Source organism: Bos indicus x Bos taurus, chromosome 10, assembly GCF_003369695.1.
Source record: "Bos indicus x Bos taurus breed Angus x Brahman F1 hybrid chromosome 10, Bos_hybrid_MaternalHap_v2.0, whole genome shotgun sequence".
In the NCBI taxonomy this organism is placed as follows: Eukaryota; Metazoa; Chordata; class Mammalia; order Artiodactyla; family Bovidae; genus Bos; species Bos indicus x Bos taurus.
Window position 1 is genome coordinate 60,727,007 of NC_040085.1, and position 72,089 is coordinate 60,799,095.

The 72,089-nt window shown below is 39.4% G+C and overlaps 3 protein-coding genes across 14 annotated transcripts in view; 1 reads left to right on the plus strand and 2 right to left on the minus strand.

Moving 5' to 3' along the window:
• Nucleotides 1–3,887: 3,887 nt before the first annotated feature.
• CDKN3 (cyclin dependent kinase inhibitor 3) lies at nucleotides 3,888–21,642 on the plus strand. 10 transcript variants are annotated; one of them, XM_027554146.1, is made up of 8 exons: nucleotides 3,888–4,007; nucleotides 6,863–6,945; nucleotides 8,185–8,240; nucleotides 8,695–8,739; nucleotides 11,084–11,306; nucleotides 15,155–15,186; nucleotides 16,826–16,929; nucleotides 20,513–21,642. In XM_027554146.1, the coding sequence occupies exons 1-8, from the start codon at nucleotides 3,999–4,001 to the stop codon at nucleotides 20,597–20,599; spliced, it is 639 nt and encodes a 212-aa protein (XP_027409947.1). In that variant the 5' UTR covers nucleotides 3,888–3,998; the 3' UTR covers nucleotides 20,600–21,642. The 10 variants fall into 10 exon arrangements, with proteins under 10 accessions (XP_027409947.1, XP_027409949.1, XP_027409950.1 ...); XM_027554149.1 differs by lacking the exon at nucleotides 20,513–21,642 and adding an exon at nucleotides 17,424–17,550 and having other exon boundaries at nucleotides 3,891–4,007; XM_027554150.1 differs by lacking the exon at nucleotides 20,513–21,642 and adding an exon at nucleotides 17,471–17,501 and having other exon boundaries at nucleotides 3,891–4,007.
• A 752-nt stretch (nucleotides 21,643–22,394) lies between these two features.
• CNIH1 (cornichon family AMPA receptor auxiliary protein 1) lies at nucleotides 22,395–40,637 on the minus strand. Of its 2 annotated transcripts, XM_027554153.1 has the most exons (6): nucleotides 40,418–40,577; nucleotides 34,522–34,590; nucleotides 34,226–34,273; nucleotides 30,468–30,580; nucleotides 29,060–29,203; nucleotides 22,395–26,816 (listed from the first exon to the last, which is right to left on the minus strand). In XM_027554153.1, the coding sequence occupies exons 1-6, from the start codon at nucleotides 40,496–40,498 to the stop codon at nucleotides 26,789–26,791; spliced, it is 483 nt and encodes a 160-aa protein (XP_027409954.1). In that variant the 5' UTR covers nucleotides 40,499–40,577; the 3' UTR covers nucleotides 22,395–26,788. The 2 variants fall into 2 exon arrangements, with proteins under 2 accessions (XP_027409954.1, XP_027409955.1); XM_027554154.1 differs by lacking the exon at nucleotides 34,226–34,273 and having other exon boundaries at nucleotides 40,418–40,637.
• A 20,106-nt stretch (nucleotides 40,638–60,743) lies between these two features.
• The window catches only part of GMFB (glia maturation factor beta), a 14,902-nt gene continuing 3,556 nt past the window's right edge, over nucleotides 60,744–72,089 (minus strand). Inside the window, exons 2-7 of one of the 2 annotated variants that reach the window (XM_027554155.1) lie at nucleotides 70,430–70,526; nucleotides 68,955–69,004; nucleotides 68,240–68,289; nucleotides 67,456–67,541; nucleotides 66,384–66,457; nucleotides 60,744–64,472 (exon numbers count right to left, since the gene is read on the minus strand). In XM_027554155.1, coding sequence (XP_027409956.1) covers nucleotides 64,401–64,472; nucleotides 66,384–66,457; nucleotides 67,456–67,541; nucleotides 68,240–68,289; nucleotides 68,955–69,004; nucleotides 70,430–70,526 — 429 coding nt within the window. In that variant the 3' untranslated portion in view covers nucleotides 60,744–64,400. The remainder of the gene's footprint in view (nucleotides 64,473–66,383; nucleotides 66,458–67,455; nucleotides 67,542–68,239; nucleotides 68,290–68,954; nucleotides 69,005–70,429; nucleotides 70,527–72,089) is intronic. The other variant, XM_027554156.1, reaches the window with a different exon arrangement.

Consider the following 72,089-nt stretch of genomic DNA (forward strand, 5'->3'; position numbering starts at 1 on the left):
TCACCCTCATCAAGAGGTTCTTTAGTTCCTCTTCACTTTCTGCCTTTAGAGTGGTATCATCCATATATCTGAGGTTGATGATATCCCCCCAGCAATCTTGATTACAGCTTTTAACTCATCCAGCCCGGCATTTCTCATGATGTGCTCTATGTATAAGTTAAATAAATATGGTGACAATAAACAGCCTTGTTGAACTCCTTTCTCAATTCTGAAGCAGTCAGTTGCTCCATACAGGGTTCTAACTGTTGCTTCTTGACTGGCATACAGGTTTCTCAGGAGACAGGTAAGATGGTCTGTTATTCCTGTCTCTTAAAAGTTTTCTACAGTTTGTTATGATCCACACAGTCAAAGGCTTTAGCATAGTAATGAAACAGAGGGAGCTGATCATGACATCTGGTCCCATCACTTCATGGCAAATAGAAGGGGAAAAGGTGGAAGCGGTGACAGATTTCCCCTTCATGGACTCTAAAATCACTGCCGATGGTGACTGCAGCCAAGAAATTAGAAGACAAATGCTTCTTGGCAGGAAAACTATGACAAACCTAGACAGTGTGTTAAAAAACAAAGACATCACTTTGCCAACAAAAGTCTGTATAGTCAATGCTGTGGTCTTTCCAGTGATCGTGTATGGTTGTGAGAGCTGGACCGTAAAGAAGGCAGAGCACCAAAGAACTGACGCTTTTGAACTGTGGTGTTGGAGAAGACTCTCGAGAGTCTCTTGGACAGCAAGGAGATCAAACCAGTCAATCTTAAAGGAAAGCAACACTGAATACTCACTGAGTGGACAGATGCTGAAGCTGAAGCTCCAATACTTTGGCCACCTGATACAAAAAGCTGACTCATTGGAAAAACCCTGATGTTGGGAAAGATTGAGGACAGAAGGAGAAGAAGATGACAGAGGATGAGATGGTTGGATGGCATCACCGATGTAATGGACATGAACTTGAGCAAACTCCACGAGATGCTGAGGGACAGGGAAGACTGGTGTGCTGCTGTCCATAGGGTTATGAAGAGTAGGACACGACTTGGCAACTGAACAACACAACATGTCGTAGACTATATCTCGGGTGGGCAAATATTTTCTATAAAGGACCAGAGGGTAAATATTTTAGGCTTTTCAGGCCATTCAGTTCCTGTAGCAACTACTCAACTTTACCACTGTAGTGCAAAAGTAGCCATGGACAATACTTAAACGATGAGTGTGTCTGTGTTTTAATAAAACTTTATTTATAAAAACAGGCCTGTGAGATTTGGTTCATGGGCTATAGTCTACAGACCCTGGACTAGAAAAAAGGGAAAAAAAGAAAACCCTACATCACAGAGGTGAGATGTGTTTGGGTAAAGAGAAACCCTAGACTGGCCCTGCTGGTGAAAAGAACAAACAGAAATTGAAACACTCCCAGTTTACTTCAGCCCTCCACATCCCACCCTCTTCCTACCATGGGACTGGAGCTCATCCTCTCCTCTTGCAGAATCAGCAAGAGCTAGAACAGACTGAGACTATGTTCATATCCAGCGGAGGCCACACGTGGCAGAATATGCATGTCCCTTCACGATCAAAAGGACTGGGGTTTCACTAATTCCAAGGGTTGGGGGAGGGGTAAAGGTCTGAGAAGTGTCTGATGTTGAAGAATAAAGAGATCTGTGGAGACAACACTGGGAGAAGTGGAAAGAAGGTGAGCATTAGGGAATGAAGGAGTATCAAATATCCTGAAGCCCACCCCGAAAGTACCTGAAACCCAGGTCCCAATCTTTCCTTAAACCCTCTCAGAATGCTTCAGAAAAGAGGCTCGTAGGCCGCCCACAAGGCCCTGCTTAATTGCCTGCCTCACTCAATCAGCTTCTCCCATACTCGTCTCCTTGCTGTTTTTTGAGCACACCTAACACATTCCCCGGAGAAAGCAATGGCACCCTACTCCAGCACTCTTGCCTGGAAAATCCCATGGATGGAGGAGCCTGGTGGGCCACAGTCCATGGGATCGCTAAGAGTCAGACAAGACTCAGCGACTTCACTTTCACTTTACACTTTCATGCATTGGAGAAGGAAATGGCAACCCACTCCAGTGTTCTTGCCTGGAGAATCCCAGGGACGGGGGAGCCTCGTGGGCTGCCGTCTATGGGGTCACAAAGAGTTGGACACGACTGAGGCAACTTAGCAGCAGCAGTAGCAACAACACATTCCCACCTCCTTTGAACCCTCCAAAGGAGGGCCTTTGCACCTCCTCCTCTTCAGACAGACTGAAAACTCTCCCTCTAAATATTCATATGGTTCACTCTCTCTCTTCATTTGGGTTTCTCAAGTAACATCTCAAAAATGCCTTCCCTGACTTTTCTATCTAGCATCCTCATCAGACTCCACTTGTTTTAATTTTTCTTCATAGCACATATCACAACCTGACATCTCCCCCAATAGCAGGTGAGCCCCCATAACATCAAGGACTTTGTTTAGTTCACTCAAGTATTCTTTGTACCTTGAATAGGACCTGGGTGCCCAATAAATATTTACTGAATAAATGAACGAATCAAGTCCAACCTATCTGTGATGGCTAATTTTATGTGTCACTTGGATAGGTTATTGTGCCTAAATAGCTGCTCAAAATGTATTCAAGATGTTTCTGTGAGGGTGTTTTTGGATGAGGTTAACATTTAAATTGGTGGCCTTTGAGGAAAACAGATTCTGCTCTATAGTGTGGACGGTCCTCATCCAATCAACTGAAAGCCTGAACAAGAAGGTAAGTAAACATTTTGCAGCAAATGGGCTTTGGCCTTCATCTGCAGCATCAGCTAGTCCTGGTTCTACAGCAGACTGCCTCTGAACTACAACCATAACGTTTTCCTGAGTCTCCATCCCCCCTAGCATCTCCCATCAGTTTTTGACTTGCCAAGCCTCCACAGTTGTGAGAGCCAATTCTTTAATATCAATCTCTTTATGTACATATCCTATCCCCCCTCCCCGGAGAACCCTAATACAGTCTCTAAGTCAAACTGTGCTACCTTCTTTACTAAAGAATTCTTCTCAATAGCTCTCCTCCCACTGGTTTCCATAACATGAGTCAGGCCTCTGAAAGTTCTGAGTATTTTTGTCAGATCTGCCGGTAATACTGCTCCAGGTGACCTTTTTCCCCACACCAAACTAAATGGGGACTGGAGAATGTAAGAGAGAATAATTGAACACGTTTTTTAAAGATTAGAGCCAATTATTTAGAAAAATTGACAAACCATCTGGAGACTTTTAATCTCCCCTTCATAACATACTATTTCATTCATATTTCATGAACAGGAAGGTTGATCTACATCTTAACCTGTCTATATCCTGGAATGCTAAGGAACATAAAATATCAAACATACAAAGTATATTTATATTCTGGGTTTGGGCAATTTCCACAGTATTTGTAGGACTGCTGCTGCTGCTAAGTCGCTTCAGTCGTGTCCGACCTTGTGCGACCCCATAGACGAGACATACCATAATTATAAAGTCTGTAGGACGTGTTTTCACAAGATGCCTCAGGCCAATGCTCCCCACCATGTCCTTAAAAAATAAGTTTTAAAAAAATTAAGAAAACAAACAAAATTCCGTACTCGGTACCACCTTAGAACTCTGCCAAGAGGAAGCCCCACTTTCCAACATCCCCACTCCACCCTGGGCTGCCTTTAAACGATATCGCTCCGCCCCTTTCCCAGCCCCCTCTACGCTTCCAACCGGCGGGAGGAGAGAGCCCTCCCAGCCAATCAACGTTCAGCACGGCTCTCCTCCCGCGCGTCTTTCAAAGGCCTCCTACGAACCAATGAGCGGTTAGAGGCCGAGCCAGGGCGCCCGGGGGCGGAGTAAGAAACAGGAAGTGGGGGTCCGATTGGTTTTAAGAAGACGCTTCGCCCCACCTCACAGAAGGATGTACCAATGAGCTGAGTAGAGGGGCTGGCTCGGCTCGGGGCGGAGGCTGAGATACCGGTGCTGCCTAAGGGAGGTGGTGGCCGATCTGGACGTGGGGTGGCCCGCAATGAAGCCGGTGAGTGGGGCCGGGGATTGGAGGAACGGAGCCGCAGGAATGGGAGCGGTCCTGAGGCCAGTTCTTGAGCCCGGGGACAGCCCGGGCCTGGCCGCCGCACAACTCTCGCAGTAACTGTCCAGGCTAGGGGAGGCGGTGCTATCCCCGGACCTGCGAGTCTGGCAGAAAGGAACAGGGTAGGTGGCTGGCCAGGGGAAGATGGACATTCGCTACGCGCCAGTTGAGGGCTGTGAGCTGTCGCATACAGGATCTCCTAAGCCTCGCGACAGCCCTGCCAGAAAGGGCTGAGTCCCATTTTAAGAAGGAAACTGAGGCGTAGAGAGCTTGTGTCTCCGTGCATCATTCAGCCTGATACCCCAGTTCCAAAGCATATCCCGGGCTGCCTGGGCCCCCTGAGAACAGTCCTCAACGCTGACGGGGAAAACTTTATGAAAGATGATTAACAAACCCCGCTTGTGGGTGTGTCACGACTGTCACCATGCCACTGGGCCACCAGGCACTGCTTCCCTTTCCCTGGCGTTCAGAATCTCTGGGCCCAAGGAAGCAGAAACGTCCAGCTCTGTTAGGATTTGTAAACCTGGGTGGGAAAGCCTGAGTGAAGGGGTCACACAAATTGAAACTCAAATCACCAAAACTGCCTTAAAGAGAAAGAAAGAAAAAGCAGGCTTAAGGACCAGAAACCCCACCTGACTCACATCACCTACCACAGGGTTGACAACCCCCTGAAGGGTCTCCCTTTGCGTTGACTTGACAATAACAATACAGACAGATCCAGAGCAACTCAAATCCACAGCCTAAATTGACTCTGTAATGTGATCTTGGAGTAACAAACAAGACCATTCTAGAATGTAGCTTCAGAGCTAGAAAAGACATTAAGTGGTTATACTTGCTAATCCCTGTGTTTCCACGTGGAGGGACATCAGCTGTCACTTGTCCCCAGAAGGGAGAGAGTGAATGATCTGATTCCTGTTTGGGAGGAGCTGAACTCAAGGAACTCATTCTTTCCTTCCCTTCTCTTCGCAGAGAGTACTTTCTAGGGTGCTGTCTGCCACAGGGTGGGGGAGGGGAGCTGAATTGTCCATCACTGCCGGTGCCTGAGTGGATAAGTCCAATTCTGAAGTGAAGAATCTACAAGCCCACCTGACCTCAGTGGGCTTAAAGCCCATCCTCCATCTCACCCTCTGTAATAAAACTGGCATATTGATCTCCATGCCTCTCCAGTGTCTCATCCCTCAGTTGGCTCCAACTAGGAAGTAGAAGAAAGGTGTGTTTTTTATTGGTCTTATAACACATCTTCCATGTAGAAATTCTTCTCACACAATTGAGTTTTGACTTCTTAGATTAGCACACAAAGTCTATCTCAATCTCTAGTTCAGTCATTCACGAAGTTAGGGGCAGGCTATTGCATCTATACTTCCCACCCTGCTCCCCAGTCAAACTACTAGGCTGTATGGGGGTTATCTTTAGAGAAATGAGAAAGCTACTTCTTTAGCTTCCTCTCCTCTGCTCTGATGTCACAATTCCTGAATACAGCTAGCCCTCAGTATCCACAGATGCAGAGGACCAACTGTACCATTTTGTTTTTTTGTAAGGGACTTGACCATCAAGGAGAGTTATGACCAACCTAGATAGTATGTTAAAAAGCAGAGACATTACTTTGCCAACAAAGGTCCATCTAGTCAAGGCTATGGTTTTTCCAGTGGTCATGTGTGGATGTGAGAGCTGGACTGTGAAGAAAGCTGAGTACCCAAGAATTGATGCTTTTGAACTGTGGTGTTTGAGAAGACTCTTGAGAGTCCCTTGGACTGCAAGGAGATCCAACCAGTCCATTCTGAAGGAGATCAGCCCTGGGTGTTCATTGAAAGGAATGATGCTAAAGCTGAAACTCCAATACTTTGGCCACCTCATGCAAAGAGTTGACACATTGGAAAAGACTGATGCTGGGAGGGATTGGGGGCAACAGAGGATGAGATGGCTGGATGGCATCACCGACTCGATGGACATGAGTTTGAGTAGACTCTGGGAGTTGGTAATGGACAGGAAGGCCTGGCATGCTGTGATTCATAGGGTTGCAAAGAGTCAGACACAACTGAGCGACTGAACTGAACTGACCATCAGGGGATTTTGGAACCCATGATGTGTGTATGGGTGGGGCGGTGGGGTTGCTCCTGGAACCAACCAGTCCCCACTCGGATGCTGAGAGACTATACTGTACACAAGCACATGTGGTTTTAGTTTTTTGTCTTAATTGCCTTAACTTCTCTATCTGCCTGAAAACCTGCTCTTCCATCAAAATCCAACTAATGGATCTCTCTTATGTGAAGCTTTCTCCAGCTCCCTAAGCAGTCACTACCTTCTCTGCTCTGAAGGTCATAGTTTATGCTTCCATTTTAGCACTTCTAACTTTCTTGAATCTATGTACACATTGTCTCTCCAACTATACTGAAGGCAGGCTATTTAGTTTATGGATCTTTGCATCTCCAGAGCTTGGCAAATCAAAGTGTCCAAGAAGTGTTTGTGAGTGAATGAATAAATATCCTCACTTTATAGTTTTGGAAAACTGAGATCCAGTAGAAACTGACATCACTTGTCTGAGCTTATGCAGTAAGTGGCAGAGTCAAGACCAGACAACAGGCTTCTTGGTTCCCACTGCAACACTCTTTCCACTGCGTAATCCTGTAATTATTAATAGGATGGTAAACAGCAATAGTTTATTATTGATATTACTGATCTCTGATATTCCAGGTTGAATAAATTACAAATATGCCTCAGTGTGTGTTTAAGCAAGGCTGTTTTGCTAAAACTATATGCAAATATTCTTTACAGTTATTTAAAATAATTGATTTCTTTTGAAGCCTAGTTCAATGCAAACAAGTGAGTTTGACTCATCAGATGAAGAGCCTATTGAAGATGAACAGACTCCAATTCAGATATCATGGTATGTTAACATTTCTGAGAGTTAATGAGCTAAAATATTTGATGTATACAACATAATCTTTGTATAATTTAGTCTATATATTGTAAATGATTTTCTTCTGATGATTATATAATTCTTTTTATATCTATGACAGAATAAGATTTTTTGGAAGGGGGGAGGTGGGAGTGGTGGGAGTTCCTTCCTTATTCATTGAGAAAACCATAATAGAAATGAGTTAAGATTGCAATGACCTCCCATTTAGTACCAAAACCTTCTTATTCTTTCATGACAAAGGAATAGTGTGTGAAATATAGAATGAGATATTCTATGTTATCCTTTATTCAAATCCAGAACTACTTGCCACAGTAGTGCATCTACCAGCAGACCCTGTTTAAGATAAAAGCCATATTACCATAGATACAATAACAAGCAAATGTTTTTATAGAAAATCAGCTTCTAAATCTTAGCAGTGACTTACATCAGATTCTCTACAACCAGCAATCAAATGCTTCCTCTTATCCTTGTAAATGTAATAATCTATCAAGAGGGAAAAAGTGTTGGCCCTATAGTTATTTTATTCTGCCATCAAAAGCAATTATTTTTCATTTCCCTTTCTAAACCCCCTTCAGACTCAAAAATTTATCTAATTTTCAAAGTCAGTATTTATATGATGCCCCCTCTTTTCCTCTAAACTCATCTCTTTTGCAGACAAGGTAAGCCTCTGCCTCCTTTGTCCCTGAGTACTGCAAACTGGGAATAGGATTTCTTGGAATTATTTCATTTTAACCAAAATCCATTACGACAAAGAATAGGTGGCCTGTGGTTTTCATTCTATGAAATTGTATCTATTTAAGGAAGTCCTGTACAGAAATCTGGAGATGATATTGTCAAAATGCTCATTTTCAGCTTATTACCTAAGATTAACTAATACAAAATATCTCAGTAACATACTGCAGGGTAACTTAAGTACAGTTTATACTAGCTGTAGGTAATCTTGGCATTACTATCTTTAAGTTAGTTTAAATAAGTTTGCCACTTTTAAGACTTAAATTCAACAAAGCAAATGATAAATCCCTATTTTAAAACTCCTAGTCTTTCCAAGCCTTTTTATGGTGAACACATTGATACTTAACTGTGAATTTTTGTTTTGTGACTGCTATAAAACTTTAAAACACCTCTGTTCAGGGCCCAGCACACATGTTTATGTAAATGTCCATCTATGACTTTAAATTGAACTTGATAAAGTTTTCTTCCTTTCAGGCTACCCCTGTCACGAGTGAATTGTTCTCAGTTTCTTGGTTTATGTGCTCTTCCAGGTAGGTGACACTACTCATCTACTAGAAATAATTTTTGTGTCAACTAGCACATCATTCTCGGTACTGAGGAGTAAGAGAATTTCACAGACTATCAGCATAGGAACTCAGTTCTGGAAACCCTGTTGGTGGGCTACTGGTAAAGGAACATACGTCTATTCTTCAGCCCTCCAACTCCACATTCACAGGTCTACATTTCTGATTTACCTATCTTAAATGTAACATGGGAGTACAACATGAGGCTAAAGACTATAGCCAGGTTCTTGTTACAGAAATCTGAATCCCTGGAATTATATTCCTAAGAAGATAAGAAATTGAAATTCACATTCAAAATGGAGTTGGTGCATATAAATGATCATGTGTAATGATTTTCTACAGTAGCTATATATGTGTTTAAATATACTTGTTATTTATGACCAAAAACTGACTCTTTGACTTGCCTTGTCATTACTTACAGGTTGCAAATTTAAAGATGTTAGAAGAAATATCCAAAAAGATACAGGTAGGTGTAATATGAGAAAACCATCTTAACAGGTTTTTAAAAAATAATACTGAAAATCTCTTTGTCATAAAGAACAAACTGTAGTCTCTTCTGAATTTTCACAAAAATGTTCAGTATTTCATTAAGTTTCAAACTATAGACTTATTCTAATATATGAAGATGTATTTGTGAAGAGCAAAGAGAACTATCATGTACTGAACATAGTGCTGTTTTTCACTAATTGTTGTCATTTGGTACACATAAACTGTTTTTGAGGTTAGAATGTATAAGTTGGAGGGAGAAAAGTAATGTAATAGAAAACTGGAATTGCAATGCCTAGAACTTTAACATACTGTTCTTTGCAGACTTGACTGTATTGGAAATTAAGCCTGAGTTGGGAACCCAGAGGTAGTATTGAAATTGTCTATCCCAGACAGAAAATTTATAGAACCAGGGTATAGGTAGAAAAGATGGAATCGGATCTGATCTCCACATGCCCAAAGATATTCATAGCCTGAAGTTTAATAATCCTACAAATACACAGATAATCTACCCTGATTCGGCATTTATAAATTGCATGATACTAAAAATTTAGATTTTCAAAATATTTTTTTCTGGTTGACCTGGAATATCTCAAGCTTACTTGTCCTACCAATGTCCTTATAATAAATCAAAGCAAAAATGTATATATTGTTTGATTCTGATTACTATAGATTTTATAAATCTCAAAGTTCTTTCCTTGTTATCCTAGAATATCAATTTGCTAATATACTTTCTTTAATTTACCTCCCAAAAAAGACTTAAAAGACTAATAGATTAGTTGACCCTTGCAGTATTTGTAAAGATTTTCTGCTCTAGAGATATCCACCATGGTAGGCAATTTCTATTTGCAGAACAATCATTTATGTCATGAGCAAAATAACATTTAAATCATTGGTTCAAGAAACAATCTTGAACACTTTGGAAAGCCCTATTCATTTGGAAAGGAGTTTCCAGTTTTTTACCAAAACTTTTTTTCTTCCAATGAAATCTTAAATGGAATCCAACATACAAAACAGCTAACAGTGTTTGAAGGGGGGGACCTAGACTCTCCTAGCAGCACTTCCTGTGTCCTTCCTCAGAGTCCTTTCTGGGAAAGTTGAAATCTACTCATCCAACCTAAATAATAGAAATTATTCAATGTGTACAAGAGGCAAATAGGAAATTACCTACTCTCCTAAAAATGGTTAAGTATGTCAACTACATGTTAAACCCTTTTACAAGTACACAAGCATAATAGTATTATCTAGAACAGCTGTCCTTAGAAACATCCTGGGAGCCACAAATAGAAGCCGTATATGTACTTTGACATTTTCTAGGGGCCATGTTAAAAAAGTAAAAACAGGTCAAGTTAACTCATTTCAGTGGGTTTTAAGTATAAAACAAATTATTAATGACATAGGGGGTTTTTTGTACTGTACTTGGTCTTTGAAATCATATATGTAGTTTACATTTACAATACATCTCAAATGGACTAGCCATAATTCAAGTACAGCTTTAGCATTTCATGATAAAAGTACTTTGTACTTAAATAGCTACATGTCCTTGGATTTTGTCAGCGGGGAGAGAAAAAGAGGAATCAGATGAGCCAGAATTATTCATTATGAACCAAACGCTCTGTAGTGAACATTGCCATGAGGAAGCTCCAGTAAATAGAATGACGTGTAGTACTGCTGCTTGGTTCATATCATTACCCTGAAATTCACTAGGTCATATAATTTTCATACAGCTAATGCTTTTATTTCCTTGAAACCCTAGTTCATAAAATTAAATGCATAATTGTGTGGTACAGTGCAAACATAAGAGAGAATACAAGAGCTCAGGCACCATGGCTATGCTGGAGATTTTATATACAATGCTTAGGGTGAAACAAAATAGTTTTAAACACAGCAAACAAGGTTGATTTGGTGAGAAGAAAACAGGGAAAATGTGCTATCATTCCTTCTTATTTTGAAATATTAGACGTTTTAAAATTTAGAGAATTTATTATAAAAATTATTTTTCAAAGCAGCAACATAATTGACATTTCAAAATCCAATAAAAGGTATTTTGACTTATAAAGTCAGATCTCATTTTAATCATGTTTTGGTTCAGATGTTTCTAATTCCTATTTGCACGTAGTTACTTTTTACCCTAGTTTGAAGACAGATCAGCATTGTTTTAGGTTATCAATAAGGACTTCAAAGTTAACAGGTCATCATTTGTTATTTACTTAATTTGTTCAGCTTAAGGGACTTAACTCCATATTTTCCCTCCTGACTTGACTGTATTTAAATGTGTAATGTTTTGTCCATGTGTGTCCTTGTGTATCTCGGTCTATTGGCAGAAGAACTAAAGAGCTATGGTATACAAGACATATTTGTTTTCTGCACCAGAGGGGAACTATCAAAATATAGAGTTCCAAACCTTTTGGATCTCTACCATCAGTATGGAATTATCACTCATCACCATCCAATTCCAGATGGAGGGACTCCTGACATCACCAGCTGCTGTGAAATTATGGAGGAGCTTGAAATTTGCCTTAAAAATAACCGGAAAACCTTAATACAGTACGTTCTCCTTTTCTCCATATAATACGTGAGAAATGTCCCAGTCAAAAATGATTTCTCAAATTACTGCATCCGTATGCACTTATTACCTACCTTATATTTCCTTGCAAAGATTTAAAGGAGGTAACACATGAAAAGTCCTGCACAATGCCTGGCACAGAGCAAGCACTCAGATATTTGCCATGATGATTTTTGAAGAGTAAGGACAATGAATGAGTAGATTGGGAAATTTTTAGACTAGGGTAACAGGCTTTTTTTTTTTCTTTTTCCTTTTGCCTTAGACCTTTACTCATAATTTGGGGACACTATCCTTTTCAAAAAGGTCAGGGTGTCATTCTTGTTACATAACACCACCTTAACTATCAGTCGACCTTTCAGTTACTTTCTTCCAACAGCAAGAAAGTCAATTTTTAAAAACATTAGCAGCAAAGGAATCATCCCTAACCCATGAGCAATCCTAAAAACAGGTCTTGAAAATTTTATTTGATGATATGAATTTGCTACCTGAAAGAAAGAGAAAAGAGACTCGCAATTTTTGTCAGTGGTTGTACATAAGCTACTGGTATCAAAGTTTAAAACAAAATGAATTAAGGGAGAAAAAAGGGAGAGAAGAAAAAAGCTTGGAGAAAGGAAGAGAGTGACGATCAGCAGTAGACAGTAGCACTGCAAAGACTCGAAGTGGTGTCGTGGAAAGTAACGTAGTTACGCCAGAGGTGAGCCCCACAAAGCAGAGGGGAACCAGCTACAGAGAGAAAACCAGTCCTTCTTTGTGATTGCATTTTTTTTTTTCTTTTTTGATATCTTAGTCTGTGTAATCCTTTCTGGAACAACATAGAACATTAAGTAGTGAGATACCTCAAAAGCTCTAAGGTCACTGCTGTGGGCTAGAAAGTATACAAACTACACCAAATAACACAGTCTCAGGGTACCTACTGAAAGAGCAAGCCCAGCCAGCTTCTCTTGCCTTAGATCAAGAGTTCTGGGGCTTCACACCAATAGTTTATGTTTTTAAAAACAAGCCAACCTAGTACAGAGGTCTTTGGGAACACACATCTGTCTATCACCAAACTAAACCCTGATGTAGAGAACTGTAAAGCAGGGGAGAGAGAACTAGAAGTCATTTTATATACTACAGTTTCCAAATTTACTCTATAGAAAAGCATCACCTCTCATCTAGTACTAACTGTAGAAACAAAATTTTAGAATAAATACAGTTATCTATGATAAATTTGCTGATAAGTCTAAGTAAAATAGCATTAGATACATGGAGCTGGTGAAAAAATAATTTACAATTTGGGGACCCATTTTTCAAACAAATTCTGTAATTTTTTTTTTTTCCAAATCTTTGAAAGCTTCTGCCGAAAGATTACTAGAAATCAAACTAGCTCAGTTTAGAGAAGCTTAAAAAAATTCTACTCTAGCAGGTTCCAGCAAACCAAATGCTCTGATGTTTGAACACAAACAAGATGGAAAGGTGAATGGGCAGTCTTGCTTATGTCGAATACTTCAGGCTCCCATAAAATAAAGCATCTGATGACTAGAAATTTTCATTATCCTAGACTTTTCAAAAGTGTCCCTACAGTGACTAATGTTTGTTCAGACAAAGAAGATTTTCTATTCATTCTCCCATCCTTGAGTGCCGACATTGCTAGACAGCTCTAGAGTTTATTCCTCAGAAACAGCATCTGGTAAAATTTTTTTCCTGTTCTGTTTTCTATCTGTGCTGCCTGACTGCTTTCCTGGGACTTTTTTGCTCCTTTATAAATTCAGTGCCTATTGTATTATACCATTTCCTAGGGCTGTTTTAACAGAGCACCACACATTGGGTAGCTTAAAAAACAGAAATTTATTCCCACCCAGGTCTAAAGGCTTGAAGTCCAAAATCAAGGTGCCAGCAGAACGATGCTCCCTCTGAGACCCTGGGTAGATTCCTTCCTGTCTTGTTCCTATCTTCTGGTAGTGGCTGGCAATCCTTGGCATACTTTGGCTTGTAATTGCATCACTCCACTCCCTGCCTCTCTCATCACATGACAGAGTGTCTGTGTTTTCATATGGAGTTTCCTCTTAGAAGGACGCCACTCATAGTGGATTGGGGTTCCTTGGTGACTCAGACAGTAAAGAATCCACCTGCAATACAGGACACCCAGGTTCAATCGTTGGGTCAGAAAGATCCCCTGGAGAAGGGAACGGCAACCCACTCCAGTATTCTTGCCTGGAGAATTCCAAAGACAGAAAAGCCTGCCAGGCTACAGACCATGGGGTTGCAAAAAGTCAGACACGACTGAGCAACTAACCAAATTTACAAATAAGGTCACATTCATTGTACCAGAGATTAGGTACATATCTTTTCAGGGACACACTTCAACCCAGTGTATGAAGCATTGTATATGAAATATTATGAATACAAAGCATACACTCTGAGATGCAGTTTCACCCTCAAAGAAACCACAGCTGACGCTATCACACAAGTGTAGTAACACTCAAACAGATGTATGCATGGCAGTACACAAAATGGCAGCGCTTTCTGTGGGGGGACAGAGGCACTTCAGAAGTTGAAATTTGAGCTAGATTTTTAAGGATAAGTAGGAAGCAACCAAACAGAGGAGGAAAGATAAAGGCAGCAAGAGTTATAAGTGGTACCTTTTAATCCTACAGAAAGCCACTGAAATAGACTCTTTCTGTCTTTATACAGTAGAGCCTCATCTCTGAAACAGGCCTATAGCCAGGACACTGTAGAAAGCAAGTTCATCAGCTACCCAGGGGTCAGTACCTGTTTGATCCCATCTCCTCCTGTCACAGGACACACATCCACAGTTCTGTCAATGTATACACCACTGTGACTGATGGACTTGATGAGTTGTCAGCACCTAAATGGAATCAGTACACTCTCTTAGAAAAGTCAGGAAGTCTAATACACTTTTTTAGGATCTTTGAAACTGATTAAAGTGAATGTTTTCACTGCTTTAAGAATTGATCCTCATTTTCCTAGAAAATCCAGTTACATAGAATTGCTCATTTCTTCACAATGCTACATAACAGCAGCTAATGTTCATTTCTTTCTTACTCTGTGCCAAGCTCTGTTGTAAGCTTTACAAATGTTACCCATTCAATCCTCACTATGACATAGATACTGTTGCTGTCCCCATCTTATAGGTGAAAAGCCTGAGGCCAGAGAGGTTAAATAACTGAGGCTGACACATCTAATAAGTGAGAGTCATGATTCTCAGCCCCAGGCCATGGGGCTCCGGAGCCCAAGCTCTAAACCTACAGGAGGCACAACCTCTGTACTCTTATTACATGACTGAAGAGTTATTTATATGGATTTGTCTCCATATAAACAAAACTACTAAGGTTTTGTTTAGAGAAAAATAGAGGCAGGTGGTAAAACTACTCTGATTTCTATCAATTTAGTAACATGTTACACTCCTCAGATGTTGAAAGTGAAGGTGGCTCACGACTCTGTGACCCCATGGAATTATCTAGGCCAGAATACTGGAGCGGATAGCTGTTCCCTTCTCCAGGTGATCTTCTCAACCCAGGGATCGAACCCAGGTCTTCCACATTGCAGGCAGATTCTTTACCAGCTGAACTACCAGATGTTGCAAGAGGTCAATAAAAAGGTTTTGCTTTCCTTGGCCCTTTGAGGTATACAGAATACCTCCCAGCAAATACATAAGCATACTTTGCTCTTGACTGATTCATTCAAAGATACTTATTAATCTCCATGGGTACAAGGCACTGTGCTAGGCATTAGACTAGAAATAGAAGGCAGAAAGAGCAAGTCTCTGGTTATGATTGTTGGGATGGAATAAAAATGTACAAACTTCAAAACTGTATTTCCCTTTCAGCTGTTATGGAGGACTTGGGAGATCTTGTCTTGGTAAGAAATATATTTCCATTATTCAGTTTTTGTTTTTTACCTCAAAGTAGGAAAACTTATTTTTCTGGGCCATATGCTCACTTTGTATGAAAATCAGACAAAACATAATATATGTCTACTAAGACCCAAAGGATTATTTAAGGCCCTACATTTAGTGTTCCTTAGAAATCTTGGGTGAGAGTGGAGTGGGAGGTGTTTTCAGCATTGTTTTAGAGGATTCTGGAAAACAATTTTTGTGTCTTAGCACCTGCCTTCTTGTGTTTTACTTTCTAATATCTTCCCTATGCAGGTATTATGATACAGTAACTTCTAAATATCCATGGGTAACATAAGCATAGAAACCTTAGTTACATGGTAACTTTAAACTTTTCAAAAGTATGTTGGAAAAATAGCTAATGAAGTAACACAGTGGGAGTAACAATTATTCCTTTTAGTGTTGGACAGTATCAAAATTACAAACTTTTGTGTAAAGATACTATCAGGATGAAAAGACAACCCACAGAATGGGAGAAAACATTTGCAAACCATGTATCTGATAAGGGACTTACCTAGAGTACATAAAGAACTCTTACAACTCAATAAAAAGACAGACAACCCAGTTAAAAACTGGGCAAAGGATATGAGCAGACATTTCTCCAAACAAAATACACAAATCACTAATTAGCACACAGAAAAATGCTCAACATCTTAGTTATCGGAGAAATGCAAATCAAAACCACAATGAGATACCACCTAACACCCATTAGAATGGCTATTATCCAAAAAATGGAAAGCAAGAGTTGGCAAGGGTGTAGAACAACTGCAAACTTACTACTCTGCTGCTTGGAATGAAAAATGGTGCAGCTGCTTTGGAAAATAGCCAGGCAGTCCCTTCTCCTCCTTACCCATCGTCCAACCCAGCAATTTCACTCCTAAGTATATATCCAAAAGAAATGAAAACATGTTCATACAAAACTTATGAACATTTATAGCCATATTATTTATGACAGCCAAAAAATGGAAAAGCTTAAATGTCCACATCAACTGACAAATGGATAAACAAAATGTATAGCCATACAGTGGAATATTATTCAGCTATAAAAAAGGAATGAAGTACATGCCACCAAATGTAAATATCTTGAACACATAATGCTAAGTGAAAGAAGTCAGTCACTAAAGACAACATATGATTCCCTTTATTTGAAATGTCTAGAATAGGCAAATCCATAAAGACAGAAAGTAGATTAAATGTTGCTTAGGGGAGGGGTGACAGGATGATGAGTGATGGGGGATGATAACAAAAGGGTACAGGGTTTCTTCCTGAGGTAATGAAAATATTCTGAAACTGTGGCAATGGCTGCACTAAAATCCACTAAATTATACACTTTCGATGAATGAATTGTGAGATATGAATTTTAATCAAAGTTTTAATAAAAAAGAATGAAGCCAGTGTTAAATTTTAATTCAACTGCAGTCATTTAAAATCATAATTTAACTATCAAAAACACACACTAAAAAGTCTTAGTCTTAGTTCATTTCAAACAATTACAGCAAACTCAGTCTTCTGCACAACAGAAGTCTAAACTAAATATGAACTGTTGCACCCCATCGTCAGTTTATAATATATGTAATATACGCTTTTTCTCTCATGTTCTGTTAGTAGCTGCTTGTCTCCTCCTATACCTGTCGGACACAGTATCACCACAGCAAGCCATCGACAGCCTGAGGGACCTGAGAGGATCTGGAGCGATACAGACCATAAAAGTAAGAAGGGTGACTGTTCTCATGAGGCTGCGGTTAGCGATGAACTGTCACAGTGCAACACGTCCTCAAAGGGGCCATGAAAATCCAAAGCATCCTGTTATCCATGTATCACCTGTTTATATTTTGACTTTTTAAATTTACATTTAAATAAGTTCAGCTTTTCCAAACAAAATAATGAAAAATTGTGAACTTTCCAGTTTATTCTTCCAGGATCCATTCCTTTTCAGTTTTGCCCATTCAGTTCTGGGAATGAATTCTGTCACCTGGAAAAATGAGGCAATTTTTACTATAAAATTGGTAGTTTCCTGGGTAGACTTTTGACCTAAAAGTAGCTCATGAAGATCCTCTTATGGTATCATTAAACATTTAACAAACACAGATGAATGACTAATAGAAAAAAAAAAAGTAAGGTCATTCTAGTTATCCTTTGCTGTGACTAACCAAAGTGACATCTTTCCATTTACTTTCTCTTTAAAACCAAAAACACTGAGTAGCAGTGCCCCAAGGATATTACTGATTTGTAGATCTGTCATGCCAACAGAAAAATACACCCAACTGAATGCAGAGTTCCAGAAAATAGCAAGGAGAGATAAGAAAGCCTTCTTAAGTAACCATGAAAAGAAACAGCGGAAAACAATAGAATGGGAAGACTAGAGATCTCTTTTAAGAAAAATTGGAGTTACCAAGGGAACATTTCATTCAAAGATGGGCACAATAAAGGACAGAAACGGTATGGACCTAACAGAAGCAGAAGATATTAAGAAGAGGTGGCAAGAATACACAGAAGAACTATACAAAAAAGATATTAATGACCCAGATAACCACAATGGTGTGCTCACCTAGAGCCAGACATCCTGGAGCGTGAAGTCAAGTGGATCTTAGGAAGCATTACTACAAACAAAACTAGTGGAGGTAATGGAATCCCAGCTGAGCTTTAAAAGGTGATGCTGTTAAACTGCTATACTCATTATGCCAGCAAATTTGGAAAACTCAGCAGTGGCCACAGGACTGGAAAAGGTCAGTTTTCATTTCAGTCCCAAAGAAAAGCAACGCCAAAGAATGTTCAAATTACCATACAATTACACTCATCTCACATGCCAGCAAGATTTTGCTCAAAACCCTTCAAGCTAGGCTTCAGCAGTATGTGAACCCAGAACCTCCAGATGTACAAGCTGGATTAGGAAAGGCAGAGGAACCAGAGATCAAATCTCCAACATACACTGCATCATAGAAAAAGCAAGGGAATTAAAAAAAAAAAAAAAATCTACTTCTGCTTCACTGACTATGCTAAAGCCTTTGACTGTGGATCACAAGCAGCTGTGGAAAATTCTTAAAGAGATGGGAATACCAGGCCACCTTACCTTCCTCCCGAGAAACCTGTATGCTGAAAAGAAGCAAGTTAGAACTGGACATGGAACAACAGACTGGTTCCAAATTGGGAAAGGAGTACATCAAGGCTGTATATTGTCACCCTGCTTATTTATGCAGAGTACATCATGCAAAATGCTGGTGAATAACAAACTGGAATCAAGATTGCCAGGAGAAATATTAGCAACTTCAGATACGCAGGTTATACCACTTTAATGGCAGAAAGTGAAGAGAAACTATAAAGAGTCTCTTGATGAAGGTGTAAGAGAGCCTATCACTTCTTGGCAAATAGATGGGGGAAATGTGGAAACAGTGTCAGATTTCATTTTCTTGGGCTCCAAAATCAATGCAGACGGTGACTGCAGTCACTAAATTAAAAGATGCTTGCTCTTTGGAAGAATAGCTATGTCAAACCTAGACACGGCTTTTTAAAACTTTGGAAAACTCAGCAGTGACAGAGTTTTAAAAAGCAGAGACATCACTTTGCTGACAAAGGTCTGTATAGTCAAAGCGATGGTTTTTCCAATAGTCAGGAATGGATGTGAGAGTTGGACCATAAAGAAGGCCGAGTGCCAAAGAATTAACACTTTCAAACTGTGGTGCTGGAGAAGACTCTTGAGAGTCCCTTGGACCAGTCAATCCTAAAGGAAATCAACCCTGAATATTCATTGGAAGGGGTGATGCTGAAGCCGAAGCTCCAATACTTCAGCCACCTGATGAGAAGAGCTGGCTCACTGGAAAAGACTAATGCTGGGAAAAATTGAGGGCAAGGGAAAGGGGGTCACAGAGGATGAGATGGTTGGATGGCATCACTGATTCAATGGACATGAGTTTGAGGAAACTCAGGGAGATAGTTATGGACAGAGAAGCATGGCATGCAGCAGCTCATGGGGTTGCAAAGAGTTGGACACGACTTAGTGACAGAACAACAATGCTAACTTGCCTTCCTTTCCCAGTTACCTGGTCTCAGCTTTAGGACTAAGTCAGAGGAGCAGGTTCTGAAAACAGAAGCTCCCTCTTGTTACCTGTCAAAATCAAATGATGCTTCAAATTTAAGATATTCCCAAGTGTCTCTTTGACAAGAACAAATTACATGGACAAACATAATGTATATGTGTGTGTATATGAGTGTTTTGCATCTTTAATCTTAACCCTACATTAATATGGGCTATTTATCACCTCAGCATTCTGGGGCAAACATGGTTTTTCCAGCTCTATGCTGATATAAGTTAAGTTAGCAGTATGCAAGCCCAACTTCTCAATAGTAATACAAAATGAGATTTGGGGCAGGGAAAGAATATCCTCTGGGCAGCTGTTAAAACTCCAAATGAATTAATTAAAGAATCTATTTTGCTTATCTGTTAAGATTAGTAATTTTATTTCAGTATTTTCTATTATGAAAATTGTTCCAAAATGATTTTATCATCACAAAAAGCAGACAACTAAGGCTTCTGTAAACCAATAAATAGATTTTTCTTGAATGTACTGTTAATTGCTGCAGACAGTGCCCTTCCCTGTGGACTTACTCCCCAGGAGAAAATGCATTAGAAATAGAATACCAGACCTGGTTTCCATCCCTGGGTTGGGAAGATCCCCTGAAGGGAACAGCTTCCCACTCCAGTATTCTGGCCTAAAGAATTCCACGGGGTTGCAAAGAGTCGGACACAACTGATAGACTTTCCCTTTCACTTCATGTGTTTAATCTTGTTTGCTCCTGCCAGTAAAGGGAAAAATGATTTTACAGACGTAAAATGCTCATCTGTATTTCATGATAGCTGCTATTTTTTCGAGATTTTTAAAGCAAGTTTTTCACACTGTATATAGCTTTTGTTGTTGTTTAGTCACTAAGTCATGCCCAACTCTTTGCAACCCCATGGACTGTCACCCTCCAGGCTGCTCTGGCCATGGGATTTCCCAGGCAAGAAAACTGGAGTGGGTTGCCATGCCCTCCTCCAGGGGATCTTCCTGACCTAGAGATCGACCTCGGGTCTTCTGCATTGTAGGTGGATTCTTTACCACTGGGCCATGAAGGAAGCCCTGTACGTAGCTTCACTGGAAGATAAAACTTCCCCAAGATGTAAATACCTCCTTACCCAAAAGGATGTAGAATCATTTTTACCAAGTATTATTTTGATTCCTGATTCCAACTAGTATCATGACTACTCTGGCAATTAGCTTTCTACAATGTATTTCAGTGTATCTTTACTTTTTTCAGCAATATAATTATCTTCATGAGTTCCGGGACAAGCTAGCTGCACACCTTTCATCAAGAAATTCACTATCAAGATCTGTATCTAGATAAAAGAACTTCAAATTGCATATATATATGACCATGTCTGAAATTTGAGTTCTCTAATAGCATTTGTATTGAAACTACTAGTGTTATCAAACTGAATGTAATGAATGTAAATGTACATGTGCAGATATTCCTAAAGATTTTACTGACAAATTTCATTGTGTCTCTTTCATATCTTATAGGAGATAGAAAAACTGTTAAAAAAAAAACTGTTAAAAACTTAAAAAAAATACACCAGCTGTTCTGCTGTATTTTACCTAGAGGTAATGCTGAAAAACAGCATATGGGAAAATATATTTTTATTTTTTTACCACATTCTTACCTCATATTATTATTGGTAACTGCTGGGTGGCATATGACATAGTAACACCTATGAAAATTGCTACAAGCACCCAGGCTAAAATTATTTAAATAACTCTTACCCTCTATTCCTCTGAAAATTTCTCCCATTGTTTTCTCTACTTCACAGATATATAGAATTGTGAATTTGTCACCTCCCTCCCAATGCCAGATCATCCCCAATCCCCAACAAGTGTTTATCCAGCAGTTGCTGGAATTTTCCAAGATGAGGAATTCATTGGTTCAGACAGCTGCTATTTTTTACAGCATTGTTTTTTTAACCCTAGGAACTGCAATGGAATGAATTTAATACCTCTTTCACATTTATTTTATAAAGCACTTACCTAAAGTTTAAGTCTCCAGTTTTCTCACTCCTTCACTTCACTCTCTGTTACCTGTGTCTTTGTCTTTAAATTTCACGCTGAGCTACCGAAAGCAAGCATCTGCAGACAAGGATCATACCTTGAGTCAAAGTCACCTGTTTTAAGAGACGTCAGCAGTTTCAGTGCTGCAGAATCCCACGGCTCCCTTGGCTACTGGTAGTCAAGAAGGTGACCAACAGAGGAGGCACTTCCAGACAAGCAAAGCGTATTTCACCACATCAACCCTAATCTGTAAATAGTCGTATAATTACCAAAAGTCTTACTGTCTCTCACTCTTCTTGCCCTGATGAGCTACTAATCTCATTAAAGAATACTTTAAAACATTTACTAGCACTGTTTGGGAACTTCAGACCAGAGGCTCAGAATGTACCATAATATAAAAATCAACGTTTTAAAACTTTAGAACTTAAGGTTTTCGTTCTAAGACTCTTAAGGAAGACGGGAGAATCACATATCCTTAAGGATTTCCGACCGAAGATAGTAAATGCCAAAAGTTATAACAAGGAAGTTATTTAAGTACCGGCTGCAGTAATAGATTGAGCTTTCTCATGATTTTGTTGTTATAACCAAGTACCATTTAAAATCACTACATTAAGCTTTAAACAGTCACTGAAATTGACATTACCAAATCTTATTATCAGCTTTCTCCCAATATATAGGTTACTTATAAATATCTAAAAATAGCAGAAAAAAATATTAGCATGGACTAATCAAATCCTTTAATCAGTTGAATTTTCAAAGTACATGCATCTCAATTTCCACTGCCAAGAAGTGCTAGTTAAGCCTTCCACAATAAAATGCTTGACTATTTTACTAAGTATAAGGAAAAACATCAATTATTCCATAACAAACATGGGATGTCACTATTCAAATATAATTATCCAATAAAGTTTAATAACATGTAATTCCAACATTCTTGAAAAAGAATTTTCTCTGGTTAATCTACAGGACAGCCCTCAAAACAATGAGGGAAGGGAGGCAGAGAGACCTACTGGAATCCTGGTCATACACAAGCCAGTTAGTTGCCGAAATAGAATCAACACACAAAACTCAACCGTTATCCACAAACTACACAAGGAAACATTTGAGACAGTTTTTATTAAATATACAAAAGCAAAATAAAGCAAGCAAGCTCAAAGAAGGCGGGACAACATAAGGACATTGTCTTTGGATGGTGTACAGCACCATTAAGGTTAACTTTGATTTTAAGAAACCATGATCACAGATAGCTAACTACATTCTGTGTTTCCCTTAGTAGTTTTAAGATCTATCTAGTCATCAATTTATTATTTAAGAAATTTTTCTTCTCCATAATACAAGAACATTGTAAACAAAGAAATGTAAATGTTCAGGAAAAGCACTGTACGATAAGTTAACTTATTCATTCTTTTCTATGTCAAGATGTTCTCTACATCTTCCACAATATACATTAATAAAACTAATGTAGGGTAAAACCTTCACTCCAATCCCACAGATCACCTTAATGGTTAATACTGTTTTCCAAAACCAAGCAGAACAAGCAGCAGAGTTGTTTACTCTTTTTAAGACATTTAGCTTTAAAACCATTAATTTTAATCAAAGCAAAATTGTTCCAAGAAAGCTATTCAACATATCCCGAAAGAGAACCCCATTTTCTCTCGGCATCGCCCTGCAGTATTAGTTCAGAATTATCTGCTGAGCTGTAATACTAGTGCCAGAGACTAATTAGCTACTGGTCTGATCACAGATCAATGCCTGCTTTGAGCAAAAGAGCTTAAATTATGAGATTAACATTATCAATAGTTTCCTAAAACAATGACTACATAGTTATATGAACAATGCTAGACAAGGTATCAGTATTTCTATCTGTCCCCTTTGAGAAGTGTTGTTTCAAATATTTTGGCTGTCAAAACTTCTGATGTACAGTTATACAAGTGATTATCAACAAATGCACATTTGTGAGTGGTAAAAGTGAAAGTGAGTCGTGTCTGACTCTTTGTGATCCCATGGACTGTAGCCCACCAGGCTCCTCTGTCCCTGGAATTCTCCAGACAAGAATACTGGAGTGGGTTGCCATTTCCTTCTCCAGGGGATCTTCCTAACCCTGGGATCAAACCCGGGTCTCCTGCATTCAGGCAGATTCTTTACCAACTGAGCTTTAAGTAAGTAAATTAGATATGTACTTTCAAATATAAATCATTTTAACGGACTTGATATTATCACACTGCTGTGTGACATGGCCACACCCAAAATGAAAGCTGGCCCTCCTGCAGAGATAAGAAAAAATCCACAAAAGTCATTCTTTGTACTATGACAGTAATATTCCATGAATGCTGTCTGTAAATATATATTGGAGGAAAAGAGAAGTGTTGTAGCAAGGAAAATAATTTGCTAGTTTCAAATTGTATCTACATCTCTATTTCCTTTCTATGCAATTATCTTACATATTTTCAAAATATGTTATCTGCAGAGAGCTCTATGAACATTATTAGCATAAGTGGTCCTCAAGCCAAAAATACTGAAGAGGCTTTAAAAGACACACACTGCAAACTGCCATGCATTCTGTTGCTCTGTGCGAGACTATTACCTGGGTATCTGAACTTGACTATAGGTCTGACCATTCATGGTATGAGGCTTCTCAAACGCTTTAGTACTATCTGATACACATCGAAAGTGGATTATCTGGTCATTTCCTGTCACTACCCTCCTCCCATGAAAAGTAATTCAAACAAATTAATAGTTTATGTGCAGCCTGTGACCCAACTCTCCTCTACCCTGGGATGGGGTGTGGGGAGTATCAGTTAAATATTGTGAAAATTATCAAATAATATTAATAAAATTCAGGCTCAGGCATTCGAGAATCTACCCCTAAACCTCCTTAGCACTACAGGACATATTGCCATGATACAGTATTATTACTCAATAGAATAACTGCTAAATAGACTACATTTGTTACATAATATTTTTAATACAGGGCAATCTGTATTACCAATAGCAAGTTGCTGATACAGATAAAAACCACAGTAAGTTACAGGAATGATTTCAGAGTTAGAAAGCTCTTAAAACACAACAGCAAAAGTAACCGTAACAAGGGAAAAAAGAATTCCTAAATAAACAGCTGTGGCTGCACAGGGTACAGTCTTGACTAAAGCTAGATAGGATTATGAACCCAGACTATGTTTCAGCTGGACATGCAGAAATAATAGAAATACGGCTAGGACCACCCAAACCAGATTAACAGGGGAACAAATTAAATTTAGAGCAAAGAAAAGAACCACTGGCATACTGTCAAATGCAAATAGTTTCTGCTTTTTCTTGGTAAGTGACTTACTTTCTTAAAACACTGGTGAAGGTAAAGAGCAGATATTTTGAGAGCATCCAGGTACCCAATATTCTAATTATCTACATGCCTAGGACCTAACAACCTACCACTGACTGTCAATCATCCTTGAGGTATCAGCTAAGGACTACATATCTAACTTTTGAAACATGTGAAGGTGGCTTCCACGAATCACCAACCAATAAACCTGGCATTAATCCTGGAGAATACTGTGAAATAATTATTAAAAGGATGTTTGTTAAAATTCAAAAAGGAATGTGGTGTTTGCTAACAGACAGGAAGGGCTCATGAAAATACTTTAACGGGAATACAAAAGTAACTACCCCAGAAAACTTATCTGAAAGTCTCTCATGATAAAAAGTTCTTGTGAACAAGAAAGAAAAATGAGTGCATGCCAGTACAATTGGGTGGATTAGAAGCTGAATGGTTGCTTATACTCAGATCACGAGTCTACAGTGCCTAACTAGGACTCAATAAACAATTTACTGCATGAACTAATGAACAGTCAGATCCCTTGAGGTGTGCTCCAGACTACAAAATGCAAGGTCTTTAAGCATCTCTCATTATGAAATGGTTTGACTCTCCTCACTCTCTGGTTCTATATCCTCTTCTTCAATGTATTTACTCCTATGGCCCAATCTCAAAATAGTAACCTTCTCCCAAAGGTGGGGAAGCGTTTCTTCACTAGTAGAGCATAAAACAGCATCTAATTCAAGGGCTACTTAGAATAAGACTTGCACAAACACATCCATAAATCCCCTTGGTCATTATGTGGAATTTCTACATATGATTTTCTTCCTTGATCCTTTAAGAAACTTTGAACCACTTATCCTATTTTCAATTGCCTTAACTTAGCCCTCTCAAATAAACCACAAGAATGCTTATGAAAACATGCAAGCCATAAATCACCTGCCTTTCAAGCAGCAGCAAAAAAAAAAAACAAACACAAATGTATAACTCATTTCACCTTAAAAACCTGCTGTTTCAAAAAGGAAAAAAATACTTTAAACCTTTTAAGTTTCACAATAACTTTAATTAGAAAAATGATGATGCTATGCCATCAGTGTTTATGAATCTTGTCAAGTGACAACAGACGGTAATGTACTTAACCATTTAAAAACTGTCCTTTTTAGATCCAAGCATGGTATTAAAAAACAAAAAAGTAATACTCTACTATCTCCTTAAAAAACTGACAGTGATATGTCTTTATTTGGAATAAGCAAGTTTAAGAAATAGCTATTTATAATCTTTAAAACAATGCACTGAAAGTAAGTCTTAATTTCAGAGTTTTATTGTATTGCACTAAAGGAACAGCAGGATGGTTATACAATGTTCTCTCTCATTTGGTTTTGAAAATCTGAAGTACTTGCAAATTCTTAAGAATACCTTTACCACCAGATTAGAACATTTAGTAACCAATTTCTTAATAAGTAAAGTCTCACAAATTAAAACATTTAAAATAGCTTTAAATGCATTCTTCACAAGTAAGTCAGCGTATATTTTTATATCATGTTCACTTATGCTTAAGAATTAAAGCAAGTATATTACTCTGGTGGAAATACGGGGAAGTCTCTCATTCATGCAATATACAGGGATAGTATTTCAAGTCCAAGGGGAAAAAAATCCCACTCATTTTTTTAATGCATCCATATATAATCACCTACATGATAGATAAGGAAACCCATGAAGTTTCCCACAGGTCAGATACATATTTTCAGTTCATCAGAAGCACCTGATATCTACAGCTAATTTATAATTAAATGGCATTTCAATAAAACCAAAATGAGCCCTACAAGTTCCTATAAACGAAAGCTTCCAATGGACTAAGGACAGTCAATAATTAATGCAATCAATCATTCAAGGGATTATGGCTGTTCCTTAAGGAGTGCAAGTTCAAACCTGTCAACACCAGAGGTATCATTTTATATTAATTTATACGTAATTCCATTTAAATTCTTTATCCAAGTATAACATATGAAAACAGTCTTTCCACAAGCAAAAAATGTGGAAACATTTAAAAAATAAGGAGTCATTTTTTAAGTAACTGATCAGATTCCATAGGCTACTCTTGGAAACAGGATCTTGCTGGATAGAATCCCTTCGTTGGTGGCTTTTTGCATGCACTTAACTGGACCAATTCTTCTAAGCGTTGTTCTAAGAGCTCACCAAAACATAAATCATGCTGAAAAGAAGAAAAAGGCTGTTGTTAATTCAAACATTTCTAACTATAAAAACTAACAGCACCAAAAAGTTGAGTCTGCTTTATATAACAGTTTGTGGTATCACAACATCACATAAAATGGTAAGACCAATGACAAGTTCATGATACGATTTTAATCTGCGTTTATAGACTTTTGCCTAAGGTACGACTAGCTCAGTACATGGGCTGAGTTGTCCCCTGTTTCCTTTCCAATTTTAGCAAGTAGAACAGCACAGCTGAAAGCTTAATGGGGGATCAGAGCTTAAGAGAAGCAATCCAAAACAGCACACTGCTCCAGAGCTGTATCTAAGAATAGGAGTGAGCATCTCCAAGGGCTCACTTCATGCCAGGCCTTCTGCTAGGTCCTAGGAGGTAGGATACGTACCATTATTATCCCCATTTTACACACAGGAGTAATCAAGGAACTTTCCCATTAGAGAAAGGTTCTAGGCAACAGCAGCAAGTTTAAAAAAGAAAAGGAGACCAACAAGCAAAATAAAAAGCAATAACCATTTGATCCTACATGCAGGACGAGGTGAGAGAGGCATGGTTCAAGAGCATGTGTGTCTAAATGGAAATACAAAGCAAGGAGGTGAGCAAGCTTGACAGACAATTTAAAACAAATGAATGGGACTTCCCTGGTGGCGCAGTGGATAGGAATCCGCCTGCCAGTGCAGAGGACAAGGCTTTGATCCCTAGTCCAGAAAGATCCCACATGCCACAGAGCAACTAAGCCCATATGCCACAACTGCTGAAGCCATGCTCTAGAGCCCATGAGCCACGACTGCTGAAGCCTGCATGCCGCAACAAAGAGTAGGCCCTGCTTGCCAGAACTAGAGAAAGCCCTCACAAAGCAACTAAAACCTAGCGCCGCCAAAACAAATTTTTTAAATAAAACGAACAACATAGTGCTACCATCTCCTGGCGAACATTTTCCCCCACCTCTATCATTCATTCACTCATTTGCCTTCCTTCAACATGTATGTTTTAAGTGTCTACTAAATGCCAGCACTGTTTTAGACACTTATTATAGAAACTAAAATATGAAAATTAACAGAAATTAAAAGGACACATGGAATTTCACTTCTCAGAACTTTTTCACTCTGTTTTATGTATGAACATCTGCAGACACTGATTTTTCACAAATATAACCTCTAAAGGCATAAAAATGCATTTTAAGTCCCTCTTCCATAATGGAAAATAATATGAACAAGAAATATGACTACATGCCTACCATTTAATACTAAGCAAGTTTTCAAGTAACAAAAAGGAGAGGGAAGAGAACCTTTAATTACTGCAATAATTTCATCTAATACAATCTTCTTCATATTTTGAAAATCGGGTGGAAATTTCTCTCCAAGTTGAATATATATTAATAAAAAATGAGAGAGATGTATTTATATAAAGAAAAATTATAACTCTATTCTAGCCCTAGTTTTATTCTAGTTTTAATAAGCAGCTGTTTTCCTCCACCTACAGTACAGCTAGAATGGTGGCTCTCAACCAGGGCGACTTTGCTCCACAGGGAGCATCTGGTAGCATCTAGTGACACTTCTGGTTATTATCACTGGGGCAGGGGGATGCTGCTGGCATCTAGTGGATAGAGGCCAGGAATGCTGCTGAACACTCTACAATGCACAGGACAGCTTCTCACAACAAATTTTGTCTTGCCCAGAATATCAACAGTGCCAAGGTCAAGAAACCCTGATCAAGAGGAATGATACGAGTCCATCTAAGTATAAAAGGATGAAAATCAGTAACTGCACCATCCTGTATGATAGAACTTTTCTTTCCTTCATGCCATACAGAGCATGCAAACCAAAAATAAAGGGTAGAACATATAGTTTAACAAGAATGATTAAGAAAAAAATTAAACATAATCTTGAGACAGACCCTGAGGCAAGCAAAAACTTTTTTGCAAATGCACACAGCCACATGCTCTTGCTCTGGGATGGAAAATGAGGACTGGCCTTCACTGGCTGGCTGAGACTCTGGAAGCAGCATCCCCAGCCCAGTTTGCTGCCTCTGACTGCACATGAGCTGGCTGCCTGGACAAGCACCAGTTTATTCAATGTGCATGAACTTGTCAGTGTGCACTGTGCCATTACCAGTACCAGCATTCAGGACATGAGTTATTCTTCAAGTGGGTTTGAAGGTGTTAGACCCAATGCCTGCAAATGTTTCAGGCGGCAAAGTAAAATGGTATTTTCATTTTTTAAACTTACCCATATAGGTAGTAAAAAAATGCTAGAAGATAAAAAGCTAATTTGCACCATCCTTCTTTCTGACAATATGCTAGAATATCTGCATTCATGATGGTTGTAGGATCGTAGAGTCCTGGTCCACTCATCACTGGTCTACTCATATACCTGTAATAAGCACAACTGATTAGCCACTCAGAATGGAAGCTGACCTTCAAGATGGACAGCAGCATTCTTCTCAAACAATACTCGTGACAATGAGAGGTGGCCCACACAGAGAAGCATACTTTTAGTTTTAGGTGGAGCTCTTTCCTTTTATCATCTTAATTTTAAAACTAGAGCCCCTAAAGGGGAAAACAGAGCAGTTAAAACAAGGCATATCTGGTCTCCTCTACACTTTCAGAAATCCAAGAGAATTACAAATAACTGTAAAAAAGGAAATACGATTTTTTTCCTTTCAACTTTCTACTTTAACATAAAGAAGCCTTCACCAAGATGTTGCAAATGTCCACATAAACCATGCGGCTCTGTGCTTCTCTTTTCTTTTTTAAATACATGTACATTTTTCCTGAGCCGTATCAGAGCCCGTTAAGTGATATCACATCACTTGACTTCTAAGTGTTTCTTCCACATGTACTTCCTAAAGTCAAGGGCAATGAGACTGCCTATCTGAAACAAAACATGTAGAAGTTATGAAATATGAATCTCTTATAAATAACCAAATTTAGAGTCATAGAGTAAACAAGTAGAAAGAAATAAAGACACACACTGTACAATCTGATTTCCATGAAGTTCAGAAATGGACAAAACTAATCTAAGTGACAAAAGATCACTGGTTCTCCTGAGGAAGTTAGAGGGCAGCTGGGATGCGACACGAGGGACTCTTCTGGGGGCTGGAACTAATGTATGTCTTGATCTGGGTGGTGGTTTCACAAGTGTACACAGACATAAAAATCCACTGAGCTGTACACTTCAGATTGTGCACACATTATTGTATGTAAGATATAGCTTAATTTTTAAAAAACCCTTTAACAAATAGTAACATAAGCTCCCCAAGAGGTATTAAAGCAGTATTTGTTCATCCATGTGGTTTAAAAAATAAATGCCAACTACTTTCATTTAGGGGGCTTCCCTGGTAGCTCAGTCAGTAAAGATACTGCCTGCAGTACAGAAGACCGGGTTTAATCCCTGGGTCCGAAAGATCCCCTGAAGAAGGAAATGACACCCCACTCCAGTCTTCTTGCCCGAAGAATCCCATGGACAGAGGAGCCTGGTGGGCTACAGTTCATGGGGTCGCAAGAGTCAGACACGACTTAGTGACTACACCACCACCACTTTCATTTCGGTGACTAGTATGTTAAGATAATCGTATCAACCACAGTATAATTAAAATTTAATTAGGAAAAGTATTAGAAGTGTATCTCAATATTACCTCCAAATATGATATGCCAGGAGGGGCATATTGAGACCCAGTGTAAGCCACTCTGCTGCACAAAGAAACATGACACAGAAGAAAGCGTGGATGAGGTACTCTGGAAGGACAAGCTGGAAGAAAGAACACAAGCCGGTTACGGTTATCAGAACACCTTGGCAGTAAATCAACTGCTAATCTGGAGAGCAGGTGGCAACTAAGTTTCCATAGTGAAAAATCACTTGTTTTCTTAGAATCAGAAATGAAAAATGCTACTGAGTTTTATTTTCATATTTAGCTTCTGACCAAAAGCAGGATTATATGCAAACTGACCAGAGGTTATAGCTTGCACTAAAACAATACGTGACTCAAAATTTAAAACCCAAATTCTTACAACAGGTTAAATTATACAAAGTTACCACCCAGATTGTTCAAACACAGCTATTTGCTAATCACGTAAAATAACTTAGAATATTTTTTCTTTCCACTATTTAAAAATGATAAAAATATAAAAATGAAGTATCTGATCACATGCAACATGATATAAAAAAATTCACAAGAACAAAGCTCCCTTTAGAAGTTCACACATTAGTGTTTTTAAGCCTTTAACAGAAACCAGGGTGCTACAAATACAATATTTAACAAAACACACATTACCACAAAAGTAATTTTTCAATGGAAAGCCAACAGCCAATAATCTCAGCACAGTCAGAGAGGAAGAACACTAAAATGCACAGATGCAAACGATGTGCTTTCTGCAATGTAGGAGGGAAAAGACTGGGATCTACACCATGAAACTGGAATTCTCCCCGTTCCTGAGCTCCCATTCCTACACAGCTTTTCTGTTTCTTTCAGCCTGCTTTCTCCAGTGAAGTGCTACAAACACAGCTGACCGGTAGCAGCTCAGAACTCAAAAACAAAATACATCTTTTGATAGCAAGCAGTATTAAGTGAAGAAAAACTAGTCCAAGGAAAATGCTTTTTATAAATGACCAAGAGTTCATGCTTTAAATTATCTTTCTCGTCCTAAAGATTTCAGTCTAATGACTCTGTTAAATATAAATACTAAAACCTTTCATTGCAAGTTTCAGCTAGAGTTTCCTACAGTAAATCACAGCTGCAAAGCCAGTTTCTCAAATGTGTCTGTACTGTACCATCAGATCTTTCCTGAGGGAAAACTACAGCTGTAGAAATAATATAATTATATTACTTATTCAAGCCCATTTTCTAGTACTCCCAAATTACCCTTCCCATTCAAAGCTGTAAAGCAAAGTTATAATTAATACTATTTTAAATAAAATTCCAGTAAAGCCAATTAATCTGTACCACTAACCAGATATTTTCCACAAATTTAAGCAATATAATAATAAGATTAAACTCTGCATATATATATAAACATAAAAATAATATGAACTGTTAAATCAGCATTTAGTTAAGATCAAAGTTAAACATCTGTAAGAAAACAAGAAAACGTCTACAGGGAAATCTTTGAAACACAAAGACTACAACCAGGACAAACCAAGAAAAATATACATTTTACTAGGAGTTCCACTAGAGCTTCTGTTTATAATACTAGTTTAAATAACAACATTTTTCTTTACAATATAATAAGCCTATTTCAGTTCCCTAAAAACCAACTGATCTAACAATACAAATCATCATTCAAGTTTTCATTCTACACTCCCAGACTAATGTATGGGGAGAAAATGACTTTAAAAGCATGCTCCCTACTGCTTTTAAACAATCTTCTTTAATAAGACTGATAATAAAGGTCATCTGGAATTCTACCAGTTCTACTATGAAACAAATGCCACACTCCCTCCCTTCTCCTCAAAGCAGTCCAGAAACTTGTACTATACATCTCTCATAAAGACCAGCACTCTTCATTCCTTAATAATGAAATTTCCCCATAAGTGGCACAAAATTATTCCATTTAGGACCCAACATTTACACAAAAACTAGTATTCATAAAAAACACCTCATGCAAATATGGCTGAAATGATAGTACTTAAACATGCAAATCATAATATTCTCTAGATAAGGTTCACATTCTAAAAAATAATTGTATTTGTCTTCCCCCATACTTTGGCAGAATTGTCAAAACAAATTTTCAATAGGGAAAACTGTCAGATGCACTGCTATTGAGCCAATTATCAGCACCCTATCCAAAACACAACTTAGGCTGATCTAGAAACTTCCTTCTGACCCACCACAGCATTTGGAGGTCCCAAGCACAAAGTGAGAATTTCTTTCTATTAAAAAAAGCTAGAAACCACAAACTATATGTTAAAATGAAGTGAGTCCATCTTAGATTTACAGTAAATTAGGAAAACAGAAGAATTTGAACCTAAAAATCAGGCTGTCTGAGTTCCAATTCTGACTCTATGTTAGCAGCGTGACCCGGAGCAAAGTGCTCGAACCTCGTTAAGCCCCAGTTTACTCTCCTTTAGAGCATGATACACCCACCTCTTAGGATTGTCATGAAAACTGAATGAAAAACTCAGGTAAAGATGTTTAGCACAGAGCCTGGCACCCAGGATAGCCCTCACCTGATTTCAGCTATTATTATCTTCATCATCATTTGGTTATTTGAAGTAATGAAAAGCCAATGAAAATAGTAAACTATTAATAAACAACCATCAAAAGGAGAAATTTCAGTTCAATCTCTTGGTAACAAAGAGTAAGTTAAGACGTTTTACAATGAACATTACTACTTTCCAATAAGAACGCAGATTTATCTTATATTTTGTTTCGCAAGAGTAGAGAAACAGTTAATACTTTTAACTGTACCTACATCAAGTTTTATTCTATCAGTTCTTTAAAGACAAACTAGGAATGTATTCCATCATGCCTGTTTATCTAGGAAACAATGATAAAGAAGCAAATTAACTTTACAGACCCTTTCCAAATAAAATCCCTCTGGCATGCCAGTGTTCCAGTTTTACACAGCTCAAGTCTATACATGTTTTCATCTTCATTAAGTAATTTTTAAAGATGAATTAATATTCTATTTCTTGAAGACATACACACTACTTTCTTACAAACAACCTTTCGGTTTCTGACCAGTTCAACAAAAATCAAACCTACAGTCTAAAGGAGAATCTTCCTGAATGAGCAAACTAAATGAGGTAAAAATAAACATATGGCCCCAAGCACAATGGGGCCACATTATAACTAAATCAGAAGAGCTCAGAACTTAGTGTAAGACAGTTCTGTTTTAGAAACTTAGATTGGATATACTGAAATAACTATGTAGACATTTGTGTATAAATTGTTAACCACAAAGTTCTGACAGCATGAGTCCGAGGGTAAGCATTACTCCAAAATCTCAGAGCCTAAGAACAGAGCTACCCACCTTAAAGGTTCTGAATAAACAGCAGCTGAAAGAGTAAATAAATTCCAGAACCAAAGACAAAAGTAGATATGGTATTAAAGGCTCCACCTACAGACTATCTCAGAGTAAGTCACAAAAGAAGAATAATCTCACCTATTAAAGTCATTTCAGGTTAACCATCTTTCAAACACTGCACCTAATAATCTAATATCGAAGTGCCTATGGCTATAACATTTTTTTAAATGCATGAGCATTTAACAGCTTTCCCTACTTGACTGGGCCAGCAAGCAAACATTTGCATAAAATATGAAATTTCATGAAATCAGAAACCTCCACAGGCATATGAACAAGCACACTGAACAGAACAGTTTACAAATACAAATGCCTAGCCCTCCCCATGAAATGAATGCAGCATTAAAACATTAAACTAAAAAGCAGTACACACCTTTAATGCAATTTTGACTCTTTTAATCTTTTTGACCTTTTCAACTGTCTTTGGCCGACAATGTAAAAAGCAGATTGGAAGAATGTTAGTATGACAGCTGACAAGATCACCAGCAGATTAATAATAGTCAGAATAGTCAAGCAGGACAGGAAAAAGAATATTTTTAAAAATTCTGCCTACTTAAAAAAAGTACAAATTTATCATGCTACTGAGAATACTGGCCATTTTCAAATTATATCAAGTTAAAAGCAAAAACAGTTTAAAAATCTAGAGAAATACCCTAGATTATAACTTACAGGATTCAGGGTATTACACTGGTCTATAGGATTCTTGTAATCAGTCTTCAGCTCATCGAATGCTATAATCTAAAATAAAAATAAAATAGTTAGGATCTCTCACTTTAACAAAAAGTGGCAACAAACCTGCCCCATCAAGCAATTGAATAAAGTTAATGACGAAGTTTACTAACTTTACATGTGCCAGGTTACAGGAAACACAGTATGTGCTCATTAACAAATAACTAGAATCACATTTAAAGAACTGAAAACACGTACATCATTATCACTAAAATGATAAATATCGTCAATTTTCAATTTTTTCAATGCTTCCACTCCAGTTATTTTCTCTGCTTGAAATGGTCTTTCCCTCAGCCATAATTATTTACGGAAACTCCTCTTTATCATCCTAAAAAACACTCTTCCTATGTCAACCCCTCCCAGATTTCCCTGACTTCCTTGGGCAGAAATAACTGTCTATAATCTCCACAGAGCACAGGGCTTTATAACGCTAGCAGGCTGGCATTTCTCATACTAGAGGAGAGGATTTCAGTTCAGGTTTCTACCCTCCCCCAGACCCTGTAGCCCTTCGGTGAAGCGGTTTTCATCATCTGTGCACGTCCCCTCCGTCACAGTGTTCAGTGGGACACCAGAAATGGACTCGCATGCTTCAATTTGTTCCCATTTGTGTCCAAACACATATATTTCAAGGTCCTGCTTGGATTTGGAAATTTCAAGAAATGGCCTCAGAATAGAGGAACACTAAGATTATTAAACTTCACAGCCAGGATCACCACATACAGTGGTGCAGCTTCTGCACAGGACCAAAGGCCAGGCTGGGGCACAATGCCATCGCAGGCTCCTGCTGCCAAACACCCGGGCATGGGCTTTGCACCCAGGGGTTGTTCAGGAGGGAGGACTTTTCCAGTCCTTCTGCCTCAAGGAGCATCTTATTCTAATTCACCTTAAGGCACCACACAGGACAGAGTAGGCCTGTTTAAGGCCACTGCAAAAGTGATCAATCTGGCCGTGTCCTCAGTATCTTCCTACCACATGCAGGTCCTTTCATTTGGTCACCAAATGGAAGACTAAAGAAAGGGAAAGCCCAGGTTAAGGCCAGCTTCTCATGGGGTGCTAAGTGAAAGTTATATACGTGGTAAGGGGGGAAAGACTCACTCTTTTAAAATACATGAATATAAATAAATAAATGGACAAATACATTTTTTTAAATCATACCATTAAAAAAACAAACAAACAAAAAAACCATGGCAAGAATCACAAATTATTCTGTTCAAGAAATAGACTCACAGACTCAAGAGAATAACCTTATGGTTGCCAGGGAGAAAGGATGGAGGGGAAAAGATAGGGAGTCTGGGATGGACAGGTACACAGGTATTTAAAAATGGATAACCAACAAAGACCTACTGCATAGCTCAGGGAACTCTGCTCAACGTTTTGTGTCAGCCTGGATGGGAGGGGAGCTTGAGGGAGAATGAATATATGTATATGTATGGCTGAGTCCCTTTGCTGTCCACCTGAAACGACCATACACTGTTAACTTGCTATGCCGCTGCTGCTAAGTCGCTTCAGTCATGTCCAACTCTGTGCGACCCCATAGACGGCAGCCCACCAGGCTCCCCCATCCCTGGGATTCTCCAGGCAAGAACACTGGAGTGGGTTGCCATTTCCTTCTCCAATGCATGCAAGTGAAAAGTGAAAGTGAAGTCGCTCAGTCGTGTCCAACTCAGCGACCCCATGGACTGCAGCCTACCAGGCTCCTCCATCCATGGGATTTTCCAGGCAAGAGTACTGGAGTGGGGTGCCATTGCCTTCTCTGTAACTTGCTATACTCCAATACAAAATAAAAAGTTTAATTAAAAAAAAAATATGTCAAAGGGGGCTAAAAATGTTTCTGTCCAAACTCTGAAAAGAAATGTGGCATTAACATTTAGGGTCAATGAACACAGAATTTGAAAGCCAAAGTGCACGAAAAATCAAATTGGGGTAACACCCCACTTTGTGGTGTTCAGTGTCAAAATAAGAAGCCAAAGGCCCCAAGTTTATGGGGAAGCTATTTTAACTGCTGCCACTAATCGCCTAGGGGACAAAGAATTTAATCTGCCCTTCCTCTGGTGGGCTAGGACTACCATCTTTGTATGTGAGACAGTGCTACTCAATAGTACCAAAAATCACTTAAGTCATATATTTCTACCTTTTAATATGCTGGTTTAAATCCTTAAACCTTAATCCTTAAATCCTGTTAAAATCCTTTGCTTCATAAAAAGATGAGTTTAATTTCTGGAATTTTATATAATTCACCAACCTGGCCTAATAAAAATTCTAATGCAAACAGAAATGGAAGGAAATTAATTAAACATTAAAATGTAAGCTCCATGAAAGCAAAGGGTTTTGCTGGATTCCAGGGCCTAAAAAATAGTGCCTGGCACATACTTAAGTGTTCAATCAATATTTACTGAATAAAAGGAGGGGAAAGGGGAAAAAATAGCCCTATGCTTAAAATAAAGTACAGAACTCACCAAAAGGCATTTTCCTTTGGGCTTCCCTGATAGCCCAAAGAATCTGCCTGCAATGCAGGAGACCCTGGTTCAATTCCTGGGTCGGGAAGATCCTCTGGAGAAGGGATAGGCAACCCACTGCAGTATTCCTGGGCTTCCCTTGTGGCTCAGCTGGTAAAGAATCTCCTGCAATGCAGGAGACCTGGGTTTGATCCCTGAGTTGGGAAGATCCCCTGGAGAAGGGAAATGCTACCCACTCCAGTCTTCTGACCTAGAGAATTCCATGGACTGTATAGTCCATGGGGTCGCAAAGAGTCAGACACGACTGAGTGACTTTCACTTTCAATGACCCATAACACACATACATGATAAAAATACAAGTGTACAATTAAAGATATTAATTTATGATGTTTTATAGATATTATTAGTCAATTATCTGATATCAGCTGTGATATACTCCCAGTGAAATGGCAACCCATTCCAGAATTCTTGCCTGGAAAATGCCATGGACAGAGAGGCCTGGTGGGCTATAGTCCATGGAGCTGAAAAGACTTGGACCCAATTTAGCAACTAAACCACCACCACAATAAGCTTTAAGACAAGGCCCATGATCACAAATACAATTACTTCCCTTTAACAAGATTCAATTTAATAGCAAAGTATGAAACTTGTGCTTACTTTTTTCCCACTGGACATTTTCTTCAGGTGATTTCAAAGGATCTTTTAATGAGTATGTTGCTGAATGGGTTTCTGTTTGAGTGCTATAAGCTAGAGTTGTCAAAATTCTTCTGAAGAGATTCTTAAACTAGTGATTTTCAATCTTTTGTGACTGTGGATCTGGACAAGGATGTTCACAAAATTTTTCACAAAAGTTCAAAAACAAAAATAAATAATTTGATGCACATCTTTGGGGAATGACTTCTGCATTTTTAGCTTTCAAACAAGCCTGTGCTCCCCAACTCTGTTCTCCAAAAAGCATCAAGCACATGAATTAGGACTACACTGACAAATGTAACCATCAGCATTAAAAAATCCTCCATAGAACAGTTAACATAAAGGAGATTTTTTAATACTTTAAAATTCCAGATTAGTCTTCTCACAGATACTTAAACTACCTAAGAAAACAAGGTTACATAGTTAACAGAAAAATTATAACTATGTCTTTATTTAGAATTTTCAATTTGTTCCCCAAGGATGCATAATCTTCTAAACTACTAAGAAATCCCTAAGGACATAAGCTCTCCACTAATCTGAGTACAAACAAATTTTTAATTCTATAACAAAACTCTATCTGTGCAAGCTGTGTGCTAAGTCACTTCAGTCGTGTCAGACTCTCTGTGACCCTATGGACCAAAGCTCACCAGGCTCTTCTGTCCTTGGGATTCTCCAGGCAAGAATACTGCAGTGGGTTGCCGTGCCCTCCTCCAGGAGATCTTCCCAACCTAGGGATCAAGCCTGTGTCTCTTACGTCTCCTCCGGCGGGTTCTTTACCACTAGCACCACCTGGGAAAACCACATCCCCAAAAAATACCTATTTCACCCAGACACATATTCATTTAAATTACCCATTTTTTAAAAGTGCAGTTCCAGGTTTTCTTTAAGCCAAACACAATCCAGTTCAAAATGTAAGCCTCCACAGCTCTAAGAATCCTCATCAGCTCATCAGAAAACAAGTGCCCATGAAGCAGGAAGTAATTAAATCCTCAACTACAGATGGCAGGGAACCACACATTTCAGTTTTATCAGAGGCTTACTAAGGCAGAGCTAGTTTGCATCCCGAATTTTCTTTATTTATTAAGAAAGAGTCAAAGTGTCCAAAATGCTCTTCAAGTTATGGGTTCCTACTGAAAAGCATTTCAAGAGAACAGTTACTTAACAGCCTACATAAGCATTGCCCACTACACAAGCAGTTGGGTTTCAAATACTTATAAACATAATCACACTCTTTAGCAAAAGGGAATGGATTTAGATTTTTTTTTTTTTTTTTGCACACGACACTGCTGCCATTTAAATCACTCTGCTCCTCTATGTTCCATAACAAATCCTTGCTATGGACATGATGAAACCTGACTTAAGATTTACATAAAAGTGAACCTGCCCCATAATCCAAATTAAGACCAATAATCCAAAAGGTATGAAGGGCAGAGCAAACATAAGATAGATTTTAAAGGAATGCTGATTTCCAAAAGGCTGCTTCTAATCTTATGTTAGAGAAACAGGAATCCTTAAAAAATCTCTTGAAGAGGGCTTCCCTGGTGGACTAGTGGTTAATAATCTGCCTTGCAAGGCAGGAGACACCAGCTGGATCCCTGGTCCAGAGACCCCACATGCCGCAGGGCAACTAAGCCTGCGTGCCCCAACTTCTGAAACCTGTAGGCCCTAGAGCCCAAGCTCCAAAACAAGAGAAGACACTGCAGTGAGAAGCCCACGACCACAACAAAGACCCAGGGCAGCCAAAAGTAAATTTAAATTAAAAAAAAAAAAAATCTCTTGCAGAACTATTTCAGAGAAACAAGAATCCTTAAAAATCTCTTGTAGAACTATTTCACAGAGAACTTAACTTGTTCCTTACAGAGACCAGTAAGGATGCAACATGATATGCGTAAAAGAAGAGGGGGAAATTGTCCTAGAGAAACATAAGTTTTCTGAGCATTTTCAAAATCAAACTGAAACAATCTCTACTACGTCAAGCTACTCCGAATACAGAGGTGGCTAAGAAGACTTGTCTCTGGAGAAACTCTGTCGGTCAAAGTATGATTTCGGGGAAAAGTTCGGATTTAAGGTCAACAAAGTAATCAATTCAACCTGCATCAAAGTTCACCGGGTAACAAGAATCCGGGGAGGAAAAAGTGATTTTACTTGAAGTGCTGAAAAGCAGAGTTGGAAATTTATCTAAAGTAGGTTACAATTATCTCATTTGGGCCACACTCCTGTGAATACCCGAAAACAAAGGCAATCTGTATTAAATATTAACAATAATTAGGCAAACTTCATCACGGCTAAGCACGTAGCACGCCTCTCTGCGCCCTTGACATCCTGCAGAGTGATGCGAGACCTCGAGGATGCGGAGCCGGTTAGCTAAGCGCTATCCCGTAGGGCCCTTCAGCACCGCGGCCGCCCCACCCGGCGCGGGAAGAGCAGCGGCGCGCGCGGCCTGCGCCGGGACACCGCGGGCGCAGCCAGCCAACCGCCCGACGCCTCGACTCCTCCTGGACCTGCAGCTCCCGACCCGGGGACGGAGAGGCGTGTAGACCCCTGGCCCCGCGGCCTGCACCGCCCCGGCCTGGCCCCATCCCCAGCGTGCCGACCTCCGAAGACCGTGGCCGCCCAGACCACGGGCCCGGGGCAAGAAGAAGCTGCGCAGCCACCTCGCCCTCCTTCCCCCGGCCCCGGCTACTCACGTGCCAAATGGCGAAGAAGATGAGCGCGGCGGTGAGCAGCAGCGCCAGCATATAGCAGAAGGCCGCGAACGTGAACGCCATGGCCGGGGGAAAGGGAGCAGCGCTGGTGCCAGCGGAGAAAGGCCGCGCAGGGCCCTCTGGGTAAAACCATTCACTTCCCGCGGCCACAGCCCACACAGCCGCTTGCGGCCGCGGCGCCTGCCCTCCCAACGCGCCTGCGTACCGGTCCCAGTGCAAGGCGCCCTCCGGTGGCCAGATTCCGCCATGCACTTATATTGTTTGCATAGCGGATTGATTTATTTTGTTTACTCCGCTTGTTTATTCTTTGAACAGAAATGTTCATTGAGTGAGTGTCCAGTATCTTCCGAATACTGTGCTTCTCCTTTGAGATACAAAGATGAGAAATAATACTTGCACGGAAAGAAGTTAGGATAATACCGGAAATGAATATGTAAATAAATCATTACAGTATTATAACCCTGTGGCACGTTGTGAAAGGTCAGAGCCCGGCAACCAGCCCGTCCTGGAGCGTCCAGGAAAGGATTCCTGGAGGTGTTTCTTAAGCGAAGGCTAACATGATGGGTAGAAGTTGTCCAGGCATATTTGTCCAGACTATAGAATCAGCCTTCCAAGGAGAGGGTTCAACGTAAGCAAAGTCAGAGATGAAAGTAAGAAAAAAAGCTCAATGTCTTAGGTGAAACCACCTTAGCAGTTCTAAATTAGTGGTTAAGACAGTGTTGAGAGTCTGAAAGGGGTCCCCTAGGGTTTAGATCATATCATACAAGGATATGCCAGTTAAGGAGCTCAGACTTCATATCCCATAAGCCCATGTTTTTCAATCAGCTCACCACACACAATTTGACTTTTTCACTGCAAGACAACAGAACATCACACACGTTGAATCAGAGAGAGATGGACATCTGGATATAGAGACAAAGAAATACAGATATAACAAAAATTTCACCAAACAAGACTACATATCCACGAGTACCTGTCTTGTTATTCTTTTTTGCTGTTTTGTTTTTAATATTGGTTGAGACCCACAAAATTGGCTCACCCGCCTGCTAAATGATTGCTGCTGATGGAGTGGAAATCACTGAAAGCTTTTACACAAGAGAGCAACATGTTTAGCTTTGCGTTAAAAGATCGCTCACACCAGCAAAATGTATAGAGAATGGTTTAGAAGCAGTCTATCCAGTGCTGTCTCACAGAACTTTCTGCAATGGTGGAAATTTTCTTTATCAGCACTGTTCAATATAGTGGTTATTGAGCAGTTGCGATGTAGCTAGTATAACTGAAGAAGTGAACTTTACATTTTTACTTATTTTAATTAATTAAAATTTAAAGAACCACATGTGGCTAGTGGCTGCCATCTTGGATAGCCGTCAGGATTATGTGGCACCTTGGTGCAAATTACAAAGGTACTCTCTCCAGATAAACAGAGCTTCATACCTGGGCACAAGAATGCAGGTTGTACTTCAGTCCCACTAACCTCCTTGGCCAGTCACCTCTGGCAGTATACAAATTGCCCAACTGACATGATGACCCTAATTAGAGAAGCGAGAGATTGGAAGCAAGGAGCCCATAAGAATGGTCCAGGCAAAAGTTGCTGTGGCTCTGACTAAAGCTGTGGAAACTGGGAGAGAAAGGAGTGAATAGATTTAATAATATTTAGGAGAAATGCTCAGTAGGACTTAATTGACTGGATACAGTGGTGAGAGAGAGGAAGGTGTCAAAAAAGATGTATATAGTACTACAGGCCATGGAAGCATGTCCAAATGCAGCGCTGGGCAGTGTTTGTGCCAGGAGGACTCATGATCTAACGAGAGCTGACAGATTCCTGTTTTCCGGGGAAACAAGAGTTTGTGAGGAAAACTGTCCACGCCAGACCATGAGATCCAGCCACCTTCTTGTAAATGAATCCAATCTACATTTTGGAAAATGATGTTTCATCACCATTTACCTCGAGGATCTACCTTTTGGCAACAAGCTCCCCTGTCCCCTTAGTGAAAAATTAATAAATGGAAACCTGAATTAAACAGGATCTGGAGACCAGAAGGGGGAGCTCTCATGCCCTGTGATGGTAGCAGAGCCCAATAAGAGGAAGATAGCTTCCTTTTCTTTCCTGGTTAAGGACTCAGCCAACAAAAAGCCCTGGGCTCTATGCTTGCCACAGTCCTCCCAACTTCCTTTTCCCCCTTTATAAAAGTGTTCTTCCCTTGCCAATTGGAGGACTTGCAAATGGATACAGATCCCGAGTTGCAATTCTCTACTGATCTGGAATAAATCCATCTTTGCTAAAGAAATAGCTGGCAGTCTATTTCAGGTCATGATGTGAAATATATCTTTCCCTTGCCTGGTAACTATGTCAAACATGTTATCACACAAAGTGCAACAGCCTTCCAAGGACCGACCCTCAGTTCTGCTGCTGCTAAGTCACTTCAGTCACATCCAACTCTGTGCGACCCCATAGACAGTAGCCTACCAGGCTCCCCCGTCCCTGGGATTCTCCAGGCAAGAACACTGGAGTGGGTTGCCATTTCCTTCTCCAATGCATGAAAGTGAGAAGTAAAAGTGAAGTCACTCAGCCATGGACTTCACGAACCCATGGACTGCAGCCTACCAGGCTCCTCCATCCATGGGATTTTCCAGACCCTCAGCTCTAGAAGGGACGAATCACCTGAGAAGGTAGAAAAGTGCAACAGCCTTCCAAGGACCCACCCTCAGTTCTAGAAGGGACAAATCACCCAAGAAGGTAGAAGTCAGATAGAATGCTGACTGATTCATTCAGAGGCTGGGGCAGTGTGAGGCTCCCTTCACATTTTAGCAGAGCACACAGGTAAACTTTAGGCCTGTGCCGGCTAATACAGGAGCCATTAGTCATATGTGGCTGTTTAAATTGATTAAAATTGAATAAAACTAAAAACTCAGTTCCTCAGCTCCACTAGCCATATTTCAAGTGACCAATAGCCTGCTGTGGCTTCTGGACCCTATTGGGCAACATAGATACAGACTGTTTCCATCATCACATAAAGTCCTATTGGAGAGCATTGCTTCAGACAATAGTACACAACTGTAATTGCTTAGAAAATATTGAGTTGGCCAAAAAGTTTGTTTGGTTTTCCATAAGAAGTTGTGGCAAAACCTGAATAAACTTTTTGACCAACCCAATACACCCATTTTAATGAGGGCAAATGGTTAATTAGATCATCCAACCATAGACAAGGCAGCTTGTGAGGAAAAGATTGGGTTTATTTGACATTTTGGAGGACCATTATCAGCAGTAAGTGCAAACAAATCTCAGTATTTTTTTAGAAGTTGCATTAACCCTTTTTAGCCCATGGGAATAATTTTGTAGTATGGGGTCAGTTAAGTTCTTGCTTCTACTTACATATATGCTTGGGACTGGATGATACTGCAGATTAATCTTCTGCTTGCTCACTGTCTCTCTCCTCCTCCTCTCTCTTTCCCTGACTCACCTTTGTTCAAGTCATCTTTCTATGAGTTTGTGTCCACTCCACCCACTGCCTAGGCCCTCAGCCCAGATAGCTAGGTGCAGGTCAGCCACCAGAGAGCTAGAAAATAAAGCCCACAAACACAAAGCACGCAGCGTAAGAAAGTGAAAGTGAAAGTCACTCAGTCGTGTCCTGCTCTTTGCAACCCAATGGACTATACAGTCCATGGAATTCTCCAGGCCAGAATACTGGGGTGGGTAGCCTTTCCCTTCTCCAGGGGATCTTCCCAACCCAGGGATGGAAATAGATCTCAAAAGTTCAGATACAAAGTGAGAGAACTTGCCAGCCCCTTAGACTAAATAAAGAAAGCCAGTGCTGAGGAAGAGGGAAGAGGAGGTGCTGAGCAGTCAGGAGAACGTGAGCTCCAGGAAGCCGCAAGTGTCCATGGGAACCAGCACTACCTTGCCAAACTCTGAAGAGCACTTGGCGGCTGAGCTCAGTTTTCCTTTCCGCTGGTGTCTAGAGAACTCTGCCATTCGACAGCAGGTCGTCTTCACACATCCACCACTGAGTGGGAGTGATGCCACTCCGCTCAGCACCACATTCGGTCCTACCAAGGAGACATTCCTCTTAGCCCCGTAGGCTTGCAGACCACGCACCCTCTCCGTAAAAAGGGGGTGGGTAGACTTCGCCAAGACATGGCAGTAACGTAAAGAGAAAGCCCCAGCACTATGATAATGGGTAAGTTTGTCCTCAACCAACTCGAGGTCTCCCACAGGTGGGAACAAGCCATCCAGGTGACGTATACCATAAGGATCCCATGATGCTATGGGAGGTCCTGGGCCCTTACGTTGAGTAATGAGCATAGGAAATTGTGGGCCTGTTGTTCCAAGTCTTCCAGAAGAGGTTTGCATATTTGGGGGAAAGCAACTTCACCTGGTGATTGTGGGTAGCACCTGAATCCGGACATGTGACTAAGACATAAGCCTTGGAAAGAATAGCTCCAGAGCTGGGGAAAACAGGAGGTGGAGCAGAAGGTATTGGTTGTCCCTCAAGCCATTCCCACTTCCTTCTTGTTGGCAGAGCTCAGGGTTTGTTCAAGGATTATTCATGTGCTTCAAGGAGGATCCCTTCCCCCAGCCCCAGTTTTGGGGAAATGCAGCTGCTGCCCCTCCAGAATGATGTCTGACTCGCAACTGCTATGTATGAGGCAGAGCTGATGACTGTTCTATTCTTTTCTGTTTACCGCATACATTTCTAAATCATTGGATTAAGGCTACATACAAATAGACTGCTGGTGGCTCAGCGGTAAAGAATCCACCTGCAATGTAGGGGATGTGGGTTCAGTCCCTGGGTTGGCAATATTCCCTGGAGGAGGAAGTGGCAACTCACTCCAGTATTCTTGCCTGGTAAATCCTATGGACAGAGGAGCCTGGTGGGCTACACTCCATGGGGTTGCAGAGTTGGACACAACTGAACAACTAAACGGAGAAGGCAATGGCACCCCACTCCAGTACTCTTGCCTGAAAAATCCCATGGACAGAGGAGCCTGGTGGGCTGCAGTCCATGGGATCGCTAAGAGTTGGACACGACTGAGCGACTTCACTTTCACTTTTCACTTTCATGCATTGGAGAAGGAAATGGCAACCCACTCCAGTGTTCTTGCCTGGAGAATCCCAGGGACGGGGGAGCCTGGTGGGCTGCGGTCTATGGGGTCCCACAGAGTCGGAAACGACTGAAGCAACTTAGCAGCAGCAGCAGCAGCAGAGTGACTAAACCGCCACACACAGACTGCATTAGGCTGTCCAGCAAGATGTGGTTTCTCATCCGCCTTGCCCTTTGCCCTAGGAGTGCCTATTATACAACCACTATGAGAAGAATCAATGTGCAAAAATGACTCAATCTCATGTATGCAAAATATGTCTATTGTTATTCTTTATTATGTGTGCCTTTTTTAATAAAGCCACATGAAGGTAAAATATTAAAACAGTGAAAAACATATATTTTAAGAGTATACGTTTTAATACATGGACACAAGCTTTTAACAGCCACTCCCAAACAAGATAGAGAGCTCGACCATCACCCCACAAAGTTCCCACATGGCCCATCCCCACCCCTGTCCTACTTTCTAGCACTGTAGATTACCTTCATCTGTCCTGAATTTCATTAAATGGAGTCGTATTATATATATTCTTTGCATCTGGCTTCTTGGACTCGGCATAATATTGGGGGGTTTTCTTTGAGATTCTTCCACAGGAGTTCATTCATTTTTAAAATTAACTTTATTAAAGTTTGCTTTGCATAAAATAAAATATCACCATTTCAAGTGCACAGTCAATGAATTTAGGTAAAATTATACACTCAGGTAACTACCCATAATCAGTGTGTTCAACATTTGCAACATTCCCAAAATTTTCCACTGTGCTTCTTCCCAATGCCTAGCCCAAGGCTACTGTTGATCTGTCATTACAGATTAGATTTGTCTTTTCTAGAGTACCTTACCATTAAAATTATATGGTATGTATTCTTATGTCTGGATTCTTTCAGCATGTTTCTGAGATTCATCAACATTATTGCTGTGCTACTAGTTCATTCCTTTTTGTTGCTCTGTAATATTCTATTAAAAGAATATATCACAAGGACATCTAGATTATTTCTATTCTGGGGTTATTATGGATAAATATGCTATATACATTCTTGTACAAGTCTTTCTTTGCAGACGTATATTTTCATTTCTCTTAGGTAAATACTTAGGAGTGAAACTGCTGAGTCATAGAGAAGGTGCTGTGTTCTTTATTGTTTTTAAATCACTTAATTCCAACTCCAATTCTGCTTCCACTACACTAGTGGAAGGTTCTGTACCAGGTGTTATTGGGGATCTTCCTTTCCAGTGTCACACCAGTGTCCTGGAAATGTATGTGACCACAGCAGCAAAACTGGCAGGTATTAGAATCTTTGCCAATGTTAGAAACTCTGGTCCCTCCGGCACCCTGGGGTCCCCCTTTCTGTTACATCACCACCTCCCCAGGGCCCACAGAGCAGGGCACAAGTCTCCACTTCGACATTCTATCGACTACTTTCTCTCTAGTGTCTCTCCATTTGGGGCCTTGATGACTCAGATGGTAAAGAACTTGCCTGTAATGAGGGAGACCGGGGTTTGATCCCCAAGTCAGGAAGATCCCATAGAGAAGGGAATGGCAACCCACTCCAGTATTCTTGCCTGGAGAATTCCATTGGCAGAAGAGCCTGGCGGGCTGCAGTCCATGGGGTCGCAAAGAGTCAGACACAACTGAGCAACTAACCCTTTCACCTCTGTTGCTGACTGTCCTTATATATCTCACATTCAAACTCCTGAGAGACAGGGTCAGCTTGGGGACATTGCCCTAGTTTGGCAGAGCAGTGCCTAGATGCTAGGTACCCACAACTGTGCAAAACCACAGACCTCTGATTGTTTTCCAGTTTAGGAGACTGGCTAGCTATTCTCTCTTCTTTGTCTTCTCGACCCCCAAAATTCTCACACATCACCCTCTCCATCAGGAACACCTGGCAGTTTCTTCAGTGCTTCAGTGCACCATTAGAGCTTTCACAAAGGGTGAGGAAGCTATTAACTCAATGGCTCATTCTTTCTACCCAGTCTGCAAATATCTCCTAGGCATGGAAGCCTAAACAGCCTAGCCACCTTCACAATATAGGGGGGAGAAGGAAATACAAGAGAAAAACACAATAATTATTTCAAGAAACTATTTAGCCACCTTTTAATATCAGGGAGCACTTGATCTTCTGTATGATCCTGAGGTTGTAATCAGAACACCCTCTGTATTTCATTCTCCCTATGGGACACATTGCTCTCAAATTTCCTTTACTAGATGTTCTACCATTTGGATCTGTGAATGGTTTTTCAGGCCCATTGGAGCTGCAAAGAACAGGATGTGTGGGTTTAGGGAAGTTTATCATAGTTAGACTGGCAAGTAGAGGAACCTGGAACTGCTGCCTGGGTACTGCTCCACCCAACCAACACCACATCTCCAAGTGTACCACACACACACTCTGTGTCTCTGGGAGTGTGACTGTGAGATATACAAGGGCACCAGGCAACAGAGGGCCAGGACACAAGTGAAGAGATGCTAAAGAGAAAGCAGTCAACAGACCAGGAGTAAGTAGAATCCCAGGGTAAGTTGAAACCATAAATAACACAAGTATGAGTAGACCAAACCATATCTAATCAGAAGTAAAGTAGCCACTTTCCCCACTGGAGCCTGTGTCTCTTCCTAAACAAGAATGGCAAGTTATTCAAACTCAGTAACAGTCAAAAGTTCAGCATGTTCACTGCTTGGGTATATACTGTCCATGTCATCCTAAGCCAACCTCTAAAAGACCCTAAAACATCACAGAACCTGATGTGGGGAGTCTAGTAACTCCACTGGCTCAGAAAAGGAAAAAAAAAAAAAAAAGAGGAAAAAATAAAGAGAGCAAATCTGCAGATACAGCACAGCAAGTTGTGGTGCATGGAGGTACTTTTCAGCTAGTGTGTAGCGCCTTCTCAGGGCTTCTACATGTGGTAATTAGGCTGGCTAATGAGTGCATTGTTGTCGTTGTTTAGTTGCTAAGTTGTGTCTGACTCTTTTGCATCCTCATGGACATAGCCCACCAGGCTCCTGTGTGGATGGGATTTTCCAGGCAAGAATACTGGAGTGGGTTGCCATTTCCTCCTCCAGGGGATCTCCCTGACCCAGGGATCAAACCTTGGGTTTCCTGCATTGGCAGGCAAATTCTTCACCACCGAGCTACCAGGGAAGCCCAATGAGTGCGTGGGTACCTGCTTTATCTGTTAACCTTTGGATTTTACACTCTTGTGGTTAATCTTTAAACTGTACCCTCTCATGATCTTCATACACTTTTGTTAATAGAAATCTTTTGTAATTTTTTTAAAGTAACAAGTTTACAACTTTAAAAGAACTCATTTTCTTCCAGTTCTGTTGGACCAACTCCATTCGTTTCTCAAAGAGAGCCCCAAGCTGAAAGTGAAAGTCCCAAGTCGCTCAGTCGCATCTGACTCTTTGCAACCCCATGGATAGTCCATGGAGTTCTCCAGGCCAGAATACTGCAGTGGGTAGCCTTTCCCTTCTCCAGGGGATCTTCCCAGCCCAGAGATTGAACCCAGCCCCAGGCTAGTAAAACAATAATGAGATTCCATCTCTCACCTCCGGGGTTACAAGGACTCTCGCCTTTGGAAGTTGGGCTGCAACCTGGTCAGGCCAGGGCAGGTGCCGACCTAGACAGTCACCATGTTGCAATGCACTGGACTGTTTGCAGGGGTGTGGGCAGGGCTGAAGGAGACAAACAAGGGGATGTGCAGTACATGCAGCCAGAAATAGCCAGGAGCCACTACCACTCCCAGGCTGAAAAGATTGTAATGGGAACTGAATCTGAATTTATAATAAGAGTGGCTGTGAGGCAAGAAGGGCCAAGATGATCCAAGAGTAAGGGGAAGTGTAGTTGGTTTTGAGAACACCAAAGTGGTGAGATTGAGAAAAGACAAACAAAATCAATGGCTAGGCAGTTCAACTGCTGTAACAGTGGAATAGACAGAGAGGTGTTTTATCACCCTCATGCAGATGATCAACAAACTTCCGCATTTGATGTGGAAACCAGAAAATTCAGTCTTGCAGGTCAAGCTAGGTGCTTCCAGTTCCTGGGCCATATTCCAGTCCAATGATACTCACTTGTTCAGCCATCCCTGGGTCAGGTGCTTCTGAAAGCGAGCAGTTGGGAGAGATCTCACAATTAATCACATGACTAGAGATGGATTAAAACAAATACCCAGAACCTTCAACAAGGAATGTGTGCCACCAATATGGAAAAAAAAAGAAAAAAAACAAAACAATACCACTTCAGTAAGAAAAAGTGGAAGACCTAACTAAAAGATTTTCCTTGACTGAAGTTTAAAGAGATGTCATTTTCTCTCAAATGAATTTATGTTACCACAGTTGTAATGAAATGAGATTTGGAACATTTTAAAATTCACCTTAAAGAATACATGAAAATATCAAAATAATATTTGAAAACAAAAGAAGATGAAAAGAAATTAGCCTTATGAGATTTGAAAACATTTGACAAAGTAATAATTATAAGTATGATTGAGGCACAAAAATCAACAAACATATCAATATCTTAGAACTCCAGAAAAATACCCAGTTCCACATCATAGTTGAATACTTTTTAAAGGAGGCATCCCAACTTATTGGAAAAAAATATTTTTAGTGATGTTAAAATCATTGTTGAGGTACATTAATAATTTAAATTCTCTCTTGATACCATACGATTAGATAAATTCAAGGCTAACCATTTAAAATAATGAGAGAACAAATAGGCTGTCAAATCTCTGGGTGCTGGTAAACCTTTTAAACTAAAACCAGTCAGTTATATCTCATACACATACACAAACAGAAATAACCACACCCAATCAACAAAGTCAATTATAAAATAAATAAAAGTTTCAAAATACAAAAAACACCAAAATAAGGAAATTGAAACACTCCCAGTTAAAAAAAAAAAAGACAAAGGATACATAAGTACATTGAAAACTCTCTAAAATCAGTAATAAACCCCAAACAGATAAATGGAAAAAGGGTAGTATCACATAGTTTACAGCTGCAGTTGATTAACAAACATGAGAAAATAGTCAGCTTTCTCTAGTAATCAAAGAAAAAGCCAATTTTAAAATAAAGATAGCCATTTTATTAAATCAAATTAGGTAGTACTTTAAGTAAAGGAAAACATTTTGTATTGGCAAGGGTCCCTTGTCCATAGCCATTGGGATCCCAGCTCAGGATAATAACCCTCTTGAAAATCACCCAAAGCACGGAAAAGCCTTTTGCACAAAAAATATCCCTAGCAATGGTATTGGAAACCACCAGAATATCCCAACAATAAAAGAATTGTTAACTAAACCATGACATATGAACTCAGAAAAATATTATAAATTTATTTAATTATGTTTATAAATAGTACCTTTTTAAATGGAAAATGTATATATTATATTACTCATAAAATTGGATACATACTATATACAATTATCTTTCTGAAATACATGGGAAATGATTGAAAGGAAACTAATGTATATTAAAATCCTTCTTTCCAGCTTTATTGAGATATTATTGACTTATACATAAATTTAAGATATACAACATGAATATTTGATGCAAATATATTGCAATATTAACCCAGTAAGGTTCGTTAACACCTTCGTCATCTCCACATAATTACCATTTTGTCTTAACAGTACATCAATACATTCAAATACATAACACAGTACTATTAATTACAGCCACCATGCTGCACATTAAATCTTAATCATCTTATAGCTGGAAGTTTATATCCTCTGATCAAAATCTGCCCATTTCCCACCACCACCCCACCCCCAGCCCCTGGCAACTTCCGTTCTACTCTCTATGAGTTCAGCTGTTTTAGATTCTACACGCAAGTGAAATCATACACTCTTTGTCTTTCTCTGTCTGATTTCACTTAGCATAATGCCCTCAAGGTCCCTGACTATTGTTGCAAAAGATCAAATTTTCTTTTTTATGGATGAATAATCTTCTGCTGGGTGTGTGTGATACTTTTTTATCCATTCATCCATCAGTGGATGCTCAGGTGGTCTCCATGCATTGGCTATTATAAATAATGCTGCAATCAACATGGGGGTGCACGTCTCTTTAGGAAAGTAATTTCTTTACCTTTGGATAACTGAAGTGGAATTGCTAAATCATACAGTAATTCTATTTTTAATTTTTTGAAGAATATCCACACTGTTTCCTATAGTAGCTATATCAGTATACATTTCCACCAACAATACGCAAGTGTTCCCCTTTTCTCCACATCCTTGCTAATGGTTTTTACCTCTTTTTTATGATGGCTATTCTAACAGGCACCTTCCCAGGTGCCACAGTGGTAAAGAATCTGCCTGCCAATGCAGGAGACCCTGATTCAATCCCTGGGTCGGCAAGATCCCCTAGAGAAGGAAATAGCAACCTGCTTCAGTATTCTTACCTGGAAAATCCCATGGACAGAGGAGCCTGGCAGGCTAGGTTGGACATGACTGAGCACACACATATTCTAAGTGGCCCAGGGTGATATCTCATTGTGATTTCTATTTACATTTCCCAGATGACTAGTAATATTGAGCATCTTTTCTTGTACCTGTTGGCCATCTGTGTGTCATCTTTGGAGAAAAGTCTTTCAAGTCCTTTGCCCATTTTTTAATAGAATTGTTTGAGGTTTTTTGCTGCTGGGTTGTATGAGTTCCTTATTGGTTGTTGTTCAGTTGCTCAGTTGTGCCCAACTCTTTGCGACCCCATGGACTGCAACCAGGCTTTCCTGTCCTTCATCATCTCCCAGAGCTTGCTCAAACTCATGTCCACTGAGTTGGTGATACCATCCAACTATCTCATCCTCTAATGGCCTCTTCTCCTGCCTTCAATCTTCCCCAACATCAGGGTCTTTTCTAATGAGTCAGCTCTTCACGTTATGTGGCCAAAGTATTGGAGCTTCAGCTTCAGCATCAGCCTTTCCAATGGATATTCGGGATTGATTTCTTTTAGGATTGACTGGTTTGATCTCCTTGCAGTCCAAGGGACTCTCAAGAGTCTTCTCCAACACCACAGTTCAAAAGCATCAATTCTTTGGTGTTCAGCCTTCCTTATGTATGCTGCCTATTAATCCCTTGTCAGATAGTTGGTTTGCAAATATTTTTTCCTATTCTGTAGGCTGCCATTCCATTTTGCTAATTGTTTCTTTTGCTGTGCAGAAGCTTTTAGCTGATGTTGTCCCTCTTGTTTATTTTTTATTTTGTTGCTTACACTTTTTGGTGTCATATCCAAAAACTGTTGCCAAGACCAAAGTCAAGGAGCTTTTTCTCTGTGTTTTCTTCTAGGAGTTTTATAGTTTCAGGTTTTATATTTAAGTCTTTAACTCATATCAAGTTAATTTTTGTAAGTGGTGTTAGATAGGGGTCCAATGTCATTCCTTTACATGTGAATATCCAGTTTTTCCAACATTATTTATTGAAGAGACTATCCCTTCCTTGTTAATTAATATTTTTGTCAAATATTAGAGTTCAACAGGCAACAGACTCTTAACAGCACATTGAAGGTAGAAGGTGGAGGAGCAATGACTTTAAAATTCTGAGGCAAAGTGATTTCTACCCTACAATTTAATACCCAGAAAAGAGATGACACTCTAAATTCAAATGACTTGAGGAAGATTTGAAGAAGGACTATTAATTACTAAAGAGTGGGAAGCGATACTGCAGTCCTAAAAGCTTTGCTGTTCCACCACCAGGCCCAAGGATAGAGAGAAGGTAGTGGTTATCAGGATTCAGAGAAAAGCACATCATACGGCAAGTACTACCATGGAGTGCAGGAATGATTTTTTGGCCACACAGCGTGTGGAATCTTAGTTCCCTGATCAGGGGCAAACCTGAGCACCCTGCCTTGGAAGCATGAGTCACAACCATTGGACAGCCAGGGAAGTCCTAGAAATGATTTTCAATGGAGGTCTGTACCCTGGAGAAGAAACCCTAATGGAGTGACTGAGAGAATACTCTCCCTTCACTCTCTATCCTCCTTAAAGACTGGCTGAACTCAAGAATAAACCAAAAGGCAAGGGAACCAGTTTATATAGTTCCTAAAGATCAGCCTCCTGAGGGCAGAGACCAGGGTGGGGAAAGGAAGAAACAAAAAACATCTGGCTCACCAGCCAAACCACAAATCAACTGTGAGTATGGAGGAAAAACACTTTCAGAAACATGAAAGCTATCCTCCCACAAGCCATGAGCCTCAGCGTAATGAGTTAATAAGATAAGGAATATGTGGGTTCTATCCAAGGGGCTTCAACTAACGAACAAGAGCAGGAAACTTCAGGACAACAGCTGGCCTCATGCCTCTAGAGCATCCAGTGCGTGTGCAGATTTAGAAAGAGAATGGGAGGCGGGGAAGCAGGGCTCCGAGGAGGAAAGGAGAACGACAGATTTTCTTACGTGCTGAAGCATTTGGAAGCATTGCTCTAGGCATTTGATTAATCTGTTGGGGTATTTGGGGGAGGGAATAGCAATGGATACATTAAAAAAAAAAAAAGAAAAATGGGGGAAATGATCATTATTAATCCAGTAAAAGCAAAAGTTGTAGAAAAAGTAATCATGAAGAAACCCCCAAAAGTTACCTTAAAATCCAAAGGATGACCCCTAGGAAAGAATCATCATCTGAATACTTACCCCACTCTTGGAACCACAGCTAGTTGGTGTTAAACAAAGAAGCAGTGACATCCAGAAGCAACCTATCCACCAGCAGCATGAGATGCTCAAAGAAAGAAACCCAACCAGAAGAATAGTCAGCTTGATCTGGGCAGGCACATAAGCGAACACCCTGCCTGTCTCCTCCCTCCCCCATCAGCAAACAAGGGGGTGATTGAAAGCCGCAGAGCAAGGGGACTGAGGCCAGGCACTCCCCCTACCCCCTCCAACCCCCCCTCCCGCCAACCCCCAGTCACAAGTTTAGCCTGCGCTGAGATGGAATTTTTAAAAGGAACAGACCTGCATCTGAGTATCAGAACAGAAACTTTTAACAACTAAGGGACTGACATATTATGGAAATGTTATATCATTAAGGAAGCTTTCTAACTGGGGGGAAAAGAGAAGCTTGACAGGGAACAGAGATAGTCGTTTTTTAAAAACAACCAAAAATTTGTTATACCATTCCATTTGAGAAGACTTCATCAGACCAGTTACATAAATTAGAAAAATATCAGATGGTGGTTAAGTGCTGTGTGGAGAATGGGAACAGATGGAATGTGAGTGTGAATGTGTTGCCACCTTAGGAAGGATGATAGGAAAGCCTCTGAGTGACACCATTTAAATTCAGTTCAGAAAAAAAGGGTTCAGCCACAGGAATGTTGCAGGGGATGTGGTAAGGAGTAAACACGGGGAGTAGGCAATCTTCCCAAGAAGAAGCTACAGCAAGTGAGAAAGGCTGAGCTTGCTATTATAGAAGGACAAAAATTAGGCAGCTTGGCTCAGATGTAGCAGGCTAGAACAGAAGAGAATGAGACCAGAAAGGTATGCAGAGCTAGATCTGAGAGCTGACCCTGAGGTCAGAAGCAAATTCTAACCCCTTCCCCACTTCACCAACAGCAGCAAGGCAAAGACACATGTTTTTTATAGGTCAGATATGGGTCCTGAGGAAGGGAACCGAACCAGGGACCCTGCTCAAGATGCCAGACTGGAAAAACAAAGGGAGAGTAACATGTTGACTCCTAGAAGCCAAGAGCTGGGAGGGAAGTTGTAAAGTCACCAGCTCTAGGAGGAGGACCTGAGTCAAGTATCTTGCAGCCAAAGCCTCCACTGGCGGAACTGGTAAGGAACCCACAAAATCATTTCATGAGGGAAAAGAGTTAGTATTTGACACTGATCACCCCAGAGGGCACCAACTCCGGATAACATTTCCACCAGAACAATAAGTCATTTTCTGCTTCCTTTCTGCCCCTTTCCTCTAATCCCCAAAGACCCAGAGAGACTAGTGAATGGAGGAGGAAAGCAAGGCAGTGATGAGGGACAGGCCACACCCCGAGCCCCATGGCTGCGGGTTTCCCAGCCTAAAGGAGGTGGAGTGGAGGAAAAGGAGAGGGAAGACAGGGAGCTTTAAAGAAAGTAAGATGTTGAAGTTTTGACATTAGATTGGAATTTTTATTACCTGAAAAACTGAGCATAATTCTTTAATTCTTTTTTTAAAATACTTATTTGGCTGCTCTGTGTCTTAGTTGCCGCATGTGGGATTTTTAGTTGCAGCAACTGGGATCTAGTCTCCTGACCAGGGATTGAACCCGAGCCTCCTGCATACACTGGGAACATGGAATTTTAGCCTATGGACCACCAGTAAAGTCCTATTTCCATAATTCTTAACAGTGACCTGAAATGCTATGGAGTCAGAGAAGTCCTCCAGAGACAAGGGAAGAGATATACAAAAATGTCACTGGGTTTCTCCAAGTGGTAGATCTTTTCTACCTTTGGCTTATTTGTACTTTCTTCAGTTCAGTTCAGTCACTTAGTCACATCCGACTCTTTGCGACCCCATGGACTGCAGCACACCAGGCTTCCCTGTCCATCACCAACTTCCAGGGCTTGCTCCAACTCATGTCCATCAAGTTGGTGATGCCATCCAACCATCTCCTCCTCTGTCATCCCCTTCTCCTCCTGCCTTCAATATTTCCCACCATCAGGGTCTTTTCCAATGAATCAGTTCTTCTCATTAGGTGGCCAAATTATTGGACTTTCAGCTTCAGCATCAGTCCTTCCAATAAATATTCAGGACCAATTTCCTTTAGGATTGACTGGTTGGATCTCCTTGCAGTCCAAGGGATTCCCAAGTCTTCTCCAACACCACAATTCAAAAGCATCAATTCTTCAGCACTCACCTTTCTTTATAGTCCAACTCTCACATCCATACATGACCACTGGAAAAACCATAGCTTTGACTAGATGGACCTTTCTCGGCAAAGTAATGTCTCTGCCTTTTTAAAAATATGCTGTCTAGGTTGGTGATAGCTTTTCTTCCAAGGAGCAAGCATCTTTTAATTTCATGGCTGCAGTCACCATCTGCAGTGATTTGGGAGCCCCCAAAATAAAGTAATAAAGTAACTGTTTTTTTTTTTACTGTTACTGTTTCCATTGTTTCCCCTTCTGTTTGGCACGAAGTGATGGGACCCGATGTCATGATCTTAGTTTCCTGAATATTGAGTTTTAAGCCAGTTTTTTTCACTCTCCTCTTTCACTTCCAGCGAGAGGCTCTTTATTTCTACTCTTTCTGCCACAAGGGTGGTATCTGCTTATTTATACTTTCTAATTTTTCTCTAATGATATTAGTTGTTCAAGTTTCTTTTGTGTGTTTAAGATGCTGTATGTTTGGTTCAATGGACAGCAGGCGTCATGGTTTACATGGCATTTCGGATGCTTTTTGAAGACTACTGATTTTGGCAGGCAGCAGCAGGGTAGGCAAGTGTTTCTGTCGGTGGGGGATGAGACCAGGGCATGTTTGTACACAAGTTGGGCTGGAGATAGCGTAACTATAGGGAGAGGGGCAGATGAAAACAAAGGTCGTGCTGGAGGTAGGTACTTTATGCAAGTGAACAGACATATCCGTATTAAAAGTAATGGAGGCTTTCTAGTAAGGATAGACACGCAAAGGAACCCAGAAAAAGATGACCAAACAACCAGGCCTCAGAAAGGTGGGGAGCACTGAAGAGTGGCCCTGGATCAAAGGGGGCTCCAGGAATCTAGAAGTCAGGAGACAGCCCTTCAGGGCTCCATCTTTAACATGATTCAGCTGCTGGCTGTATACTTGCTTCATTCTATACTTCCCAGCTGGCATCTTCTTTCCCTCTACTCTGTAGGTTGCACTTGGCTTCTTCTCCATCTAATAGCATTCTTTGAAGCTCAGTTCCCACTGCTAACAACCTCATTCAAGAGAATGAGAACATGGTCCTGTTATCAGGAATTGAACTATTCATTATAAAGTACAAGATGAACAGTGGGAAAGCAATTGGCCCAGCTCAGTGTTTGGTACCAGTTAGGCAACATCTCGGCAACAGACTCCAGTATTCTTGCCTGCAAAATCCCATGAACAGAGGAGCCTGGGGGGTTACAGTCCATGGGGTCACAAAGAGTCAGATACAACTGAGCACACACACACACATGCAACAACAGCTACTGAGGCAGGTGGCTCTGGGGACAAATCTTGTGTGTACTGAGGATCGGGAGGGAGCTAAGGACAGGAAAGCACCACCATGTGGGACAAATCATGGCTGCCTAGACTCGCCCATTCAGCAAGATCAGTGGCGGGGATGTTTCTACCTAACAAAGGTCTGTGGCATATCGGGATGTGCTGTCCATTACTGGGATGTGCTGTTCCTAGCTATGAAAAGAAGAGAAGCGAAAGGCAAAGGAGAAAAGGAAAGATATACCTATTTGAATGCAGAGTTCCAAAGAATAGCAAGGAGAGATAAGAACGCCTTCCTCAGTGATCAATGCAAAGAAATAGAGGAAAACAATAGAATGGGAAAGACTAGAGATCTCATCAAGAAAATTAGAGATACCAAAGGAACATTTCATGCAAAGATGGGCTCAATAAAGGACAAAAATGGTATGGACCTAACAGAAGCAGACGATATTAAGAAGAGGTGGCAAGGATACACAGAACTATACAAAAAAGACCTTCATGACCTAGATATGTACCTAGAGCCAGACATCCTGGAATGTGAAGTCAAGTGGGCCTTAGGAAGCATCACTATGAACAAAGCTAGTGGAGGTGATAGAATTCCAGTTGAGCTATTTCAAATCCTAAAAGATTATGCTGTGCAAGTGCTGCACTCAATATGCCAGCAAATTTGGAAAACTCAGCAGTGGCCACAGGACTGGAAGTCAGTTTTCATTTCAATCCCAAAGAAAGGCAATGCCAAAGAATGCTCAAACTACTGCACAATTGCACTCATCTCACACGCTAGCAAAGTAATGCTCAAAATTCTCCAAACCAGGCTTCAACAGTACATGAACCATGAACTTCCAGATGTTCAAGCTGGTTTTAGAAAAGGCAGAGGAACCAGAGATCAAATTGCCAACATGGGTTGGTTCATCGAAAAAGCAAGAGTTCAAGAAAAACATCTATTTTTATTGACTATGCCAAAGCCTTTGACTGTGTGGATCACAATAAACTGTGGAAAATTATGAAAGAGATGGGAATACCAGACCATCTGACACACCTCCTGAGAAACCTGTATGCAGGTCAAGAAGCAACAATTAGAACCGGACATGGAACAACAGACTGGTTCCAAATCGGGAAAGGAGTACGTCAAGGCTGTATATTGTTGCCCTGCTTATTTAACTTATATGCAGAGTACATCATGAGAGACGCTGGGCTGGATGAAGCACAAGCTGGAATCAAGATTGCCGGGAGAAATATCAGTAACCTCAGATATGCAGATGACACCACACTTACGGCAGAAAGCGAAGAAGAACTAAAGAGCCTCTTGAACAAAGTGAAAAGGAGAGTGAAAAAGTTGGTTTAAAACTCAACATTCAAAAACTAAGATCATGGCATCTGGTCCCATCACTTTATGGCAATTAGATGGGGAAGCAGAAACAGGGACAGACTTTATTGTTTTGGGCTCCAAAATCACTGCAGATGGTGACTGCAGTGACACTTGCTCTTCGGAAGAAAAGCTATGACCAACCTAGACAGCATATTAAAAGGCAGAGACATTACCAACAAACGTCTGTCTAGTCAAAGCTGTTTTTTTCAGTAGTCATGTATGGATATGAGAGTTGGACTATAAAGAAAGATGAGCACAGAACTGATGCTTTTGAAATGTGTTGTTGGATAAGACACTTGGAAATCCCTTGGACTGCAAGGAGATCCAACCAGTCAATCCTAAAGGAAATCAGTCCTGAATATTCATTGGAAGGACTGATGCTAAAGTTGAAACTCCAGTACTTTGGCCACCTGATGCAGAGAACTGACTCATTTGAAAAGACGCTGATGCTGGGAAAGATTGAGGGCAGGAAGAGAAGGGGACGACAGAGGATGAGATGGGTGGATGGTATCACCAACTCAATGGACACGAGTTTCAGTAACTCCAGGAGTTAGTGATAGACAGGGAGGCCTGGCGTGCTGCAGCCTATGGGGTCTCAGAGTCAGACATGACTGAGCGAGTGAACTGAACTGAAGTTTCCATTACCCACTGCAGGAATGGGTCAAAATACTGCAGGACTTAATTCCATAGTAACAGAATCTATAGTCAATCCTATAGGTAATAGTGACTAAAAGCCACACACACACACACAGCCTTCTTCCTGCTTTTCTGGGTACTACAAGGTGACTCTTGGATGCAACCAAGACATTCTTTTTCTTCCCTGTAATTGGAAAAAAAAGGTTACCTCAGCAGAGAACTTTCAGGATAAGAGAACTGTGAAAACTCCCTGAAGCTCCATGATAAGATCTTTAACTGGCTTTTCCACATAGTTAAAAATGTACTGCACAAGGAGAGACTATCCACTCAGGGTGTGCCCTCATGCAGATGAGAGTGGGCTTTCACTGTGAGTGTAAGCGATTAGAAATGCTTTTTGCTGCTGAAAACTGAAAAGGACAAAAAGACAGTGAAGGTGAAAAAATTTTGGAGCTGGCTGGCTGAGCAGCTGAATGGCCAAATTTGAGAAGGAAGACACTTCTTCACTCTGGCCAACTGTCCTTGTGAGATTCTTGAGTATTGGAAGGCATAAATAACTCCTTTCACAACTGTCAACAAATTGTGACTCTACTATAACACACAGTCGTCACAAGAGGTATATGGTCAAGTCTGAACACCATGTAAGTATTGTTGATTTGTATTCATTCAATAGACACCCATGATACACAAACTATGGACATTAGTCTGTAATATAGGCAGGATAGCTCTTTATGAATGTTTAATAAATAGTGATATATATATTCAATAAAATTTCTATTTAATTTGATTTCTTACAAAATATACAGCCCCTCTTAGTTTTCCCTTTGAAAGCAAGGGGTCATCATTTGAAACAATGCCCTCTGCCCGCACAAACTAACCATTTTAGTATCAGACTAAGTTTTAGAAATGTTTATAATCTCATTATATTTCCCCTCCCCTCATCCCACTTTTGCCTAGTAATTTGCTTATTCTGCCTCTCAGTTTTTCCAGATAAAGTAAACAACTGAATTTGTGTGGTTCACACGGATGCCACCATTAAGCCAGTTAGGTAACAGCAACTCTGAAAGAGAAAAGAGGAGAGTAAAAAAATGAAAAGCTAGAAGTCCTTTCATGTTAACATTTTATTTAAACCAGTACAAGCACCATGCTTAACAGAAGACTGTCCAAAATAAACATGCAATATGAACTCGCACAGACTGAAACCTCAGTTTCAGAAGTTGTGCCAGCTGTTGATTTTGTTAAACGATGACAGGAAAACTGTTAAAATTCACAAGACTAAACCATTAATGTTTCAAGCCTCCTGAATGAGATTACATTGGACCATCTAAATCAGTGGGCACTACCCTGGCATGTTAGTGATCTCAAACAATATTCAAGTAATTACACATGTATGAACTATACTCCAAAAAGAAAACACAGTTTCTATCACAACCTTAATGTAGTTGTTTTAAAATATCATAGGAAGATGATCATTGATTTGAAATGTCAAACAGCCTAAGAGGAAACAAAATTTTCAAGAATATTCAACTTGGGACCACTGGTGTTAAGTGGCCCGAGAGATTTACATTCTTCCAGAAATATAAGATTTGTCCAGAAATGTTTGAGACACTTCTTCACATAAGTTGTAAAGGCTCAAATTCTGTAGATTCCAGTATTATCAGTCTATTGAACAAACAGGGAAAGCAACCGTATTAAGAATATTTGAATTGATAGGTTACAAGTCACTCTCTATTTCCACCAAATATCAGCATTTAAACTCTTATGAAAATATCTTTTCATTACTAGTCCACATTATGGATTAACGACACTGCTCATGTTTTAAAGCAGTCCAAACATATTTTTAAGTACACCTTCCTTACTATCTATGTGGATGGGGAACAAGGACAGCCAAATTTAATTTGGCAATACACTCCTTTAACTGGAAAAAATTTTAAGTGTCAGACCAGGATACAGTTTATGGCTACATTTGACTCCTTAAAATAGGAGACAAAAAGGAAGAGAAAAGTGCTGACAGACATTTTGTTACAAAGATCATTTAGTAATGACAATATAAAATTTAGCAACACCCTTTCAAACAAGAGTATGTTTAACCACACTAGGTATTTAGTAAACTTTTTAGAAATAGACAATTTGAACATTTATTTTAGAAGTCAATTAAACAAAAACAGTCAAACAACTTTTTCCCTAATATAATTGCTTCAATACCAGAACAAAGTGAATACTATTCAAAACTCTTGACATTTTGGAATTTCAGCATAGTAACCTGAGAACAGTTTTCTTCATATGTCATTTATGTTGTCACAAAACCATACTAAAAAAACATGCTGTGATTACTAGTCGGTTCTACTCTGACAACATCAGATGCTATGCAGAATGTATGTAAGTCCAACAATTTCAAAACTAATTCTGACTTAGAAGACCATGAAGGAGGTTCCCAGGAAAAAAGCTGCTGCCAAAAAGGAAAGATTAAGACTTAAGGCTGAATGGGAATGGCTGTACCAGGAGTGGAATGTGAAAACTGGAATTATGAAATCTGGAGTTACTAATTGAGAGAAGGCAGAAAAAGAGATTATATAGGAAATATACTTAAAAAAAAAAGAACAATGCAAAAATTTGGTTAGACAAAAGGAAAATTTATATAAAAGTCAGAGAATACTCTAGGGTAAAGGATCTATAACTCTCCCTATAGGACCATGGAAGTAAAAAAATGTTCTATTGATCCCCTAACCTATTGTCTTGCAAAAATACATATTGATATCAATAATGAGTCAGACAAGCTCAGAAAAGCATACCGTTCATCACAGTTCCCCGTTAGAGAACAGGGGAACCAAGAGTTCTGTGTATGAAGGTCAATATTATTTGACATTATAGAGGACTTTCCAATTAAATTAAAAAAAAAAAACACTTAAAACATGCAAGACAAAAGAAGGAACCTCACTACAAAAACACACTCTTGCAGCCCTAGATTCTCTTATTGCTGTGAACCCGATGAAACAAAATCTCATTTCCTTCATTCAAAAACATTAGAAAAAGTCTCCATTCACTTGGATTACATTTGCATTTATGCAGAATTATAAGCATTTTCCTCCAGTATCAAAATAGCTGTTTAAAGAATTCTTAAACTTCCTGGGTGAAGCTCGCTCTCTCTCTGGAAATTGGAATTAAGAACCCTTCCCATTCAGTTACCAAAGCAAATACCCCTGTAGCACTTCCTCATCTCCAACTAACTTCCTATTGCTTCCTGTTTTTTAGATTAGTGAAGCCAAACAGTGTTGGGAATAGAAGATCCCATATTACAAAAATTCCAACTATCTTTACCTCTTTATTAAAGTTGGCACAGAAACCTCAAAAAAATGCAAAGCACATACGAATGGGAGATACACCAAAATTTAAAAATAAAATGCCTTTGCTAGCTTTGAAATGATTAAGATATTCTTAATATCAGAATTAACTCACCAAATTTGGGTGGTCTTTAGATTCTCAAGACCTTTTGTCAAATTAATGTCAAAAGAATCTTAGTTACTTACATGTTTTTAAAGTACACTATATATCAGAATCCTTGCTTTAAAAATGCCAAGGATACCATCATCTAACAAGACAGGTGTCCAGTTTAGAATAACTTCTGACACTGAGGATATAAGATGAGATTTCTATCAATGCGTTAATGTTATTAACTATGGCCAAGTTTTAAGATAAGCAATTTTTTCCTATGGCACAAAACTAATCACAAATATGTCCCAAACTATAACTTTCAACTGCCATATATTCACCAATGCAAGTAGACAGCTGGAATTTTTAAAATATCAACTTGATTTTACTACAAATTTCAGATACACATATTAGAAAATTGTTTTACTTGGACCCTTTACAAAAGTGTTAATTTCACCAAATCTGGAATACTGGCAGTGTAAAGTCTTCAACTAACTTTAAAGCTAACAAATCAAAGGCACAGTATTAACACATGTAAAATAACTAGTATTCACAGGACAACATTAAAAGGTCCTTTATAAATAAAGTGTTACTAACCTAGACTTAAGATTATTTAGAAATGACATAACTAAAAATGAAGCCCATGATTAGTTACAATCCATCAGTTTCTAAGACTAAAATGCTATTTCCCATGAAGAGAAAACCTAATAGTCATAACTTTATTATAAAATCTAACTTTCAGACCTTAAAAATGAGCAACTGATGAAAAGTTTCTGGACTTGATTAAAAAGATATAGAAAACTAAAGAAGGCATGGAATTGATGGAAAAACTATTTGTAGTGCAGATTATACTACAGTAAATTATTATTCATGGCTCAAAATTCAGTCACTTAAGTCTTTTATCCCAAATTGATTTCAAAGATTTGACAAGTGATAATATGCTATTTTCATATATAAACTGCTAATATCCAGTATTTGTCAAAAGGAGGCAACTGTTGTCTATCACAATCTAATAACCACTTTCCAATGGTGTCTGTAAATAGTAACAAATTCTGAACTGTAAGTTATAGAAATTAGTCACAAGAGTGCAAAAAGTCCCTGGAGAGAAGTAGTCCACCTAACAATTACAAATATAAGGAAACACTTTACAAAGTTTCATTACTATGAAGATGATTTCCTCTTTGTTCAAACTTTGAACAAATGAGAATTTTTCTTTACTGCAGGTAACAAACTGTAAATAACAGTGCATTTTTAGGCATAAATAAGTATTTATGTCTGGTTCCAGTATGGTCAGGTTAATACATAAATACTTTAGAACACAGAAGTTCACATTAGTGGAAAAATCCAAGTTTCTCACGTAGCCATTCTTCAGTTAGGTCTTCGGTATTTCTTATTTCAAATACCTTAAGAAAAAAAAATCAAATATGTTGCATATTTGAGTATTAAATACCAAATTCTCCTTCCTTTCAGTCAACATGGCTTAATCTGTGTAAATTAGATATACCTTCACTTTTTCTTAAATGCGAGGGATTCAGTTACCAAAGTTTAGCAGTCAAGATGGCATAAAATCAAAACTCTCTTAAAAGCACATATCTACAAATGTTCTAAAAGAGTAGTTTTGTAAATATTACCCACTAAAAGAGAGGCCCAAGGGTACACAACTAAAATCAATCCAGTTAGGAACTCGAAGAATGTGTGCTGATCTTCTACCGAAGGAGGAAACACCAGGCGTTTTAGATTAGTAGTCCATAGCCAAAAACCTCCAGCCAGAATTTGAACACACACAAGCCCACAAAGTAAAATGGGCATAAAAAGATGACATAATACAGCAGGGAGAATGGGATTTCAGGCTAGATGTTACGAATGAATCCTAGATCTTACGTGTACTGATGTGCAACCCTCAGTAAGTCATTCATTACAGTTAAGAACAGTAGTTTCACCATCAACTTACAAAGCTGTGGGGAGGATTCAATCAGATTATATATAAGAGTAACTTGTAAATTGTCATGCCTTAATTCGTGGCTCAGATAGTCTGCCTGCAATGTGGAAGACCTGGGTTCGATCCCTGGGTTGGGAAGATCCCCTGGAGAAGGAAATGGCAACCCACTCCAGTATTCTTGCCTGGAAAATTCCATGGAGGGAGGAGCCTGGTAGGCCACAGTCCATGGGGTTGCAAAGAGTCAGACACGACTAAGCGACTTCACTTTAATTCAAACACTTTAGGGCATGCCTGGGATTAGAACAGACATGAGGCTGTTAGCAGAGCTCCTTTCTAGCCACCCAGAGTCACTTTAGAGTACTCCTATGGTACAAATGAGGGAAGGTAATGTCTATAAGTTGGTGGTATTGGTGACAATCATGTGGGTTAAAGGGAAAAAGCAGAAGGCACTTAAAAACAACCCCTGGGTTAAGCACCCAAGGGGGAAACACTGAGACTGTCCCTAAAATAAAACCTGAAAGAATTATTAAAATTCCAATGATGTAAAATTCTATTTCTAGACCTTAAATGTATATACTTTTTCAACTCAAACTAAAACATGGAAGTTAAAAGTTTGAGAGTAAGTACCATTCTTACCTTTAATTTTCAAAAATGCCATAAAGTAGGAACACATTAAATCTTAAAGCAGGTGTCTTATATGAAACAGAATGTTCTAATAAAGCTAATAAGCATTCTTGAAAATTTTATTTTAGATTTAGAAACAACACAGTTAACTGCAGAGTACGGAATCCCTGCACAGAATTTGGTTCATTTAGTCTATGGTAAAGGGCTCAGAGAAGCTTCAAATGCTGAATTTACCTACTAGAGATTACATTATGGAAAATTAAAAAGTCTCAAAAGATTGAACAGTTTTCTAAAGTGGCCTACATTTTGAATGTGAGTTCTTATAATCAATGTGTAATTTTCATTCAAAAAACATGTGCTCAGTCATGTCCAACTCTCTGGACCCTCTGGATATAGTCCGCCAGGCTCTTGTCCATGGAATTTCCCAGGCAAGAATACTGGAGTGGGTTGCCATTTCCTCCTCCAGGGGATCCTCCTGACCCAGGGATCGAAACCATGTCTCCTGCAACTTCTGCACTGGTAGGTGGATTCTTTACCACTGAGCCACCTGGGAAGCCCTCAAAAATTGCACTTATGGTTAAATATTTATATCATTCTATTTCCAACTAGTAAAAAAACTCTAGATTACTGCTCTGTTCTAAATAACTTTCACCTACATAAAGAAATACTGAACTCTTCAGATTACTTAGGTATTGCTCCATTTACAAAAAGAAAATACTGTCTCAACAAGTTAGTCAAATATAAATACCACCTTGGTAAGTTCAGCTGTTTGGACTAGCTTATTCTTACTCCCAGCATACATCATCTGTTGTTCAGGCTTACATCCTGGAAGAGAGAGATCAGAGTAGAAATGAGACTTAAATTTTTAAACAGTGATGAGTTTTCATTATTTACTTGATAAAAGACACATTTAGGATTTCCTATGCTATCAAGTTTACAAAAGTCCTGTCTAAATATGTAAGGGCTTGAGAGTGTTATACTGCATACCATCTGCACAAAGAGAAATAGAGGTATTACTAATGAACAAGGCTTTAGGTCAGCAAAAATAAATGAGGCTAGATCTATACAGATCTTGACTTTCAGAGCCTTGCGAATACTTCAAAATTTTTCAGCACTAGCTTTATTGTGATGTTAAATATCAAGATCAGTTTTAGAGATACCTAATACATGTAAGTTTTGGGAGGTAGTTGGGTCAGTGGGGTGAAGAGATTGGCTCTGAAAAACATGTACAGTCTGTTTACATATTAAAAGACACTTCAGCATATTTAAAGTGTTACATATATGATACAAATAACAAAGATCAAGGAGGAGTTCAGTGAGCTGAAAGTTTATTGTGGGCTTGAATGGTGGTGGCAGAGGGAGTTCTGGTGATAATGGATACTTTAAACACCACTAAACCATATTAATATCCAATGTAAGCTACTCTGAGACTATTCTCAAGATTATGGACATATCACTGACAACTACTATTTTAAGGATAAACCAACTATATATCCTAATCCTACACAAAGTTTACATACTTATAAATAAAATTAAAATACAGAAGAAAATGTACTTTTGATATTTTAAAATATCATTTCAAATTCATTAAAAATACATATACAATTTGACCTAACAACTACACTTCTAGGAATTCAACCTAAAAAAAAGCAAGTTTTTATAGTAACTTCTTTTTAGGGATGCATTCCCATGTGCACGTGTGCACACACACAGTACAATTAATTCAACATTTTCCATCCTTAAAACAAGCATAAAATTCATCTAGGATAAAAGGTTTAATTTAATCAGAACCAGATATGTACTATTTAAAGAAATTCACTTACCTACAGGACTGGAGAAAATAAAGCACAGAGGGTATGAAACTCTTCCATCATCATGTTGATACTTATAACTATACACAATGAAGGTTTTTCTCAAGTTAAAGAAACTAAAATTATTGCTCTATTTCAGACAAGTACTTATCAACAAAGTTCTGAAGGACAACACACACCTACTGAGCCAGTGAGTGGCAAATTTCTATCCTATTCATTTAGGTCACTTTCATTATTCATTATCTTGCCACAAAATTATAAATGGGCCCCAAAGACAAATCATAAAATCATATACTCTCACAAATAAATTTATTAAAAGTATAGACTTGATGTGGATTTTTTTCTTTCTCAATTTTTATTATATGCAACAATAAAAGGAATTTAAATAAACAATATCCATCAACTTTTGGGGCCTTTTCCAGTATGTATATACATTTTAATTTGGTCGTGACCATGGTGTAGGGCTACCCAAGGTAGCACCAGTGGTAACAAACCCAACTGCCAATGCAGGAGACATGAGATATGGATTCAGTCTCTGGGTTGGGAAGATCCCCTGGAGGAGGGCATGGCAACCCACTCCAGTATTCTTGCCTGGAAAATCCCATGGACAAAGGAGCCTGGTGAGGCATGGTCTATGCGGTTGCAAAGAGTCAGACATGACAGAAGCAACTTAGCATGCATGGTGTAGAAGAAAATTTTGTAAAAAATGTACCTTAAAATTTGAACAAATGAACTTCATAAATAAAATTTTGACCAGTAAAAATAAAATTTTTTTAAAGCACTAAGAAAAGGATATCGAGGCTGTCGCTCAGGTAGTTCATCTTTAAGTTCATCTGGTGAAATGCCCTAGCACCATAAAGAAAACAACTTTTAACCATTTTCTTATCCATAGATTCTTAAGAGATATACTGAGGACCCATTCTGCTAATAGGTATAAATTCATAACTTTATACCACATCATAACATTTTATCTTACTAAACTGTACATAAGCTGAGGTTATTAAAACCTCAATCCAATGAAAGCCCACCCCAACCCACTCAGCTTAGCTCTGTTAATTAACAAAACATGGGGCTGAGAGGCAGCGTAGTCTATGCTCATGTTCCAAATGTCAGGAAACACCGAGTGAGATAAGCCAACCCCTCAGAGCAACAACAGTATCTGATTCAGGGGGGAAAGTTAATTTCTTTTCACTCTAAATTGGTTACTTAACTTGACAATCTAAATACTTAGGCTATAGGGAATTACTGGCCAACCAACTTAGAAGCAAGTTTTTATCAGACATGTAGCCCTAACTTCTACTGCTTATGACCTGGATTTCATTAATGCTTTATTGAAGGTGATTATATTAGCAAGACAATCCACTGCATAATAATTAACATGTGCTTTTCATGAATAATGAACACGTACAATGGTTTAGAACTAACTTTAGAAGTACATGTAACTAACGTTACATCTTTTGAGTGATAATAATTACTTAACTATAAAGCTATATTTAGCTGTTTAAACAAACCTCAAGCTCTTCATCCAGCACCACGAGGCGTTTATCCTTATCAATTTTCACTAAAATAAAAATATAGTATGAGTAAACTGTGGTTCTAACATGACCTTGATCTACCCAACCCGCAGATTCCTAGCTCTTTTATTGGTATCCAAAATTAAAACATGAAGAAACACAAGCATACAACTCATTTGCAGTTTTAGTTTATGGTCTGTTAGCTAGCTTTGCTTTTCAAGCAGTCAGCATTTAAAAGCTTTTACCCATAATTCCCAGCACCTAATTTGCTTATTTAGAACTTTATGTCAACTCCTTACATTTACTGTGTATATGAAGAATTTTGCAATTCAAACCCAATCTCTTGGATGATGAGAAAAGGTCTGAAAAGGTCACTGTGACTGAGACTGGCTTATTGAACATGGTTAGAACTACAAGCGAAAAGTGGACAAGGGTCAGGACAGAACAATCACCAGGTTCCCAGCTTCTCAAGAGTCAGGATTTCATGGTGCAGGATGAATGTTCAGAGAAAGTGAATTACCAAAGAGCAGTGATATCTCTATTCAAATACATGTAACATACTCTGAAGCCAAACTGAAATATGTTTAGATAACCTATGCCTCTATTCTTTTCCATCACCCTGAAAGTTACCATTTTTGATTCTGCACTAATTTCATAGTAAATCCTGTGAGACACGATACGATCTCAAATAGCTTTACTCTTTGTGGTAAAATGGAACTGACACACTTTGTCACTTCTAAGAACTGTATGCCCGCGTTGTAGTATTTGTTTGTAAAAGAACCATAATTCAACAAGCTGTCACCGCCTCACCAATTCACATCTTCCAGATGTATCTCTGTTAGTATATATAGTTTTACATTCTCACCCCCTCATTCTTCATCTTTCTAAATCATTACCCACATATTAAATATTACAAAAGAAATCTACATAACATCACATATAGTTCACACTGGAAGAGGCAATATGCAAATCACTCTTTCCATTATCAAAAGTCAATGACACTTAAAAGTATTCTCCATGAAACTAGAATTCAAGTCTAGAATTGAAGTAAGACCTCAAATCACTTTGAACACAATGCTGAACTTTATCACTTTAGGTGTGGGCAAAGGTTTCTGCTTGAGGATGAATGGCCAGGGTGTTTTTGTCCCCAGATAAGTTAAAGGATGGAACTGGATGGGGCACTACAAATGACCAAGTGCCCAAGACAATGATCATCTTCTCCAGAGCTGTGCAGGCAGTGAGGGGGAGGTGAAATACTCTACCTCTGTTCTCTGACAATAAGTCTTACTTACTTTTTAAAGTGACCTAACAGGTTTGGGGGGTGAGGAGCTGGGTAGGGGGGACAGGGTTGGGAATTAAAACAGAAGGAGACAAATTACTTTCTAAAGGTTCAGATTATTGGATGCAGCTATAGAATAAAAGGATAAAACCAAACTAAGACCATGGAATGAAGACAATCATGTTTAGCTTACTTATAATAGCAGCATTGTTTGTTTCTTTGCGAAAACGAAACTTTCTCAGCTTTTCCACTAAATCTTCAGCAACATCACAAACCACCAAAGACTCACTCTAGAAAAGAAAAAAATGTTATCAAATGCCATGACTCCAACATATATGTACACCTTAAAGCTATAAAACTTAATACCTTTAAGAAGGTATATGGTCATGTACAAATGTCATAATTATGTAAAACATAATTATGTATTAACATGAAACACATGAACACTTAAAGAACTTTTAAATCTACCAAGCTTTGCGTTGGCATTAAATTATTCACATTTGTTCATCTTATATGTAGGGTATACTTTAACTTCCTCTTTGACTACTAGATATCTCAAAGAACTAGATATGTGCAATTTCATTAGAACTGGAGAGGAAGGGAAGAATATAGGAAGTCAAGGATCATGGCTGTTAGGAAGTATAATATTTTTCACTATGCAGGAAGAACAGGAAAATCATCTTATTGCACTTAAGAGTTAATAAGGCTTTAGTTCATTTTTGAGTCCAGCACAACTATGAAAAACCAAAACTAAGCAAAAGAATGGAAAATAAATCACCATAAGAGTAAAGACCAACTACTATTTTATGTCTTAAGTAACTATGGGAATCAAAAAAAGGGAGCTATTAAGAAATATGAGAGCAAAAGTAGATGAAACAAATATAAAAACTCAAAGAACCTTTTATAAATTATGAAAAAATATTAAGAGACTCTTCTCCAAAAACCTGACAAGGAAATCATCAAAAGCACTCTTCAGTTGGAGTTAGGGTCAGGTGGTACAAATGAATTTTTGATTGCAAGCAGGAAGATGGAAATCTTTTTCTTTAATGTATGCAAGTTCAAATACATAGAAAATTAGAGAAATTCTGTGAAATCTTAAGCACTTAATACTCAGCTTCAACCATTATCAACACATAGCTAATCTTATCTCATCCAAAACCCTCAGAACTGCTCCCATGGACCATCACAAAGCAAAGGTCAATAATCATTTTACCTACAAATATTTTAATACATATTAATAAAATGATAATACGTGCCATTGAAAACACAGACAATAATAATTAGTTCAGTTCAGTCACTCTGTCGTGTCCAACTCTTTGTGACTCCATGGACTGCAGCATGCCAGGCCTCAAAGTCCATCACCAACTCCCAGATTTTACTTAAACTCATGTCCACTGAGTGGTGATGCCATCCAACGATCTCATCCTCCGTCTTCCCCTTCTCCTCCCGCCTTCAATCTTTCCCTGCATCAGGGTCTTTTCAAATGAGTCAGTTCTTCACATCAGGTGGCCAAAGTATTGGAGTTTCAGCTGTGAGTGTGCTGCACTCAATATGCGAGCAAACTCAGCAGTGGCCACAGGACTGGAAAAGGTCAGCTTTCATTTCAATCCCAAAGAAAGGCAATGCCAAAGAATGCTCAAACTACCGCACAATTGCACTCATCTCACACACTAGCAAAGTAATGCTCAAAATTCTCCAAGCCAGGCTTCAACGGTACGTGAACTGTGAAGTTACAGATGTTCAAGCTGGATTTAGAAAAGGCAGAGGAACCAGAGATCAAATTGCCAACATCCGCTGGATCATAGAAAAAGACAGTTCCAGAAAAACATCTACTTCTGCTTTATTGACTATGC

What these genes read in the sequence shown, in the direction of transcription:
- CDKN3 (XM_027554143.1), top strand. An exon ending in ACTCCAATTCAGATATCATG is followed by an intron (nt 6,946 to 8,184) that starts GTATGTTAACAT and finishes TCTTCCTTTCAG; the next exon opens with GCTACCCCTGTCACGAGTGA. An exon ending in TGGTTTATGTGCTCTTCCAG is followed by an intron (nt 8,241 to 8,694) that starts GTAGGTGACACT and finishes CATTACTTACAG; the next exon opens with GTTGCAAATTTAAAGATGTT.
- CNIH1 (XM_027554153.1), bottom strand. Translation starts at nt 40,498, where the DNA reads ATGGCGTTCACGTTCGCGGCCTTCTGCTATATGCTGGCGCTGCTGCTC. An exon ending in TCTTCTTCGCCATTTGGCAC is followed by an intron (nt 34,591 to 40,417) that starts GTGAGTAGCCGG and finishes TTTTTATTTTAG; the next exon opens with ATTATAGCATTCGATGAGCT. An exon ending in AGTGTAATACCCTGAATCCT is followed by an intron (nt 34,274 to 34,521) that starts GTAAGTTATAAT and finishes TGTCGGCCAAAG; the next exon opens with ACAGTTGAAAAGGTCAAAAA.